This window comes from Denticeps clupeoides, chromosome 17, assembly GCF_900700375.1.
Source record: "Denticeps clupeoides chromosome 17, fDenClu1.1, whole genome shotgun sequence".
NCBI lineage: Eukaryota > Metazoa > Chordata > Actinopteri > Clupeiformes > Denticipitidae > Denticeps > Denticeps clupeoides.
This window is the reverse complement of record NC_041723.1, coordinates 15265168-15326196: the sequence shown is the minus strand read 5'-3', so window position 1 is coordinate 15326196 and position 61029 is coordinate 15265168. Positions and strand designations below refer to the sequence as shown.

The following is a 61029-nucleotide window of genomic DNA, read 5'->3' as shown; positions in this document are numbered from 1 at the left end:
CTCACTCACTCACTCACTCACTTACTTACTTACTCAGGGTCTGAGTGAACATTAAAAGCCTATTTTTTAAATCCTCTGTTACTCTGTGACAGTAAGTACCGGTGTTCCTGACGGTGAGTCTAGGCTTTCCAGTCATACCGACCACATGCACATGGCCACAATGACAACTGAATTTTAACACGTAACAAAATAATGGTAAGACTGGTTCTCTTTGCAGGACATATCTAGTTTCGGCCTTGTGCACAAGGACTGCTCTTTAGAAGAGGATGGGTGGGTGGCTGGTTTTTATACAACTTTCATTTGTCTTCATGAGCATTATTGAAATGACACGGAACAACGTATATTGTCACAAAAATCAATTCCACTGTAATGGCTTTTGGCAGCGCTGTTCCCTCAATGAAATCACTGTCTCATTTAAGGTTCATGGCTGATTTGAAAAATACATGATATTTGGAATTCTGCACATAATTGATTTCTTTGACTGCAGAACGTGCTGAAGATTACCTTGTTAAAAAAAAACATGACATTGGTAATGTAAATGGAATGAAGCGGCAGAGCAAAGCTCTGTGGAAGAAATACAAAATGATGCATGAGACTTACAATTCTGCAATATTAAAAGAGGGAGATGAACAAGTAAGACAGAAAAACAGAGGGAACAGCAGTGGTTTGGGAAAAAAGAGAATTTGATTCAGGAGATAGTAGTCGATACAGAGAATTTAGGAGTAGAACTGATGTCATTTTTTTAAAAGTTTGTCTTCTCATTCACCTTTTTCAACATTTCAAATAAAGTGTTTGGAATTACAAATGCCTGCCTCATTATGTGCATCTACCTCCAAGTACGCCTCTGAGGGAGGACTGTTAGCCTCATCCACTTTTACCTGACAGTGAAAAGCTTTTTACTTCCAATACAAAGAACTCACTCTGGTGTCAATGCTCATTATTGAAGCTGTGAAGAACGAAATTGCAATTAACATTCTTTCCTTTTCCTGCAAATGTATGTCACAGCCATATAAAGTATGACCTATATGAAGCATTATAGGTTTATTGAAACACGCCTGAATGCATGTAATTTCAGTCGAAGTTCAGTCCAATTGTGAATTCATCTCATACAAAAAGCATGCGCTAAATGATGCATAAGGCGACGTACCAGCAACTCAGAAACTGCCTGCAAATTTATATATGGCCTTAATTTTATATAACATAATATTATATAAAGAGTGGAATATGACAAGCCACTGGGGAGTTCACACGAAAAATCAACAGAAGATGTTGCACCAAAGGTGTAGCTGGATGTAGCAGCAGCCAAGGGGTGTCTCCGGTGAAGCTGGAGAATTTCATCTTTCCAGCACGAGAAGCCCAAATAATCTTAAATGAAATCAGTGCTGTTTGTAATGTAGGCTGCATTATGATCTGGGGTTGCTTCCGTTCATAAGGTCTGGGTACAGTAACATTATTTGGCAAAAAAAGAAAGTCACCTGACTATCTGAATATAGTCAAGATAAGACGACCCTTTGTTAGTCCCACAAGTGGGAAATTTACCACAATTTTGACCACAAAATGACCGCAATTTTCCATCATTGGATTTTTATATCCTGGTGGTACAAGCATATTTCAACATGACAGTGCTACATTGGTGAAAGAATGATTCGGGGAGCATGAGACCTCATTTCAACACAATTGGACACAATAGTGTCCCGACCCTTAACCCTTACCCCTTTTGACAATCTTCGGGATGCAGGTAGCGCTGTATGAATAAAATGTATTATTTTTATTATCATGTGCTGAAGAAGAATTTACACAGTGGTTCGATACTCCCATCCTCAACACACAATGAATATATTCCTTGCCCGAATAAAAAAACAGGCTACTGGGGGTGGTATATACCGTTCTGGAGAGAGGACGGGTAATGTGTCCTCGCCGCTCTTTATCTGCCGCAGAACATAGTACAGTGCTGGTGGGGTGGTAGGTTGTTAATCAGCATACTGCGTATTCAGTTCCTACTCAAAACTCCCCGCCGTCCCAAAAGCAACCCCTGCTGGCACACGCTTCTTTTTTAACAAATCTAAGCGAACATTTTCCCTCTTCAGTACATTGTTCCCTTGGCAACACCGGAGCCATGGGTGAAAAGGAACATTTGGCTGAAAAAATCCATTAGAAAAGACAAGCCCTTACTCTGCCAGACAGATGCACGGTGGATCACAGCATGGCAAGGACCCAACAATAATTCTGGTAATCGGCTCAATGTTAAAACTCGACCAATATAAACTGTTTAAATGAATAACGAATGAATAATCATTTTATGAAAACACAGCATGAAACATCTGTAATCCACGTCCAGGGGGAGTTTCCTCCCGATGATGAAAGTGAATGGTCACTGGCCTCAAAAAAGGTGTTTGTTCTTCCCGGACACATTTCACGCATCAAAAAACAAAAAAAAACAGCTCAGAAAAAACACAGCCATTGTGCAATTGCAGCCATTCTTCCTCTGTATATTTCTCCCACTCTGTTTCAGTCTTTTTGATTGATTTTGTTTCTAGTGGTTTGAAGGCTTTGGGTACATTCCCCACTCTCACAATACACAGCGCAGCCTCGAAGTAGCACTGGCAATGTAGCGCGTGATAAAATCTCCTGGTTATTTTTGTTCTTTTAGCCAGAAACTCGCTGCGTTATGGTGTGTGTCCCTGCGTGGGTTAAATTGCAGCTGTTTCCTCTGTATCATGGAAGCACGTGTCCCAGTACTGCAGATCGCAGTGCTTATTTACTGCAACAGGGTTGCAGTTATGCACATCTGGACTGAACACAACCCAATGTCGTTCAAATGTCAGTAAATCAGTGATAAATCGCTGTTCTGTTAAATAAAAAAGCTGATGTAGCATCACTGATGCATAGACATATGACCTCTATTACCCTGTTTGTGTTGTTTATGTTGGAGTTTGATGACCTTTAGTGAAACAAATTGTACATTGATATGCAAAATGTTGTTTAAATGTAATAATACGGTATAATAAGCTTGGTCTTGGTCTAGTACGGGTCCTCTCATTATACCTTACGCTCCTTTTTAGTGCAATAACACCTGGAATCCTATCCAAGTCCAAATCTCTGCATCCACACCTATCTCTCCCTGTCAAACCCAAATGTTTCTTGCATAGCACATAACTATTGCCCTACATGGAACGATTATTTATAATAAAAGTGGTAATTTGTAATTAAGACATAAATTATTCTTCGTTCATTAAGTTCTCACAGCAACTGATGTACTAACTGCAGTTATTGAAACACATACAGCAACGGCGATCTTCACCTTTCAGAAGTTCCTCAAACTGCTTTTCTTCTGCATCTGAAACAGTTTCACAGGGATCCTCAAAAGCATTACCATTCCTTCATCTCTTGTGTCGAGCAGATAAGCGAGAAACGAACGCTCTGGCCGAAAACATGATTTTATTTGATGAGAGCCAAACCTTTAATAGTAATTAATAGAACTTTGTGCTCCACTTAACCCATCCCTGTATGTGGTGTTCATAAATTCTAACAAAACCATCAAAAAATCCCCTCTCCACGGGGCGCGGAAACGCTGTAAATATAGCTGTTTGTACATCTGTGTGTGAAAACTTCGCGCCCTCATCGCTGTGTGCGTTTGCACTTCATTTGTGTCGTGCGGTGAGCAGGCTCCCTGCGGGGCTTTTGTTTCATTGTGCACATAATTAATTTAGGGATTCACGGTGGAGAACTGGCTCCGTGAAACGCACGTGGAGGGCCTTCAGCCTTCGGACTCCACCATCGACACTGAGAGCTGTTGAAATGTAAATCTGCATCCATCATAATCAACGATCACACTATTTTAAAATGCGTGGAATTTGTGAGACAGGGACAGTTTAGGGACGGTCCACAGTCAGCAAGACGGATTACCAGCTTGGCTTTTTTCTTCATGTAGCCTATCCACATTTCCAGAAATATTCTGCTTACGCGTGTGATTCATCCGCAGCTTTGAATTGTGTCCTCTGCTCTTCTTGGCGTCGGCACCACCATTACGCTAAAACGGTACGTCTCACTGGGAGCTCGCGGATGAAAGACACCATCGCGCCTGACAATACCACTGGATGCTGCGTCGGGGACACTTCAACTGAAGGGGCACTAGACACGCGACGGATACGCGCGTGGGGTGCTAATCACGGAGACGCCATTACCATGCTCGCGCCGGAAAAGCGGCACGTCCACACCGCGAGCCGGCGATTTGGACCGACCGACGATGGATCTGCAGTCCTGGTGCAGGGAAGAGGGCGGTTTTTCTGTGTCGCAGGAGTCTGCGCGGGGTTGGCTGGCTAGGCCCGAAATGAAGCTGAACTCGGAGTCACAGGAGAGGGAGGGACAGCATGTTATGTCGTGTAGAGGACAAGCGAGGATAATTAAGCATCTTTCGTGAAGCTGAAACTCTGTGTGTGTGTGTGTGTGTGTGTGTGTGTACGTGCACAACACAATGGTATTAGACTTTGTAAGAAAATGAGGAACATTTAGATGATCCTAAGTAATCCAAGCCCTCCTTCTGTTGAGTCTGGTATAGAGAACGTGTGCTCAGGCCGCTTCGCAAATCACTGCTTGCTGAAAATTAATATTTAAACAGTGTTCTCCGCGTAGTGTCTTTTGAAGGACGTAGAATAAGTTTGTCTGGAATGTGCAGGTCGCCCGTCTGAAGGCCTCGGTTGTGGCTCACCGCGACGGAAGGAAAGTCGAGGCAGCTTCAGATTCATTGGTACCCAGGCGCAGCGCCTCCAGCTCGGAACGTTTAATAGTTAATAGTGTAGTTTAATAGTATTCATTGTAATGTTGAGGGGGAAGCCACGCCGACTCCTGTAAAGCTCGGCTCGGTTCGCCGGGAGACGAACCGTGTAAAATATAAATGAACGGATCAGGCAAGTTGGAGGCATCGCTTCAGAGCTTGTTTCGTGGATCTGGCGTGATCGTCTTTACTTCGCTTTGTGAGACTGCTGCTGTGTTCCACAGCACAGTGTGGACTGGATGCTGGATTATTTATGAGAGTTTAAAAATTGGAGAGTTGGCTGCAGTTGTATGTATTTTAGAATGAGCAGTATTTTGCAATGAATTTTAACATATGAATTATTTATTATACCAAAAGCTGTCTGAGGAAGAACTGCAAAGCGCCATCTTTTTGTTTTGCTCCAACTACATACGGCCAGTTGTTCAGTGTGGTAAAGAACCCTACAAGAGGCCGAGAAGTGGGGCAGTAGTGTCCTAGCGGTTAAGGAAGCGACCCCGCAATCAGACGGTGGCCGGTTCGAATCCCGTCCCCACACACTGTCATGGCTGCCCCCTGCTCATCAAGGGTGATGGTTAAATGCAGAGGACACATTTCACTGTGTCACCTGTGCTGTGCTGCAGTGTTTCACAATGACAATCACGTCACTTTCTTTTCTAAAGACAGACAGTTTCATTGGATGTGTCTCTCCCCTTAGTTCCTCCATCAAGGCATCCCTTTTAATAGCAGGGGTCTTTCATAAGGATTGCCCATAAAAGCAACCCGATTATAAATAGATTCTCCCAGCCGAGGATGGATGAGACTAGCCAAGTCGTTTTTTTCATTCACCCCTTATTCGTCATGAGCCAAAGCATCTTTTTCTGCCCATACACCCAAAAACGTCTCTTTATGCAAATTAAGAGATTCTGCAGTTCCTTTTTTAATAAAGCACACTGATCCACGACCCACAGAAACCCACAGTCCTGGCCTGATGTCAGCCTGACCGAAAAAAGGATCTTAACATCCAAAGGCGCTCAGATCATTATAAGGACATTGTAAAATTGAATCTAGCAGCAACATTTCCCCGTTCCTTCAGCGTATCCTCTTCGGGACAGGGCGGTATCTAGGCCATTGCCTTCATTAAAATACATCTTGCCTTTTCACCTCATGTACCTAGAATTACTCACACAAAATTCACTCTTATCTCCATATCCATTAAAATGCTGGAACTCTTTGTTTTCTTTGGGGAACATATTTGCACGCATGTCTGATGAGCAAAATCAATTATAGAATTGATTTTTGGACTCATTTAAAAGTGAAATTTGAAAAGGCAGCCTCCCCTAAAAACTGTGCAATACTGCGGTGCAGCCCACTGTGGGAACTTGATCTTTACTGCAGTGATGTGGCGCCAGCTATGATGAGCCATTACTTCTGTGTCAGCACAGTCCCCAGATTGGGATCTATATTCTTTATCTTTTTAAACAGGCTTTCTACAGTAATGTAGCCAGGATTTCTCACAGCTGGATAATAAACTCCTGGTTGATCGGTCATTGTCAATAAAAATTCTTTATTTTATGAAAAATCGGCATAATATACAGTCACTGCAACTTTGTCTGACCTCCTCTCTAAGTACCTATTGTCACGTTCCTAAGTCTAGGGGTCTCAGAAACGCAACAAGGGTGTGGAGAGGAGGAGGTCCACTGTTACACATGCAACCAAACAAACGATACAAACAGTGCTTTTATTTACAGTGTGCTAACAGGTTCAATAAGACAGAGGACTCAGGACAGCTAACCAACATCAAAACAGCTTAAAGGAAGGGATGGGGTAATTTGTAAAACACGTACAAATTACCAAAAACGGCACATGACAGGCTAACAGCTAACTGGCTAACAACAAAGGGTCTATCACACAAAGCAACAAGAAACACGAATGAGATCCCCAACGGAGCTCTATGCAGATCTCCGTGGACCCTGGGGACCCCCCAAAAGCATAAGGGCCTAGCAGACCCTGGGGACCTCCCGAACACCATCTGAAGTCTCTTTAAATAGGTGGAGGTGACCAATGGCAGATGGAGCTGGTAGGCCTCAACTCCTCCCTCGAAGTCAACCTAAAAAAGACAGGATGCAAAAACACAGCCAGACACACAGAACACGTGGGAGCATACGTCCAGGGACGTAACACTATGTCCAACCTGACATAATCAGACATAATAAGGGGCAGTGGTGGCCTAGCGGATAAGGAAGCAGACCAGAAGGATGCCGGTTCGAAACCCGAGCCGCCAAGGTGCCACCGAGCAAAGCGCCGTCCCCACACACTGCTCCCCGGGCGCCTGTCATGGCTGCCCACTGCTCACCAAGGGTGACGGGTTAAATGCAGAGGACACATTTTACTGTGTGCACCGTGTGCTGTGCTGCTGTGTATCACAAGTGACAATCACTTCACTTCATTATTATTATTATTACTGAGGTGCCACTGAGCAAAGCGCAGTCCCCACACACTGCTCCCCGGGCGCCTGTCATGGCTGCCCACTGCTCACCAAGGGTGACGGGTTAAATGCAGAGGACACATTTTACTGTGTGCACCGTGTGCTGTGCGGCAGTGTTTCACAATGACAATCACGTCACTTTCACTTTCAAATATAATGCTCATATATCATAGAATTCATATATATCACGATATCACCCCCGAAGGTCCTCGGCGACATACGGACGCTGGAACGTGCACGAGCACGCACACCTGACGCGCGCGCGGCGCGTCAAAGTTTGAGCGGGGAAGTGGGGGTACGCCCCCCCCCCGGAGGCGCGACGAGCCCGGGGAGATCGCCGCCAGAGTCGGATCCCTCGCTCGGCCGCGGCGGACGTGGTGCGGGGCTCCGGGCGGGCGGGCATGCGGTGGTCGGCGGGGCGAAGCCGGACAGCGGTGCGCGCCGCCGGCGCCTCGGACGCCCGGAGCTTTTTTGGATTGACGGACATAGATCTATTGTCACCAGATGCGTTGTAGTTCTGTTCCTCGGACTAACCGCGCGCATCCCGGTTAAGTCATGCCTTTTGAATTCCGGGCGCTGATGTTCGGGATTGTGACTGTGCTGGTGGCGTTCCTAATCCTGGCAGATATTTCCGAAGTGGAGGAAGAAATAGCGTGAGTACAGTTTTTGCTCTTGTATTTCTACTTCTGCAGCGCGTGTAGTTGGGCTTGCCCGGTCACGTGCTCAAAACGTCCAATTTAAGGTCCAGTTCATATAATCTGTTCATTTGCCAAAACACGCATCTCGTTTCAGTCAGCATGCGTGTTATTTTACCTTGTACCGAACCTTGTACCGAACACCTTGTGGGGATTTTTTTTTACATTAGGTTAACAGGAGTCAGGTTTGACATTTTATATGGTTAGTAAATAAATGTAAAAATATATCTAATGTATGTGTAACACATGTGTAACAAAGACTGTTTTATTATATTACAGAATTATAGCCAAGGTTTACCATTCCATACCATAACCATTCATACAATACCATACCATACCAAAATCATACATACCATACCAAAAACATACATACCATACCATACCATACCAAAAACATACATACCATACCACACCATACCAAAACATTCATACCTTACCATACCAAAAACATACATACCATACCATACCATACCAAAAACATACATACCATACCACACCATACCAAAACATTCATACCTTACCACACCAAAAACATACATACCATACCATACCATACCATACCAAAACATTCATACCTTACCATACCAAAAACATACACACCATACCAAAAACATATATACCATATCATACATAACATACCATACCAGAAACAAACCATACCATACCATACCAAAACATTCATACCATACCATACCATACCATACCAAAAACATACATACCATACCAAAAACATTTATACCATACCACACCATACCAAAAACATTCAAATCATACCATACCAAAAACATACATACCATACCAAAAACATTCAAACCATACCATACCATACCAAAAACATACATACCATACCATACCATACATGTAAAGACAGGTTCAGATATTATGAAGTCTTTATAATTCCTGTAGGTTAGACACTTGTTAGACACTTGCCAAAATGTGTATTTGTTACTCAAAGAAAGAGGTCAGAATCAACGTGGAGCCAGGGTAGTTTTGTTTTAAGACTTGACTTATACAGTTTGACATAGTTGTCTAGGTCTCATAATAGTGATTCATAACAGGAGAGTTTGTGTACCTACAAGTTCAAGTGCAGCTGCATAGCAACATGATGTTCATAATGTATTCATCAGTATGAAGTGTTTATTGAAAGACTGTTGGCCACAGCAGGTTAGACACAGGTAGGGCAACCTTAGGAGGAGGCATGAGCCAAAATAGCTGGCTCGTTTTGTCTCCACAGCATACTAGGATCAATAGCACCGCCGGACTCAGCAGAACAGCCCTCAGGCTTAGTGACAGACTGTAGAAACCTTGCGGTTTTGTTCCGCACTCCTGTGTGCTGCTCAGGTCCCATTCATGTCATGGCAGAGCAGCATTTGGTGAGAAGCTCAGAGCTGAACAGGGATTACCGTTTGATTCGTTACTGTGACAACAGTGCCACGGCAGAGAAAGGAGCAGTTTGCCTTTCACCAGACATAATTGAGCCTTTGGGTGGGAAGACGTGTTGCAAACACTTGAGAGTCAAACATTTTGTGAAAATTGAGCGCCTTTGGCTGCATACAGAAAGCAGATTTAATCCTGAAACATGCAAGTGAAATAAATGCTGAAACTGTTCAGTCCTCATATTTTGAACTTTGCACAGAGAATGAAGTAATATGTCGTCACATACTAATGGAATAAAATGTTCAGGGTGCCAGAATTGGACACGACTAAACCTTTTTTCTTTCTTTTTTTCTTTTTATCAGAAATGTCACATCGTTTGAACATTTTAGACACGACTTTTGTTTCTTTTCTAGTGATATGTCTGAGCAACAGCATACTGGAGCGAATACAAGACCATATATATTCTGAATTGGATGTCCAATTGCTACAGTCTGCATTTCTTTAAAATTCCTTTTTGTTGAAAGCACTGTTCCTCTGAATACAATCAAGCTTGGCATCAGAGCACCAAATGTATTTTTTTAATGCTGTGCTTTTATGGATTAATTACTGATTGATCAATTACCTGTCTAACTAGCACTTCTTCTTCCATCAAATTATTTAGATGATTTGCACAATTTAGGCAACCATTTTTGTTACACTGGGCATAAGTGCTTTCAATAATGTCTGGTGAGCATTATGTTATTTAATTTACCTGTAATTAAAAATTGTAATTGTAGTTATACGGTACAACAATAACACTCTTGCACAGTCTAGTAGTGTGTTCTTACACCCCTACTGCAGTGAGTCTGGTTAATACTGTATATATCTATAATTGGTTGTAACAGGATTAACATTTTATTTTAATTCCATGAATTTAGCAGGGCTGCAGCTTTACAAGGCCTGGTGGTTCAGAACAAGGAAACTCCCACCACCCGCTGTATATCTTCTGTCACTGACTAACACTAGCCATCAGTCTAAAACTAACCAAAGAAAATGTGGACATTACAGGTGCTGTGTGTTAGTGATTTTTGATGATATTTAATGGAGTTTACACTGTTTTAGAACAAATCCAGTTTTCATGCGCATACGCTGACACCATTTCACATACATTTGTGTCACAGCTTGGGGTCGTAGGGCACAGAAGCTTGCCATTATGGGAAAAAAGGATTTTTATCAAACACGTAACAATTTGTCTTCAGTTTTATAGACATTTGTGATGCATATGCATGATTTCAATGGAGTATAATTTACTTTTTTTTTTTTTATTGTTTAGGAATACTGGAATATATCAGAAGTTTCACTCTCAAAACTTCATCCCCAAATCCAACAGGTTTGTTGAAAACAATTCACACAATTTCACCCTGAGACTAACTGGCTCAGCCGTCTGTTTTCTGCTGTGCTACAAGGATCATTAATATATTGGGCTTACTACTCCCCAGCACAGAGCATTACATTAGATTTAGAGCCTGAGGCAGTAAGAAAGGATCCCCAATGAAAACTCATTAAGCTGCTTGTTTCTATAGAAACGTAAGAAACCTGCAAGGATTTGGGTTGTAGCACAGATTTCGAAATAGTAGTTATGTAATTAAATAATTGATCACCTTCTATTTAAATGCGTTTCATCATGTGATAATCTGACTGTTCTAGTATACTGAGCATGCCCGGGACCGAAACTTCATTTCTCAGTGAGGAAAAAGTAAAAACTTTACAAAGAATCCAGACTATCCAGTCCGGCATCAGACCTGTTCCAAAAAACAACAGGTCATGATATTTCAATGTCTCATAATGATTACTTATTTCTATGACTGTAAAAAAAAGTAAACATGATTTAATCCTATAAAAGTGCAAGAGATTTTTCCCAAAATTAGAGAACAACAGAGTGATAATGTATTCTAACATGTTCTCTTGCATACTATAAATTCAGGAACATGCCCCTGAAGACCAGTCCCAGTCTGGATCTGAGCTCTAAGGACCTGGGATCTAAGGCTATAAAGAACTGTTCTTCCTCTCATGCCTCCAAAAATAAATCAGTTGTGTCTGACTGGTCATTCAACAGAACCCTGTCCAGTCTTATCAGGTAGGAGCAAAAAACAGAAAGCTAAATTTGTTCAGCTATTCAGCTCTGACCTGTGTCACTGCTACATTTTCCTTTTTCAGGAAGAACATCCTGAGGTTTTTGGATGCTGAGAGGGACATTTCCATTCTCAAGGGCACTCTGAAACCCGGAGACGTTGTTCACTACATTTTTGACCGACAGAGCACCATGAATATTTCCGAAAATCTGTACAGGCTGCTGCCTACTGCATCCCCGATGAAGAACCAGCACCACAGGCTATGTGCCATTGTGGGTAATTCAGGAATACTGCTGAACAGCAGCTGTGGACCTGAAATTGACTCCCACGACTTTGTCATCAGGTAGTGATTTGCCAAAAAAATCAATTTTCTTCTCTCTCTCTCTCTCTCTCTCGGAAAGCACGCCATGAGAGACTGAAAGGTTGCAACTATATTTTTCTAGTGATTTGCTGTGTTCCATTGACATTGACCTATTCCCGTGACCTATATTTATTTGCCTATTTAGTTTAGAAATCATTTTTATTTATTAATTTTCTTATTTGGTTCCTGACTGAATTTCTTCATCAATGGAAGCAACAAGGTTAACCTACATTCATACATTTGTGGAAGTTGTGGCATTAATTTCTTTTATGACAACTGACAAAGTAGAACTAATGAGAATGAGCGAATGAGTGGTGAATGGGTGACAGACTCTGATGAGTTAGAACCATTAATGATGATAACTTATCTTTGCTCCAGGTCTTTGTACCACACCCTTAGTGAGCAGTGGGCAGGTTTGTTTTTCATTTATAATAAATCCCCTTTTGCCTCAATGTCCTGCTTCTGCGCCTTCTTCCCCCTCGGACCCCGAGATGTGACTCGATTCTTTTTTTAAGTAACTGTACTCTTGACACTGCTTTGTAAAATGTAACATGGACTAAATACAAATACCTAATTTTCTTCTGAATATGTATTACTGTGACATATTCTGTCATATTCAAACCTTGGAGCAGTGGTGGCCTAGTGGGAAAGGAAGCAGACTCGTAACTGAAAGGATATTGACAAAAAATAATCACGGTGGGGCAAAAATAATTACGGTGGCAGATAGTACAAGTTGTCCCACTTCAGGGGCAGTGGTGGCCTAGCGGTGAAGGATGCGGCCCCGTAATCAGAAGGTTGCTAGTTCGAATCCCGATCCGCCAAGGTGCCACTCAGGTGACACTGAGCAAAGCACCTTCCCCGCCCTCTGCTCATTCAGGGTGATGGGTTAAATGCAGAGGACAACTTTCACTGTGTGCACTGTGTGCACTGTGCTGCTGTGTATCACAATGACAATCACTTCTTAATCACTTAAAAATATGAGAGAGGTCTGTTATTTTCATCATAGGTACACTGTGTACACCGAATGTAAAATGGCCTGCCGTGTAGGTACACTGAATGTAAAAAAAATCCAGGAAATCGGACTGTAGGGTTTTTTAAGAATTTCTTTGTATAATGGTGCAGACAATAAGTAATAGCAATAGCAGTAATGGCCTGACCACATGCCATTCTCACAATCCCCACCGGATCATCCAGATGGTCTCTGGCAAGCTTTAGATGGGCCTGGACATGTGAAAGTGAAGTGATTATCATTGTGATACACAGCACAGCACACGGTGCGCACAAAGAATAGTGTGGTTCCTCTATGTTTCCTCTGTGGTTTCCACACCGTTCTCAAGATCGTCATTAACTGTATATATTTTACCTCAAATTTGTTTTTAAGTCATTTGACCATTAATATATATTTTGAAAAGTCAAGATCCTGTTAAATGTTTTGTCTGATCTGACATACTGGCTACGATGTGAATATATACTGCAGTAATATTATGGTGTATTGCAGCCTGTGTATGGATTCAATCACAGATTGCTAGGAAGGTGGGCACTAATCTATTTATCATAATTATTACAGTATGTCTGAATATTGGCCTACTTTAGTCAAAAGTTACATTTTTGACATTTGGGATTTTTAAAATGTCTTCTTCCACCTCATTTGTGTGTGAAGAATTATGGGACTGACCGTGGCGTAGTAAAGGCTGGGAATATCTGACTTTTGTGGATAGCCTTTTTCCAGCATGCCAATTGTAACAGTATTTTTAATTCAGACTATGCGTTTTCTGGACCATATTCTGGACTTAATGAATCATGAATTCAGCTTCTATAAATGCACCCCTGCACCAGGGGATGAACAAGTTGCTGTACACAGTGCATACCCCTGCTGATGCCCTGAACACCCAGCGGGTGTTGCCGAGCCTAGTTGGCATGCAGCTTAGCCTGAGTGGGGCATGGATGGGGAGTAGGCACTGGCGTGATAGAGCTGAGGGATGGAGCAAATGCCTGCAGTTGCAGATGCATGATGCATGGCGCACAGTCTTGGGAGACAAATGTATTCCCATTATTGGTTTTTGCATATTCTGGGCTGGATGGTTGAATGGCAATAAGCCATCTACATTTTTTGGTATGTACCCTGTGGCAGAGACACAGGATATGAATGTGTGATATTATTAGCCGAGTGAGTCAGACGTGCGCAGATGTGTAGCTGCCGTGTCACCCTACATCCTCATTAGCCTCAGATGAAGGCCGACACATTTTAAAGAGAGGGAATACTTCTGTACTTCGTCTTGGTGAAGTAAGTAGGTGTTCTTCAAATGTAGACCACGCTGGCACGAGGGGTTGTTGCATTGCCGCCCATTTCTCTGTTCTGTGCATGACCTGTAAACACAAGCAGCCAGTGTGCAGGGTGAATGTGTTTTTGTCAGGTCTGCGTGTTAAGTGGATGAATGAGGTGCCGGATGGTATAAAAGGGGGAATTTATGCTTTTCCCCAACATAGACTTCATTGTAGACCTCATTTCTTTCACTGGCCCATCAATATTCTGCTGATTGAACTGGGACAGAATCTCTAGGGAGTCGGGGGGGAAGGTTAGAGCGCACAAACAAATGCTCTCCTTGGTTTGAAGGGGTTCATTATGTGGTAAATGTCGCCTCTGTTCTGTTCTGTGCCGCGTCTAGGTGTAACCTGGCCCCTGTGGAGGAGTACGCGGCAGACGTGGGCCATCGCACCGACCTGGTGACCATGAACCCCTCGGTCGTGCAGCGAGCCTTCCAGGACCTGGCCAACGAGGAGTGGCGAGAGCGCTTTGTGCAGAGGCTCCGGGCTCTAAGTGGCAGCGTCCTCTGGATCCCCGCCTTCATGGCTAAAGGTGGGGAGGAGCGCGTGGAGTGGGCCATCCGCCTCATCCTGCTGCACACGGTCAACGTGCGCACCGCCTTCCCTTCGCTGCGGCTGCTGCATGCGGTCAGAGGGTAAGGCGTCGGTGCATTGGACACAAGTGTGTGTGCGCTTGTGTTCTGGTGCGAGCTAAAGCTTGCATTACCACACGTGACCTGAAGTACATTTACCTAATAGGTTTAAAAAGTTATTTTTATCTGAGCCATTAATGCCTCTAGTGATTGGTCACGATGACAAGCTGCTGCGATGTCTTAGTGGATGTAGCGTACAGGTCATGAGGATGTGGATTATCTGCTGAATGTATTTTTTTAAGGTTTTGGAGATCACAACCCTTAATTAATGTCAGGGTTACACCATATAGATTTTTCTATTTTCCCCTCTCTCTCATGAATATACACACACACACACACACACACACACACACAGTGAGGGTGAGCATGAGTGCAACTGTCCTTTTGTCGGTTTCCAGAAAATCGCAAGTTCATAAAGATTACTGAGGACCTGTGGTTGTACACTGTGACTGCTCACAAGAAAAAAAATTACTTTGCATAATGAAAAGAAACGTACATGGAATTCCAAATTCCACTAGCACTATGGTAGAATGCACATACACTCCAGAGGCTGGCCACCATCAACATCAAGCAACGAGGACTGTGCTTCCTCCTGCTTTCATTTCACTTGGATAAAGCAGAAGGCTCCTGGACATCAAATATATCTTCGGGTGAGACGAAAATGGATTTATTTTGACCCAGTGCATTTTGTGGTGGAAGAAGTGAGGAAAATTCTGCCCCAAGAATATCATACCCAGTGGCCAGGGCAACTTGTGTACTTAATAATGCAACAAGATTCTGGAGGTCAACACCAGGGGTGCACTTGGCCAAACATTTCGAAAAGACAGGCTCTTCCCAAAATACAGGCTTTGCCTCTGATTGTTGAGAAAGGGCATGAATAATTCTGAACGTGGCATTGTCATACCCGCATTTTCATAACCTCTGAGTCCTACTCAGGGTCACCACTGGGTGGGGTGTTGGCCACATACTCGCACCCACGGGCACTTAAGAGTTCACCTAGAGTGCATGCCTTTGGGGCGGCAGGAGGAAATCCACAGCAAAACTCTGCACGTGCACGGCCTCACGCCGGGATTCGAACTCACAACCGTGGTTAACTGTTGTGTACGACCATGCGGCTCCGTTTTCATACTATTTTTCATAAACAGCTCTATTTCTATAAAGATGAAAAAAACACTGTCATTTAAGCACCTTCGGCATGTGTTTGGGTTTCTTAATTCTGTGCGGCTTTGTTAATTCGCATACTAACCTGTTTATCTCTGTTTGCACGGAATACGCGGTCTTGAAGGCAAACCTCACGGAAGGCTGCTGTTGTAGCGCTGTAAGCTGTGATTACACGCCCAGCAATGAGCACATAAGCGTATTGATGATGGGCTGTCACAGTCTTGTTTTATGCATGAGTCACAACAGTGTGGCAATCCCACATTTATGCAGCCCCGGGGCTGCGCAAAACTCATACATTTAACTATATTTGCATGTTTATATGTTTTCTCACCTCAACTGACAGCAGAATTAGCTTACACTAATGTTTTGTCGTGTCATACAATACAGGCCAAAAGTTTGGACACACCTTCTCATTCAATGTCTTTTCTTTATTTTCATGACCACTTAAATTGGAAGATTTTCACTGAAGGCATCAAAACTATGAATGAACACATGTGGAGTTATGTACTTAACAAAAAGTGGAGACCTGACGTCCACAGTCACCGGACCTGAACCCAATCCAGATGGTTTGGGGTGAGCTGGACCGCAGAGTGAAGGTAAAGGGGCCAACAAGTGCTAAACACCTCTGGGAACTCCTTCAAGACTGTTGGAAAAGTATTTCAGGTGACGACCTCTTGAAGATCATCGAGAGAATGCCAAGAGTGTAAAGCAGTAATCAGAGCAAAGAAACTAGAATATAAAACATGTTTTCAGTTAGTTCACCTTTTTTGTGTTCATTCATAGTTTTGATGCCTTCAGTGAGAATCTACCAATGTAAATGGTCATGAAAATAAAGAAAACACATTGAATGAGAAGGTGTGTCTATACTATTGGCCTGTACTGTATGTACGTCACAATGTATTATAACATTTCTGAAGCAGAGGAAATCTCCTCCAATCAATTGCAAATGGTACCGTAGCTGCATTTTTGAACCAAATTATTCGGCTGCACACATGCTCAGTTCCTGTTTTTACTTTTCCATGCATTCACAAGAGATGCATTTTCCTAAATAGTTTTGGAAACTGCAGACCGCATCTATCTTCTTAAATGCTGCCAGGAAAGGTCAGACATGGTACCCTCAGCCAATGATTCCCCGCAGGGTTTGTGTTTTTCAGACCTTTATCTGAGGTGCCCTTTTAATAGCGTAACCTTTGTCTCGGTCGTTGACCCCTTCATCGTATACCAGCTGGAATGGCAGATCGCTAACCAGCCGCCTCCATTCACCGCAGGCAACAGACGAGTTTTCGGAAACCACTGCACCCGCCCTACAACTTATGTGAAAGGCTTTGAATGGGAATTGAACTGGAGTCTTATAACGGTTTTATTCCAGGTTGAGTGGTTGGCAATTGTGGTCCTTGGAGTCGAGGAGGTTTCAGGGTTTTTTTAAAGGTCGCCTAAAACTACAAAAATACATTTGTGCTCATTTTTACATCCAATCACCAACCAACTGCAATGCTTTGCACGTTTTCAAGCCATGACGGTCAGTGGAGATCATGTTTTAGGGGAGGGGCAGGAAATTCACTGGGTGGACAAAGCATGAAAGGGAAAATGAAATGATTGTCATTGTGAAACACTGCAGCACAGCACACATTGGTACAAAGAAGTGTGTGCTCTGTATTTAGCCATCACCCTTGGTAAACAGTGGGCAGCCATGACAGGCGCCCGGGGAGCAGTGTGTCGGGACAGTGCTTTGCTCAGTGGCACCTCAGTGGCACCACCTTGGCAGATCTGGATTCGGGGGGTTGTCGACAGGAAGTTCTACACTGGTTCTGAGGTTCACTTGATCCATGATGCAGTGCATCGCGTTTTCACAGTGATCAGTGGTTTGTAATTTCAAGACCATATCTTTTTTTGGATTTCACAGTTTTACACCTGTTGTGTTAATCTGCATCTTCATGTCAAATCTCAACCATAAAATACAGAAGGTGATCAATTAAATGTAAGTCTGAACATTGTTCCTTCTGAGATCTGTGCAACTGTGAGCCCATAAAATTAACATCATTTTCATACTCATCCAATCTTTCAGTTGGCAGGCCATTTTTATTGGTACATCGACATGCTGGATTACATACAGTTTCTCAGTATTACAGAATCACTGAGTCCCCTCACTGCAGGGGTTAAGCATTCAGACTATTTTGGATTTTTCACGTTTCGGTAGACCAGTGCCTGAATTGATCTCTACGATCCACTCTTGTCTCTGATGGGTCAACAGACTGCTCTTACTGATGGTCTGATCACGTCCCGCTCTGTTCTTCTGTGTTTCCTCACATATTTCACTAATGTGCAGGCTTCACAGTTACTGGACCGTTGTCATCATTCCTGTTGACCACAACTTACTGATCTTTCCCAATCTAAATGCAGATGCATTATTATTAATTCTGCCTGGATCTCCTGTCATTCATGCCTCAGTAATGAGATCTTTTCTTGAAGCCTTCAGAGCATGGGAGGATGTGAATTGCTCAATTGTAGCATACAGTGAACCTAAACCTACACATCACTCCCTTTTCTGTTAGGTACTGGCTGACCAACCAGGTCCTAATCAAGCGGCCCACCACAGGACTGCTGATGTACACCATGGCCACCCGCTTCTGCGAGGAGATCCACCTGTACGGCTTCTGGCCTTTCCATCGGGACGCGCAGGGGAAGCCAGTCAAGTACCACTATTACGACGCCCTGACCTACGAATACACTTCCCACAGCAGCCCGCACACCATGCCGCTGGAGTTCCGGACTCTGAGAGCGCTGCACCGGCAGGGAGCGCTGCGGCTCCACACGGGCACCTGCAGCCCTGCTGCGTGACCTTGCACTGTTTACAAGGACAGTAACCAACAGGACTTTTCAAATTTGTGTATCCTTTAAAGACAACTTTTTAGGGGATTACATGTTTGAGAAGAAATTGTAGACTAATTTGGTTTCATCCAAACGAGACCAGTATTAAAAAAAATGTAGGACATGTACATTTTCATTCTTATTACACCAATGTATGTGTAATACTACTGTAATATTATAAATGGTGGCCATCATGTTGTCTCACTCCATTTGTTCCTCGGTGACCGGCAACGTTCATTTTGGACCACAAGATGGAGGCATTTCAGTGACAACATTCTCCTCTTGTGATTTTCACATATGGAGACTATTCACGTGCCATATTTTCCGATATATTATAAACAGGTCTGTTTTCTTTTTAATATGCTAGGATAAAATACAAATAAAATAGGCTTATCAGAGTTGCATAATGTGTTCAGAAAGGGCCATTGTTTGTATGTTTTAAATTGTAGAATTTAGGAAGCTGTGTCTATAACTAGTATCATAGCTGAATATACACACACACACACACACAGTACAGGCCAAAGGTTTGGACACACCTTCTCATTTTCTTTATTTTCATGACCCTTTACGTTGGTAGATTCTCACTGAAGGCTCATTCATAGTTTTGATGCCTTCAGTGAGAATCTACCAATGTAAAGGGTCATGAAAATAAAGAAAACACATTGAATGAGAAGGTGTGTCCATACTTTTGGCCCGTACTGTATACAGACAGTGACCTCAATACTCATCCATCTTATTCACTTTTTAAAAGCCTTGGTGCTGTAGAATTATACACCACATTTGGCCAAACATGTCTGCTGCCCCCACACACGAGCTATTGGTGTTTGTAAGGCAAGGCGGTAATGAAAACCTCTGCTGTAAGGGATTCATTTAAACAGTGGGATCTCACTTTACACAACCCACTGAGCTGGCATGCCTAGAAGTGGACATTATTGGTTTAGGATGAGTGCCGACTGTGTGAGACGGATTACAGAGCCACTATCTGGCATGCACGGCCTTCGGAGACACTGCAGTCCAACTGGAAACACACCCAGCTGTTCACACACAGATATTTGCACAAGTGTGTAGGCAACATTTACTCTTCATCTTGTCTATGCTTTTTTCTTTGGAGCGCAGGCTGGTTTTTTTTAATACATTTTAAAAGTTTTGGAACTGAATGAAGTTAAGCGTGTAATTTTTCAAGCTTTATTTTGTGCGGCATGTTTGCAGCGGATGTAAAATATGCTGTTGTAGGCTTGGTGGGGGTACCTGTTTTTCGAGGAAGATCGTATATCAGCAGATACTTATTTCCAGGAACGTTCACACTCTACCTTTTTCTTAAGAAATTCTGCATGTTTGCTTCCAAAAGACAAGAGGGGGGGGGGGGGGGGGGGGGGGGGGGGGGAATCGTTTTAAATATTTCACATATTTTGCAGGCACTTCAGTCAAAAGTCAGGGGTCTCATGGTCTCCTGCACATGTGATCCACTTTCCAAGAGAGAGAAAAAAGCTCTCGTTTTGACAGGAAGCCTCTAAAGCTTTGCATATTGCGCTAATCCAGCCTCAAGTGAAGTTAAAAATAGATAATAGTCTCTCTAAAGACGTCAGCAGGCCATCCGAAGTAATGAAAGCATGTCTCCTTACAAAAAAATAAAATTAGAAACAGGCTGCCACCAATACTGCTAAACTAAATTAGTGGAAAGACAGCCACAGGGGTCACAGCGTGGAACACATTGCTTTATTTGATGTTAATGAAAATACAATTTTTTTTTTCCTGCCCAGTTGGAAAATTCATTTTTCAGCAGAAAGAAAGAAAAAAAACAACATTAAAACCCATCCGTCAGGTTCTTTTTGTTGTCTGACTAAATCCTTGTTGACGCCTCCAGTAAACTTGATCCGTTTCTGCAGAGTCTGCAGCTCAAGAGAAGTTGGAAATTCTGACACGATTTGAGACTTCCGTGAAGGAATGTTTTAAGCCCAGACACCGTTTCAATAAATCAGCGGAGCTGAGAGAGCGAAAACGAACAAGGCACCATCGCCGTAAAATATTTTCAGCCAGACGTGTTTGTGTAAAATAATTAATTCGATCCACATGTAGAGACTCAAAAATATTCCAGCAACAAGACTCTGAAACGCTTACAGACGTCACTAGTTACTTCCAAGCAGACTGGAATTTGGAGCTGAAATATAATGGCACGTCAAGACAAAATGTCGTGAGGCTTCAAACCGCACCTCTCAAAATGAACTCTGTAACTATTTCATTTCCAACTTAATTCTCCAATTACTAAACAGACATGGTGCCTTATCTAAAACTGGAAAAGCAAGATAGTAGTAAGTTATATATGGGCTGTTTTAACACCCACAGTCCTGAGAAACAAATCAAATAAAAGGTCACAAAATCAACAGTGAATATTATTGTGGCATATATGTTAGAATATTAACATACGCATGTAAAAAAAGCAATAATTCCAGTTAGGTTTATTTAATAATACATTTCACATCAAGCATTTCACTTATTTGGACCTATATAAACCAGACAACAGATTCAATACAAAATTGAAACCAAAAAATGTTGGTACATACATTATATGAATGAAGGGCACTCTAGTCACATAATAAAATATAACCATGTGTACATATAGATATCATAGTTGTGATAGCACAGTGTTCATCATGACCAAAATAATACATTTAAAATGAAACATCTACTGGCTGTTGAGCCAAATGTGAACCTTTCAGAAACTGCTAAGTTACCATGCAGCACAATGTCATAATTAAAGGGACAAGTAGACTTCTATAAAGAAGTACAACATTCAGTCAAAAACCATAAACTCAGGTCAAGGGATTTACAATGAAAGTGGCATTTAATAAATAACTGTGAACCTCACCCAAACCCAGTGACATGTCCAAAATAGATTTATTGTCAATGATTAACAAGCGATTGGCATTATGATAAGGTAGTGAAATGGCCAACAGGGTGTACGGAGGTGAAACTTTCACACCTGGCTGCATGAGTGTTTAATTAGACTCTATACACACACACACACACACACGCACACACACACAGGGTGGAATCCTAAAAGGTTACTGCCGATCTGTTATTACCAGATTTATACTGAAAATCTAATGTTGTGTAAAGGTCCCACTCTTTTAGGAAGGATATGCCGATTACCTTGAAGATTGACATATATAATCATTTAAAGGATTCTAGTATATTTTCCAGCCTAAGGTATATTAGCAGCAAGAGGGGAGACTGCCCCGCCCTCTTAAAAACGCATCCACACCCCAGGAAATGAGAGACTGATGGCTCATCACAGTATACATGCACAGTTAGTGGTTATGGACTCTGTATATATGTATATTATTAAGGATATGGTTTTTCCAAAAATTCTCTCAGTATATTTGCAAAAATAAATCTATTTTAATAACTTTCTTTTTAAATATGCATTTCTCTCAAACTGCGCAGATTCTCAAAAGGAACCTTAGTCAAGGAGCAAATGATGGTCTTTCATTTTTCCTCTCACTGGAATTAATAAAATATTTGTCCTTATTAATAAAATAAAAAAATTAAGCCATTGTTTGGGCAAACGTTCATATAACTACCCAGACAAAGAAGACAAAAGTGGTCCCATATGTTCCCAGAAGACCTAAAACTATAACTATAGCACAACAGGCCATATTAACAACTGGGGGTAAAAGACATAAGAAAACACTACATTTTTACCCACAAGGCAAAATCCATTTACAGAAATGTTTAGGTCCACGATAAACACAGCTACGGTAATGACGAAGGACATGGTTGAGGTCAGCCTTCATATTCGGTCATGGGAGTCTCTTCAATATTTGGAGTCAACAAACTTAAATTGCTAAATTGTTTACCACATTTTCATAAATCCGTTTATTTATCATAATTCAAGATGTGCCGACCTTCTGACTGCAAACTTTAAAATGTTTGCAAAAGGTAAGAAAAAAAAAAAAAAAACTTCCTCCATCCAACACTTCTAAACTGACCAGCTTCTCAAGTCCGAACCAGGAAAATGCTCATCGGACAGAAATGAAGAAGTCGTGACAGTCATCGTTTGGCATGTCCAGCGGAGTTCGTGGTGCAGTGACGCAAATTCACCTGACAAAAAAAAAAAAAAAAAAGAAACATTAAATCCCAACGCTCACGTTTAGCAATCATATCAATGTCCGTCCCTAAAAAAAAAAAAAGACATTTCAGGAAAACTGGAGGCCGTATTTTCTCCACAGGAAACGTGGCCAGGGTCAAACAATTGAATGGGCGGAAGGGAGAAGTCTGGTGACTACATTCCTTCACGCATAGGAAGCAGATTGTTTTTTTTACTGAGCTTTACTACACTATACTACAGTTTTCGTTCAGGAATAATAAACCTGCCAGCAACATTTTATTTCGGGGGTGTCCATCTGGACACGAGGCAGAACCTCAACATCCCTGCTTCAAGCCAGCTCCTCCAGAAGGAACCCGGGATTCTCAGGACCCAACATCGTTCTTTCCGAGCACATTATAAATCAGGGTGGGATGCCCATCAACTTTTTTTTTTTTTTTGGACAGTTTTGGGCAAAAAAAAAAGATCCCAGTATGAGGGACGGATCTGTGAGGGCGATGAAGGAGGCTCGGCCTCTGAAGTGGCCTCCTCAGAGCCTGAGTAAAGAACAAAATGAGATTCTTCTGCCATCTGGAATCTCGAACAGCTCCAACCGGCACTGCGCACGAACGCGTGCATTTTCATTTGCGGTCATGCCCGATGGCCGTACCTGTATTTGACATCAAAAATACTCGAGTCCTCTTCATCCTCGTTGTCTTCGTTTAACGGCGCCATCTCCACCCTTTCTGCCGGAGTGGTGATTATATCGTATTTCCTTGTCTTTCTGATCTTCTTTCCAGACCTACAACATGCATCAGACAACACACCAGACTTTTTTTTTTAATAAAAATGAAATCAGTAATCTTATAAACTACAACAGGCGGGAAGGATTAAGAGAGGTGCTCTGCACATCCACCTTCTGGAGGAGGTGACACCGACACATGCATGTTCCATATGGAGCAACAGGATCTCCAGGCCCATTCGGCAGCTTTAAAAAGCATCAGAAGGAAGTGAAAAGATTTTACCTGTACACTCTGATGACCAGACACGTGATGAGCAGGGTGGTCAACACGCAGATGAAGATGACGATGTTCTTCAGAGTCGGCAGGTCCTTCAGGATGGAAGAAATGCGCGGCCCCGCCGCCTGCTCCTGCGTGGCGTTCTGCAGCGTGCGGTTCTCCGGGGGAGAGGACGTGGGGTACGGCTGGGTGGCGGGCGACGGCAAGGTGCGCATCTCGCCGTGCGCCTCCCAGGCGGCCGCGACCAGCAGGGAGATCACCAAGCCGCGGGCCATCATCCTTCCAACGAGCGACACTCGCCTTCTTCCCGCTTCCGCGATCTGCTATGTCCTATATGTCCGAACGCGCGGGTCCCGTCCCCATCTGCTCCGGGCCGTCCGGAATGTCGGCAGCCTGTCCGCCGCAGACGCGAGGCTCCCGTCCCTGCGCTTTATTCGGAGTGCGTGTCGGGCGGAGGAAGCGCGGATTATCCGCACCCGGAAGAGGTCGGGCGCGATTCCCGATCCCGTCACGTTATTACACGGCGCCTTCCTAGCGACAGTCTCTAGAATTCGGACGCTTTGTGGCCCAGAAGCTACTATTTTGCAATCGTGTGGTTTTATAATTTTTTTTAAGGAAAACAATTTGATAGAAACAAGGCAAAAAACAGGGATGAAATGAAATGTTTCATTCGAAAATGTACATTTGCAGTGTAGCTTTAGAGAGCATGATGGTGTACAGCAGCCAGCCAGCCAGCAGGGGCGCTAGACCCCAGTTTGGGGTCCACGGCGTCCATGTGCTTTCTTTTACATGCAATGGATCATGTTTGAACTGCGACTGCTATTCCGCTAAAGTGAGGTGTGATTAGGGGTGTGTATTGGCAAGGATCTCACGACATATTGTGATATTCTACAGTTCACTGAAATTGGAAAAAAAAAAACAGAAGCTGAAATACAAGATGGCCCAAACATGAGATGTGGTTGTTTACATTTACAGCATTTATCAGACGCCCTTATCCAGAGCGACTTACAATCAGTAGTTACAGGGACAGTCCCCCCCTGGAGCAACTTAGGGTTAAGTGTCTTGCTCAGGGACACAACGGCAGTTAGCGGGATTTGAACCTGGGTCTTCTGGTTCACAGGCGAGTGTGCTACCCACTAGGCTACCTGTTGTCTAGGTGGCAGTGGTGGCCTAGTGGGTAAGGCCACCACGGTGCCACTGGGGTGCGCTTGATCAAGGTACCCACACACTGCTCACCAAGGGCGATGGTTAAAAGCAGAGGACACATTGCATCGTGTCACTGCGTGCTGTGCTGCAGTCAGTGTTGGGAAAGTTACTTTTAAAATGTATTCTGTAACAGATTTCAGAATACATGCTTCAAAATGTACTTTGTAACGTATTCCGTTAAGTTTCTCAGTGTGAGTAACGTATTCTGAATACTTTGGATTACTTAATATATTGTTGTGCTTTTTACAATTACATGAATGTAACAATCACAGTTTTTCCTTAACCATTTCTTTATTTATAAAGCTGAAAAGTGGAAGAGAAACATAAAATATGCCACTGAAAAGTATATACTGTTATGGTCACCAACATATTCCATCACTTAGTTAAAATAAAAAGTAGCTTTGCACAAGAAAAACAACCCTCTTTTTGATTAAGACCGCACCTTCCTCGCGGCGGAAAGCGTCTCCGCTCCGCGCGGCCCTCCTCAAACTGGGTGATGGCGTGTCACCTTACACACACTCAGTCAATGTGCACTGTAAGAGTATAAAGATCATGGTGTAATAGCGATCATATTTATTTACAATTTCAGGGGTAGCATGGAGTTATGGGCGCTGACACAGAGCGCAAACTTGAGGGACTGCGCATGCGCAGATCCGCTAGGTAGCACAACTCGATCGGCAGCATGTTTCGACAGAACACCTGTCTTATGCGTGGTCCACGCAGCGTGGAATTACCAAAATTAGAGAGGGGATAGCCTAACATATGAAACAGGAAAAGACCGCCGTGTAATCCATTTATTTTTAAAAAATAACTGTATTCTGATTATCACTCATTTAAACGGTAACTGTAACGAAATGCAGTTGCTCATATTTTGTATTCTAAATACGTAATGCCGGTACATGTATTCCGTTACTCCCCAACACTGGCTGCAATGTTTCACAATGACAATCACTTCACTTTCACTTAAGATGCTGCGATCGGTCTGTCGTGTTTTGCAATTTCAGTAATTATGCAGCGGTACAGCGCCACCTACAGGAGTGGAGGTTGTGTGTCATCTCTGCTGACCTCACTAAAGAAAACGCTCGACAGCACCACCCAGTCCACTAAGGTTGTATACAAAAGTGTCGCTATTTGAAGTCCTTGTATCGATACAACATCAGCACGTAAAACATCGTGATATATTGCTGTATCAATAGTTATGATAGGAAAGTTCTACAATTCTCCAATTGCAGAACAATGGCAGCAAATTTGGTTTTTAATTCAGATTAGGGCAGACACTTTCCATCTTTGCAGTTGATTGTTTCCTAAAACTAAAAGACTTAAATAAAAAAAAATCAAAACAAACAAGACGTGAGGTACCACATCCGGAAAGACAAGGGAACTGTATGTCCGAAAATGATAACATAAGCACCATCCCAATTAAAAAGCTGTAGCCTAAATCACACAGAGTCACAGCAGTACAACAAAGCGCTGCCAGAAATGCCTGGCATTTCTCCGCCGTGGATGAGACACTAAATGCTTGGATGTGTCCACAGATATGTATCCTTGGCCCCAGTGTGTTGTTTAATAGGACAGCCTAGTCTACAGATACTTTACTGTTGGTGTCTGAGAGTGCAACATTACGCAAGCAGGACATGCACAAGAACAGAACTATCGTCTAAAGAAAACATGTTTTATATTCTAGTTTCTTTGCTCTGATTACTGCTTTGCACACTCTTGGCATTCTCTCGATGAGCTTCAAGAGGTCGTCACCTGAAATGCTTTTCCAACAGTCTTGAAGGAGTTCCCAGAGGTGTTTAGCACTTGTTGGCCCCTTTACCTTCACTCTGTGGTCCAGCTCACCCCAAACCATCTGGATTGGGTTCAGGTCCGGTGACTGTGGAGGTCAGGTCTCCACTTTCTGTTAAGTGCATAACTCCACATGTGTTCATTCATAGTTCTGATGCCTTCAGTGAGAATCTACCAACGTAAATGGTCATGAAAATAAAGAAAACACATTGAATGAGAAGGTGTGTCCAAACTTTTGGCCTGTACCGTATAGACATTTACAGCTTTTATCAGACGCCCTTATTCAGAGCGACTTACAATCAGTAGTTACAGGGACAGTCCCCCTGGAGCAACTTAACTGTCTTGTTCAGGGACACAATGGTAGTAAGTGGGGTTTGAACCTGGGTCTTCAGGCACCTTTTCTGTTTTATTCTGGAGTAATAGTGGACTGGTTAGGAGGGAATGTCTGCCACTGTCTCAGAGCTCTTTCCAGACTAAGCTTGTGATTCTGAAGTTCTTTGATGCAATGTTTTTTTTTCCTTTTTGACATCCTTACCTCTACAACTGCCTGATCAGTCACTTCTATATGCTAAAGCTGCTTACCCTTTGATCTTGCCGAGCCACCTCAATCCCGTCCATTTCTGGCTTTTCTTACTTTCCGGTTTGTGATGTCAGACAAAACCTAATTTTGCAGGGATGCTAGAACGTTCTGTGTACTTAACATTGTTCACTGCACTGCTATCTTAGTGATAACAGAAAGGCATATTTGACCTTGATTTTTTCCTGCTCAACATAAGCAAGCACAGCAGAAGGTTTTATTGTAAAGAAGGTTTTTACTTTACAGTGGCTGTAAAGTAATGTAGAAAACAGTAAGGCAGTGAATTGACGCAATAAGGACTATGTTAATATCCTGGCACAGAATATATACCAATCCACTGAACGGTAGGTGGTGATGATGAGCAGTAGAGTGTGGAGTATTTTTCTCCTAGAGAATAAGAAATCAAATGTCAGTTTTTATTCACATTTGCAGCATTACTTATCACACACACACACACACTTGTTCTGATTTGATACCAAAGCCATAGCATTGCATAGATACATATATATTAGGCTATGCTATGGCTCTGGTTTCAAATCAGAATAAATAAAATAGTAATTCCTTTCACACACTTCTTTTATTCACTACCAGACTGACATGCAGATGATGGCTGCCACATGATGGCGTAGTTCATTCAAATCGGAATGACAGGGGTTTTGTGCTCTATCTGAACTCTTTTCAAACTGCTAAACACACAGTACAGGCCAAAGGTTTGGACACACCTTCTCATTCAATATGTTTTCTTTATTTTCATGACCATTTACACTGAAGGCATCAAAACTATGAATGAACACATGTGGAGTTACAGTGGGTTGCAAAGGTATTCGGCCCCCTTGAACTTTTCCACATTTTGTCACATTACAGCCTCAAACATGAATCTATTTTATTGGAATTCCACGTGAAAGACCAATACAAAGTGGTATACACTTGAGAAGTGGAACGAAAACCATACATGATTCCAAACAATTTTTACAAATAAATAACTGAAAAGTGGGGTGTGCGTAATTATTCAGCCCTCAGAGTCAATACTTTGTAGAACCACCTTTTGTTGCAATTACAGCTGCCAGTCTTTTAGGGTATGTCTCTACCAGCTTTGCACATCTAGAGACAGAAATTCTTGCCTATTCTTCTTTGCAAAACAGCTCCAGTTCTGTCAGATTAGATGGACAGCATTTGTGAACAGCAGTTTTCAGATCCTGCCACAGATTCTCGATTGGATTTAGATCTGGACTTTGACTGGGACATTCTTTTTTTTTGGTTTTAAACCATTACATTGTTGCCCTGGCTTTATGTTTAGGGTCATTGTCCTGCTGGAAGGTGAACCTCTGCCCCAGTCTCAAGTCTTTTGCAGAATCCAAGAGGTTTTCTTCCAAGATTGCCCTGTATTTGGCTCCATCCATCGTCCCATCAATTCTGACCAGCTTCCCTGTCCCTGCTGAAGAAAAGCACCCCCAGAGCATGATGCTGCCACCACCATATTTGACATTGGGGATGGTGTGTTCAGAGTGATGTTTTCCGCCCCACATAGTGCTTTGCATTTTGGCCAAAAAGTTCAATTTTGGTCTCATCTGACCAGAGCACCTTCTTCCACATGTTTGCTGTCCCCCCACATGGCTTGTGGCAAACTGCAAATGGGACTTCCTATGGTTTTCTTTTAACAATGGCTTTCTTCTTGCCACTCTTCCATAAAGGCCAAATTTGTGCAGTGCTGTAGATCTCTGCAGGTCGTTCAGAATCACCATGTGAGTTTAGGTGGACGGCCTTTTTCTTGGTAGGTTTAATATTCCTTCCATTTCTGAATGATCGCTTGAACAGTGCTCCGTGGGATGTTCAAGACTTGGGAAATCTTTTTGTAGCCTAAGCCTGCTTTAAATTCCTCAATCACTTTATCCCTGACCTGTCTGGTGTGTTCTTTAGACTTCATGGTGTTGTTGCTCCCAATATTCTCTTAAACAACCTCTGAGGCCGTCACAGAGCAGCTGTATTTCTACTGACATTAGATTACACAGGTGGACTCTATTTAGTCATTAGCACTCCTCAGGCATGTCTATGGGCAACTGACTGCACTCAGACTAAAGGGGGCTGTATAATTACACCCCCCCCCACTTTTCAGTTATTTATTTGTAAAAATGTTTGGAATCATGTATGGTTTTTGTTCCACTTCTCAAGTGTACACCACTTTGTGGTGGAATTCCAATAAAATAGATTCATGTTTGTGGCTGTAATGTGACAAAATGTGGAAAAGTTCAAGGGGGTCGAATACTTTTGAAACCCACTGTATTTACTTAATAAAAAGTGGAGACCTGACCTCCACAGTCACCAGACCTGAATGGTTTGGGGTGAGCTGGACCGGAGAGTGAAGGTAAAGGGGCCAACAAGTGCTAAACACCTCTGGGAACTCCTTCAAGACTGTTGGAAAAGCATTTCAGGTGACGACCTCTTGAAGCTCATTGAGAGAATGCCAAGAGTGTACAAAGCAGTAATCAGAGCAAAGGGCGGCTATTTTGAAGAAACTAGAATATAAAACATGTTATTTCACCTTTTTTTTTGTTAAGTACATAACTCCACATGTGTTCATTCATGTTTTTGATGCCTTCAGTGAGAATCTAATGTAAATGGTCATGAAAATAAAACAACACACTGAATGAGAATGAGTGTCAAACTTTTGGCCTGTACTGTATGTTGTCCATTACTGATTTACACCGCAATACATCCATTTGCATCAATTTCCGGCAACTGAAATAGTTCGAAATCCAATTGGAAAATTTCTAGATTTCTTTCTTTCTTTTTTTGTCGCGTATTTTTGTTCTATTTAAACCAGCAGGTTTCTCAGCACCGCGAGTGGTGGTAAAGGGAGAGTGTGAGCAGCTCGTCCCCGGTAAATTTCCACGGCCGCGTCTGCCAGCGTGCCAGACGGCAGCCGTGCGGGAGGGGCGGGGCCGGACCGGTCCGGTTACGGTTGCCAGGCGACCGGCGAGTTCCGCAGGCCGCCGCCGTGAACCGGTAAACACTTTTTTCTTTTTTACATTCCCCCACGTATCCGTTGCCTCCGCGTTTAAAGCCGTCTGCGTGGAGGACATTTACGGCTCATGCGGCGGCGCCGGGCGGTGCAGCTCCATTTACGGAGCAGGAGAGTTGTTACTGGGCGGTGATGGCGGCGGCGCGTCTCTCGAAAAGGAGACGTGCTGTGCGCAGAAAACGATATTCACTATGTTGAGAAATTCACCTGTCAACAGCAGACAGGCATGGCGGTGCATTTGACCTTTTTAGTATAGCGTTGGTTTGATGGATATTATTACATTAATTATTGAGAGTTGTTAAGTGACATATATTGATAATCGCAGATACAGGACAGAACGTATAAAACGCAAATAATGAAATGTCATTTCCAATTCGAATATTTTAGCCAGACTTTACAACCGTTGTATGTGTGCGCTGCTCCACTGTGCCTTTTAAATGGTTCTTTTAAAAGTTCTCTGGACTGAATTACAGGTATATGGACCAAATATGTCGTCAGATGTCACATGTGACAGATTTCGTGTGTCATTTCCACATTGGAAAGTGAGTGAGACTCATTTCAACGACCAGAATCCACGCTGCTGTTTACACCGGCCCGACGTGGCTCCCTTTAAAATGGTCACCGGGCGAGAAGATTCAAACACGCTTTTTTGTTGTCGAAAGAAAGCGACAATGACATTTCGAGATGGCCGCTCGTTCGCGAAACGACAACTTCCCCCACCCCACCGAAAGCGCGCCTGTTTTCTACCCACAATGCCCGTGCGCGAGAGGGAGGAAGTCGCGCTCGCTCGCGCGCGCGCGCGCGCCCACCGGAGCCCCGATAACAGCGCGAGCGCGCGCGGAGAGCGCGGCAGACGGAAGAGAAGCGCCCGACAACAACATGGACGGAGAGCGGCGCTGCCCGGGGCGCCAAAAGGCGCCAGAAAGCGGCCACGGCGACGCGGGGAGACTCGCAAAGCGACGAGGGTAAGAGCTAGAGGAGAAGCGGGGACGCTCGGACGAGGTGCCGTTGTCCCAACATGGTGGAAGGAGGGAAGGTGCTGTCGTCGCATGCAAAATGGCCATGGTGGGTTCTGTGGCGGTATGGCTGCGACGAAAACGTCGCGTAATACCTCGACGACGAACGAATTTGGGGGGTTCGACGACGCCACAGACGCCTATTTATTCGACCAAACCGAATATGTGGTTCCCAAGCAAATAGGAAGGAGAGAAATGCTTGAAAGACTTAACGTTAGGTTACTACGCATTTTAAATGTGCTTTGTCCTTGAGAGGGCAAGTGTCCTTGCTGTCGTTTTCGATGAAAAACACGAGAAATTCAAAGATTCTTCTTCAGAATGATGTTTGTATACTGATATTGAACAAGTATGAGAAATTCTACCAACATTACGGTGTTTTCTGTGAGTTTTAAGTGGATTTGGTATTATATAAATATTTTAAGGCGGTATGAGACATTAAGTAATCAAGAAAATCAAAAATAAATGTGGATTAATAGTCATGTACCTAATCCGAGATGCAATGTTAGAAAACATTACAACCGGATTTAGTCAGGAGTTTCTAAATGTTTTATTTGCTATTATGTAACTTGTTAATAAAATAAAAAAAAAAAACACAAAAAATATATTTCTGGTCATACATTCTCTTTATATCATCAAAATGTCTATTTAGCACTGTTTGACATACAGTTTTAAAGAAAATATATCCAGTATTTCGTCGAAGTATAAAACAGGGTGTTGGCTTTTAACTCTTTGTAGTCTGGACTACGACATTCTAAACAGAAAAAGGTATAAAATTGTCCATTATGTGCTTTGTTTTTTGGGTGTAAAGGTGTAACTTGATATACCTTTTCAACATGATTATTAAACCCTCAACAGTTTGTCAGTTTCCCAAAAAATAACATTTATTAAGGATATTTTTAGTTTTTCATTACACAAAAAAGCCAACTTGACATTCTTCATAAATTGAACTGTCTTAAATAATATTAATAGCCCGAATCCTGTACAACAGTACAAATTATATTTACCTATATTTCTAACTTTTGGTTTGAAATCCTGACTTTAAACTGCCTTTGAAGACTACATTTAATTTTATTTCCAGTGTCCTCTATTTTATGGTCCTTTTTGTCTACTTGATCCAATGTTCCCAATAAAGATTTTCTTAACAAATTGTCCTATTTATTGGTTCCTTTTCAGTGAGATTGTGTATTTTGTCAATATTTGATGTATTTGTAAAAGGTAATTTAATTTCTATCAGTACGCAGATAAAGTCAATGACAATATCAATAAGGATTTATGCACCATGGAATAGTACTTTACTGTTATTATAATGCCATTGATTCTTTTGATATTACAACCTGAAGATCGTAACAATTTTTATATTTTTCCCTTTAGGGTCCATTACAGGGGAACGAAAGATGAGGGCCGAAAATGTAATACACTGTAAGAAAAGGTAAAATTGAGCTTGCATAAGGTGGCTTAATTATGCACAGTACAGCATGTTGTTGGCCACTAGGTTGTGCTAGAAATATTTTGGAAGTTTTGTTTTCATTGTATTGTTAATATTAGGTATGTATTTTTCTTAAAGGTGTGAAATATTGTGGAGATACCAGCAAATGATGGCATGAGGACATTACCCCATGTAAGTACCAAATCTGAATGGTCTAAAGGTCTTTACTAAATAAAGTGAAAAATTGTCACATTTGGTGTTGAGCAGTAATTGTTTAAAGTCTACAATGTTAGAAATATGTAATTAATCAAAATACATTAATAAATAGAAATTATTGTTTCAATTTTTCTTTAGGTAAGTAATTTATCATTGTCTCTTTGCCTAATAGCTAAAGTCAGTCATTTAATTTGACACTAGTGCAAATTAACAAATTTAGCTATACATTGGTTTTTGTTTTATGTATAGCAAATGTCTATGACTTGTGTTTTCGCAAAGGAAAGTACACAATTTTTTTACGTAAAACGTGACTGAAGACTGCTGTAGTACCCTGTGAACTTATAGCTAGCAGTAAAGCTAGCTACCCATGAGCAATCTGGTCTCATTGTAGGACTATACAAAGCCCAGACACAAAATATATCAGGAATTAATCTTTAAATCCAACTTAGCTTTGATGATATTAACAATTATATTGTTCCATAAGTTAGTGATACAAAGAAAATCACAAGAAGAACATTTAAGGAAAGCTTTTCGATAATTTACAACAATGAGAACGGAACGTATTATCTCCAATTCTTGGTGTGTCAGCATATGAAGAGTTCATCATAAACATCAACCAGCTTTATACTAAATCTTTTGTGGCATCTTTTGTTCCAACCTTTCTTGTTGCTTGTAATAGCCTTTGTCCATGGGTGACTGAAGGCATCAAAAAAGCAGCCTTCGTTTGAAGACTGTTCAAGTGTTTTCATTAAAGGCATCTTGGAACCAAAGCTTCAATTAAGCCAGACATTAATGTTTTTGATAGCATTCTGATGTGAGACATTTGAGAAACAGCATCTTCAGAATCCGAGAACTTTTATTAATCCCCAAGGAACTTTTCTTAAGGAATTTGGAATTATCTGAAAGTTTTAAGAAGCCATGAACTGACAAAAAGCAAGGAGGCTACCCTATACATAACCAGGTTTCTTAAACAAAACATTGACCCATGCTAATAGCTATTTAAATATTATTTTATATTGTTTGATCATGGGTATAGAATGTTTTCTTTCTTTATGAAGCATTGCCAGCTTGGTTATTCCAATTTTTACATTTTAAGTAGAAATTAAAAGGCAGCGCTACAATGGTTGTTACTGTTGCTGTTGCTATCCCACTTGTGGGACTAATAAAGGTTTATCTTATTTTCAACTGTTGAATGAAAGACAAAACACATGGAAAAGTGCTTTTTAGGATCAACTATGTTGCAGCACTTTGATTATTAACAGGAAAAAACAAAAAATCATACTTTGTGACTAACCTTAAAATCATTATTGTGTGTGAAATTTAACAAAACAAAGGTTTTTTTTTAATTCTTTCTGTATTGAGAAAATATCATTGGGCAGAATTTGAGTATTAATTGAGTGAGCTTCACACACCTTTTTAATATTCTATTCCTTTCCATACCACAGTCCAAAAATGTAACCTACAATCATATTACAGCAAATGTTTTTAAATATTGCTGTAGCATTTTCACAAGATTACCACACTCCTGTGGTGTCCTGTGATCAAGGTGTATTGATGCCTGATGCTCAACACAGACTCCTGAAGTTGGGCGGCCAATGTTTGGCTTTTATTTTGAAAAATCTTGTTAAAGACTTCAGTCCATCTGCATGGTATTATCAAACTTGAATGTCTTATTTCCAAAAATTCTTCAGTAACAATGCAGTTTTCCTTAGTAGTATATCTTTTATCTTGTGAAGTCTTTCTGTTTTTATTTTTTTTTTAAGGTTTAATTTTCTGCTATACTTGTAAGGAACCATCCTCTGTATACAGGGTAATTAGAATCACTTCAGTTGAATTCGCACACAACCACAGATCTTACAACTTTATTGTTTTAATTTACCTTTCAACCATAAAAATAAAACTGACCACTTGGATATTCAGTGAATACTTGCCTAATATTGTGAGCACAAATCTAGGAAGAAATTTTAATATGCAAGCTCCTTCTCAGCTCTGAAAGCTTAGCCCTTTGATTGACGTTCTTTCCATTTACCCCAGACTCAGGTGATGTGCTAAAGACCCACTGCAACAGTAGTTTTAATGTCTTATTATAAACAAAAAAGCTTTCATTTCTATATGAATGTGCCAGTTAAAGAATCTGACAAATGATTGAGTACACATTTGTTTGTGTTTGGCAATGTAACTCATACTCAAAGCAAATTAATAACCGTTGTGGAAATTTTTTCTTACTGTTTGCGTCTTTTGTGTTATTGACCCTTTTGTTTTCTTGTTTGTTAAACAGGCTTCTGGAGGGGACCTAAGATCTATTCAAGGAGTACGAGAAACAGAAGACTACCCTGTAAGTCTGCTTTTTTGATTTTAAAAAGTATTGGCATGCTACTTCAGATGTCTGTCATCACGTTCCATAAATAATAGTCTACTGTCATTTGAATACCTTGGTGACATTGTATTTACTATACTTTTATTCTTCTTCTTTGGATCCAGTATTAGACGGCAGATATTATTATTCGCTTGTTTCGCTTTATTCAATGCATAGGAAAGTCTCAGAACCATTGATCCCATAGTTTTTACTTCCCTGTATTATTACATACACAATAACACATATAAGCCAAAGTAGATGCCTGCAAAGCCTCTATACACTCAACAAGTACTTTTTATTTTTTATTAGCTACTTCTACTGTATGATTGCTCACAAGCAGCTATATAATTAATTATATACTAGTGCACAGTTTGAATTACATTGATATGAGGTAATTGTTAGGGTGATTGTTTGAAATCCATCCTATATTTCAGGCCTGTAGTGTTTTTTAATGAAGAATTATATGTAACTAGTGATCATTTTTTAAATTGAAGGTTCTTAAAGCGTGATTTTCCAGAATCTGATCGCTGCTCCACCTAGTGGAGAGGATTGTTAATCGTAGGCTAATATTTAGTTTTGTTTTACTATGTATAACCATGTGACACATTGCTATTACAATTTTTTTATGACAATGCTTATAGCATAGGAGCCTTTTTCTTCCCTGCCTTATGCGGTTTCTGAAAATGACAGACATGTGTTGTAACATTCCTAAATGTCTTGAATGTTATGTTTTCGGAGATGAATTCAAGATGTCTCATTATTGTACAGTAAGGACAATACAGTAATGAAAGGAATTGAGAGCAGCATTGAATACTAGTTCCAGCTTGATGAAAGAAATTTACAAAAGCTAATGCCTGTTATCTTGAATGACATTTGAGTATCGTAAAAATTAGCTATGTTTTGCTTTTAGCCATCAATGAACTAGCAACTTTTAGGATTTTTTTGATTGCATTTAAGCTACTTGTTAAATTGAGCCTACACACTTTCTTGCATAGTTCTGTTACTGGGCTTTTTTGTTCCAAGAAGGTTTTGGTTGAATTTGGGGAAAAAAACGATTTCCGAGTTAAGGAATATTTGCAATGATTGTTAAAGATCCCATGATGCTAGCTTGTAGGGTATCTTGATTTTGTATTACAAAAAGTACTTTTCATTTGGTTTCACATGCAATTTGGGGTTTACATTCTGTTTCCTTTTCCTTTTAATTCCTTAAGACCCCAAACAACTGGAGATTCGCATGGAGACCTCTGCTTTATCAAGATGGCGACATTTTTCTTTTTTAAAATTGGATTTTTGTTTAATTTTCCCAAATAGGTCAATTGCTTCACAATTTCGAATGGCTGAGTGAATTTTCAGTGAATGTTTGAATCTAATGTTTGACTTGAAAGTTCTTTCGAAACACTTTGTACTGTCATGTTTATTGTGATGGGTGCTTTTTTTTATTGACTGAAATTATTTGTATTGCCTTTAGTTGAATTGTTTTTATGTTAAATAAAAGATTTAATTATATTCAACAATTTCGACTTGCTGTCGTTAGTTACTGCAAATTGACCAAAAATGCAAACATCGTAAACGAAGTCTGGAAATCAAAGCAAAACTTCAAATTGTTTCCCTCTTTAATGCATTAGCCTGGTGTCTGGATAGTAGCTATGTGTCTGGATTTTAATATTGCATTTTTTTTGCGAGTTAATTGAAACTATTTTTCATTATTTGCTTTAAAATATTTTGGAGTAAGCTAGCTTCTAGCTAGCTCATATGTCGGGGTTTTTTGTCGGGTAATCGTAATACGTAATGAAATAGTCCCCCACCCAATAATTTTCCAATAACATTCACTTTATCTGGTAGTTCATAAGTAAGCAGTATAAGTGTATTTCTTTATTATGGCATGTAAAATTTTGGTATATTAACTAGGAAATGGATTCATTAAGTCCTATTGCGTGGACAAAATAAATGAAAGCTTTGCTTTTTTAAAAATATTCCTTCTGGTAATATGAAGTCAGATGCAATGGCAGTTTTTAAAATGGTGTCCAGAGCACACTTGCCATAAAATGGCTTCTGTTATCTCATTTCCTGTCTGAACAGGAAGTGGTGGCTTCCAGAATAAAATATTTCATATACTTTTACTAAAACCAAAGGATTAGATGATTAGATGTGCTGTGCACTGGATGCATAGGTCAGCTGTGGAATAAAGGCCGTGATATTTCGGCAGTTTTATGTTGAAAATAAGAAAAGGGGTGGGTCTTTAGCACATCACCTGAGTCTGGGGTAAATGGAAAGAACGTCAATCAAAGGGCTAAGCTTTCAGAGCCGGGAAGGAGCTCTAGATGGCGGACGAGTCTTGGGAAGCCGAACGCGTCGAGGGCACTTTTCACTAACTTTCGCCAAGTCCGCGCGTCGCGACGGGGCCGGGGCGTAAGCGCAGACTCGCGGCGGGCGTTTTTGCCGTGGAAAAATGAGGATTTCGGGGGCAGACCGCGCGTGGAGCCGTCGAGGGGAGCCGTGCTGTTGAGCGTATGCGCGACTCGTTGTTTTCCCTGCCTTTCACTGGCAGCCATGGCGCGCCTCCATTTTTAGTGCGCTTCGGTCCTCACCTCAGAGCCTCCGCTCGGCACAATAGCCTTTATTAACCGCGTTCTTATTTACATGTTCAGATGAAAAAAAAAAACGCGATTCATATTTTAAACGTCGTATTGAGTTGTTGTTTTTTTTTCTTTTATCGCCAAAAGAATAAAGCGTCATTTTGCAGCCCTTAATGTACACTGGTACATTACATCCTCTAACATTTCATGGAATAGGTATGTTTACTTTTTTTTTTTTATTTCAAATTGGATTTTTCATAATCTCTTGTTGGTCTATTGTGTGGTGACGCAGTTAAAATTTGTGCTGCACGGATCGCATTGTAATGATTTCAACACATGGTTTTCCTATCGATTAGTGTTGAAGCTGGGATATTTATCTATCGATACATGAGTGTGTGCTATTTATTCTGATATTTCGTTTTATAACCTCCGAAAAGGTGCCGTCCCGTTCCTTTGTCGCAACGGCAAGGCTTTTGCTGTCCTTTTAGCAAAAGCAGGCAGATGGGACTTTGTATGACAGCTCACCCTCCTTTCAACTTTTGACAGCAAATACCTGGACATAAAATCATCGAGAGAAAAAAAAAAACTAAAGTATTCCAGAAAAACGATGATGAAGAATAAGAGTAAAAAGCACGAGGATGAAGGCTCGACTCAAAGCAATGCATCAAGGTATGGTCTTTTATATTTTTTATATATCCCCCAATATTTCCCCCGATTGTTTACATTGACAAGCCTGGCTGGTCACCTGCATGGACGTTTCAAACACGATTTATACATTTCTCACAAGATTACATTCGATGACCTTGGGCTTGTTAAATAGCCACACCCTAAATTTGCTAGCATTTGTAAAAACTTGAGACCTGACTACTGCGGCCCTTCTCAGCCATCATCACACAAATGCACAGCAATCCCGGGTCTTCGGTTTTGTTTGGGGTAAACTAGTTTTTCTTTTTTTTTTTGTTCCTTCGTGAGTGGAAAATGACCTTGCCTGATTAGTCTGTGCTGCAATGCAGCATTTTACATGCAACCTTAATGCCTCTTATCGAACATTTTCTTGATTATCTCTCCACGTGTTTTAGTCATGTAAAGGATATCTGTCCCTGATTGGTTTATATAGGTAGTGCTGCCACGTTGTACTAAATGCTCTGATGACGGACTGCTTATGTATGTTTTATGTGGTCTAAAGTAATCTACATCTACATTTATTTACATTCACATTCAGACAGACTCATACTTATAAGGTATAATATTTGTTAGGAAATGATTTTTGGATGTAATTTGCCTAAAATAAAACATAATTTGAACTAATTCATCTTGTTGAGCGCAGGCCTAAACTTTAGGTTGTTATTGAGTATAGCTTTTGCAATCATTGTATTAATGCAATTATTTATTTATTTTTTTAGCAAGGGGGCAATTTTAACCTGGTTGCTTGAAATTCTAATATTTGAAAAGGGTTTAGTGGGTGCAAACTATATTTAGGAACACATTCTAAGGACACCAGCATGTGCTATTTTGTGTCCTTTGGGGGCACCCTGAGGGGTCATAGGTGGGAAGTCATTTACATCTTTGACATTTGAATGAATTCCTATGACGTTGTATTAATAAGACACTTGCATTATTTATGTGGCTACTTTTCAGGTTAATCATATGTTCTTCCATTTTTTTTACCAGATTTTGCATTCTACAGGTTTTTATTCCAAATTTTATATACAATTTTTATCAGTGGTCTTACCATTACTACATGATACACTGATTATTGAATGTTATTGAATATAATTCATTTCTCTCACAAGAACAATCAATGACTTCGCTAATGCTACGAATCCGAGAGTCTTTGCACAATAGTAAAAAAAAAAAAAAGTTTTGTTTGCATCAAGAAATATGAAGTGTTCCTGTGTTTTGTTTTTTTCTCCCCGAGATGCATTTTAATGATTTGGTTTAATTCTGTCTTTGATTTTGCACCTTTTATTATGTAAGTGTTTTGCATGAATAATTTGTTTAATAAACTGTTGGAACCATAGCTCACAGGTTGCTGTCTTAATCTGCAATTTAAACATAACTTTTAACAGAATGTAACTTGATGATCTGTAATCAACTACTTATTATGAGTTATCATTCTAACTTTTTAAAACTGTGTATATAGCCCCCTCAACTTGTTTGATTAACAAAAAGTACATGTTTTTCTAACCCAATTAATTCTCAAGACAAATGCTCTCAGACCATGGTAGTGAAAGTCTGTTGTGCCTTTTAGAGCTTAGTTACTTTTCATTTGTGTAGCTCTCTTGAATAATAGTTGCAAATTGTCATTTAGGACCATTCTATTTAAAAATGCATCTTTAATTTCACAGTTCACAAATCACTTATCTGTTAAGATTAATTTCATTTTTATATTTTTGCTTTGAGTTGGACAAGATCACTTGTTACACCACTGTGGTTTGGTAACAGACCTGTTTATTTATTTATTTATTTATTTATTAAAACTTCAGCCATTCATCTGGTACTTTCAGACAATGTAAAAAGGTGACCACACTGACAACCAAGGATGAAGTCCTGTAATGGACACATTACAATTATAGCATTTATCAGACGTCCTTGTCCAGAGCAATTTACAATCAGTATTTACAGGTACAGTTTCCCTGGAGACACTTGTCTTGCTTAGGGACACAATGGCAATAAGTGGGTCTTTTTCGTTTCATAGGCGAGTGTGTTGCTCACTAGGCTACTACCAACCATATAAAAGTCAGTGGTGCCACTGGACATCCTCTTACAGGGCCTAAATATATCACAAAGTTACGAACCAGTTTGCTTTATTTAATAGTGTCGGAGGAATGTTGTCTGAGTTGGTAGTGGTGTTTAAGACTGAAAACTGTGCTTCTGGCTATCATTTTGTGGTGCCTTTTGGAATTCTATTTCCAATGCTCAACCTACCTTTAACCATCGCTGTCAGGGATTATTAAATGGCACTTTATGCAGTGTAACATGATCAGCCATTCATAATGAGATGGTGGTATATCATTTGGATGGTGGCATGTAGTGCAAATAAGGTGCCACGTAAGACACATACTAAGCCTGTGGCTGTAGCAGCCATTTTGTAAACTGCAGTTTGAAATAATATGTAATGAGTGGTGATTCTGGAGAGATTGATGTGATCTCACTGGCTAGAAGATCACATATTGTTATTTGTGTATATTTTAGAATGAACTTGTATACCCTGAAAGTTAGAGGTGTGATCTGGTTCATTAAACGGCTGAAAAGTCCACTTCAAAGTCACAAAATGGCTCTTGCTTTGTGCTGCATAGTTGGTATGACTTGCATTACATGAAAGGGACTTGGAACTACAGGAAGGGGAAACAGGAAGTGCTTAAGAGGTCATCGCTGGTATGCTCAATTTGGATTGGCTCTTTTCCTGCCTAGTAATACATTAGCCAATAGGAGCTCAGTGGACATGAGTCACGCCCCCAAATGACGTAAGCTTGAAGCAGCCATGTCTGCCTGCTTCGTCAGCAGTCTGCAGCTATAAAGGCACAGAGGAATTTTTCCCAGGAGGTTTTAGAAGAATATTGATTTCATACTTAAAATTTGATTTCATTGAGTGATACATGTAATAGCCTCTGCCTATATCAATTATATTTCAAAACCATTTGTATATTTAATGAGCTCACAACTCCTCAAGGAGTCAGTTTGTACCAAAAAAAAAGTAAAATATCAAACTTGATTGTTAATTTAGATGAATATTCAGTATACATTTAATATTGTACATATTATGGTTCTTTCTCACATATCATAGCATTTTAAATGGATTACTGTATGGTTTAATCCCTGGTGGTATGAGGTCCCTGAAGGTCACTGGTCCACAGTTATTTATAATCATTCTATCCATATTCTGAAACGTTATGTTTTTTTTTTGTTTTGTTTTTTTGGCTCCAAGGTGCACTTTTACAGTGTAAGAGCATTCCAGAAATTCAGGGTAATTTACAGTTCTCTGTTTGTTAATTATGGGTTCACTAGAAAATATAGACAGAAGAACTAAATCAAACTTTTCCAGGTTGGTCCTGATGGGGGTAAATTGTGTCATGAAGCCTCTAGAGATATATAATGAGGGGGTTCTCTTGTTATTTGCACCTTAGTTTTTTTTTTCCATGCCCCCTGTACCATGATGGGTCATGTGTAACTGAGTTATTGATTTCTGATAGTATCCTTTAGTCTGATCAGTAATTTTCAACATTTGTAGCAATTCGGCGTCTGAGGAGTCAAACCACTCCGCATCAGAGTCGGGGAGCCAGTCGGAGAGTGAACAGGGCACTGACAGGGAGCGCTCCCACCACTCCGAGTCCAACAGCTTCACCGAGTCTGATAGCAACTCCGCTTCGGAGAGTGAATCCACTGGGTCCAAGACCCAGCGGGCTCAAGTGGAGGTCAAAGACAAACCAGTTCGGAAGAAAGACAAGCTGGCAGATGTAAAGAAGGTAGTTTCAAGCGTTCTAGAATACTGTCTTGTGTTTTTTATCTGGTATGCACACTTTTGAGGAAAGTCCTTTTTTTTTTGCCATTTTTGGAATTTAAGAGGATCAGGTCAGAACAGCATCTCATTAATCAAGCTAATCTCATTTCCAACTTCAAGCTGAAGAGGACTCTTGTCCTCTACTGACATTAGATTCACATAAGAGGTGGAGGGAAAAAAAGATAGTTATTTCTTGGAATTGGAATCAGTTGGAGCCACCTTCGTTTAAAGTCCTCGTTTTCAAACTTATAGATGTGGGAGGAACACCCGGATGTGTACGGTGTCCGGAGGTCTAATCGCAGTAGGCAGGAGCCCTCTCGTCTCAACATAGGAGCAGAGGTGAGGGATCATTTTGAGTTCTGTCCAGTTTTAAAGAATTCTGTGTTTTTAATGATCAGTCAAAATTAAATGTGTTCATTTCAATTAAAATGTTAAGCTAATTGTTGTGAAGCTAAACGGGACACAAAAGTATCCCTTTATACAAGAAGATTTTATTTTATAAAACGTGTATGAAGGTGCAATTCTTTTACTGCAGCGCCATCTAGCGGCGACTCTGTAGAAATGTTGTCCTGAAATCTTGAGCAGATGATTGCACCCAAATAAAAAGGAAAAAAAATAAAGAGGTTTCTTCTTAATCAGCAGGGCAGCAGTGATTCCGAAAGTGAAAGTCCAAAACGTAAAGGACCCCAACAGAAAAAGAAACAGTAAGTGGTCTTTTGTGTGTGTGAACAGGTGATCAACATTTAATTAATTTCATGCTGAAACTTGGGAAAATTAAATGATGCCATGCATTCTGTCCAGTCTTATCATATTTCATCTGAAAGGAAATGTTTTGTTTTCATAGAACCACGTATACTTTACTCATTGACAGTTAATTTACCCTTCAGAATGTAGGGTCATTTAGAAAGCACATGATTGTGTTTGAAATAGAAATATATACACAGTAATAGTGTGAATTCTGCCAGTTTTATTGCTTCTTTAATTAGTTCAACTGTTTTTGCCAATAATAAGTAATTTAAATAAGTTGCCATTTCACTGGAACTTAAGATTCATTGTTGCTGATAAAGTTCCTCTCTACGTGTATGCATATATATGCATATACTACAGTCATTTAAACAACGTCTGGCTCAGAGTTTTATGTCTGGACCAAACAGTTGTTTCCCATCCTAAAAAGACGTTTCTAAATGAGCCCAAACCTTTGAATGGTAGTGTACTTCATCCAATATGATGTTTTTCATGCAAGCACACTTTTACTTTTTGCTGATTTCAACATCATTTGAATGATGTGTCCGAGCAAGGACAGTTCTTATGTGTGTAGAGCACTCTCATTCTTTAGACATCAGGTTTGTTGGTTACTGAACTCTGACTGGTTTAGACAAAGCTAGTGGACAACCTGTATGGACACTTTAAAGCTGATTTTCTGAACTGAGTTATCGGGCCAGGCCAGGGGCCTTTCAGCTGTGTAGCGTAGTGAGCCCAAAGGGTGAAACTGTGGTATTTCTGTGTTGAAAGAAATACCTGGAAAGATGATGATGATGATGACGAAGAGGAGGAGGATGAGGAGGAGGAATCCAGCAGTTCAGAAAGTGAGCAGGAAGAGAAAAAAATTAGATCCAGACGACTTCCTGCGAGAAGGTAAGCGTGTGGCCTGGCCTTGAGACAGCTCTCTAATATCAGTTTATGAGCACTGCCTTTATTTCTGCTCTCATCAAAGGTTAAATTGGGCAGGGCTGGAGTGATTTTGTGGAAGTGAGAAAACAAGAAAAAAAAAAAAAAAAAGATATCTGAAGACGTTCTTCCACCTCCAGAATCCCACTTTAACCACTGCTTCTTACTAATTTGCTATATTAAAAGTGGGGGTTTTTCCTGAACGTTCTCTAACATCCAGTATAAAATAAAGTCAGTTATCTGATTGGTTTGATGATTTTTAAATAATATTCTGTGGTTTAATTTAAATGACCGCAAGCTGTCTTAAGGTCACTGGCGCACAAGTACCCCCACGTAGTGTATGGGTACAATCGGTGTGCAGCTAGAGAAGGGGGCAGGGAACATGCCGAGTGGAAGCCTTGTTTGTCCAAAGGGTGACAATCTTTCTGTATGTGTGTTTCTGTGTTCTTTTCTTATCTTCGTCCTCGATAGACCACAGACCAAAACTGCAGCCAAGCAACAGCAGTCTCAAAAGGGCCGAAAACGACGGAAGCATGATTCGTCAGAAGAGGAGGAAGATGATGACGATGATGACGATGAGGATACTCCCAAGAGACAAACGCGGAGGAGGGGAGTTACTAAAGTCAGGTAAACTATACCTTTCTATGAGAAATGTTGAGCAGAACATCTAATCTAATTTCACTTATGTATTTGTTTGTCACTCAAAACTTGAGCATTTATATAAGCATATTTTTAAGGAATCCATGGCAACAAATTCTGCATGTTATTTCCCCATTCTGGACTATTTTAACCCCTAATGTCAGTATGTCAGAAAGCAGCATGCAGTGTTGCCAGATTCAGCCCCAAATAGTCAGAAATATGCCACAACACACGCAAAAAACACCCTGCAGAATACTGATTTACGTGTAATTACATGTAACTGTAATTCTTAATATACTTAAATGAGAATAGTTGCTCAGTACCTGTTCTCGACAAGCAATTTCTTCTAAAACAGCAAATGTGTGCGTGGTTTGTTTTTCTTCCAGTTTCTGTTCTCGATGTCAAACTTGCTCATGGCACCATCAGCTGGCCTCTTGCCATGGTGTCACTGAGCTGAGGTACTGGTCCCACACGCTGCTCGCTAAGGGTTATGGGTTAAATGCAGAGGACACGTTTTGTTGTGTGGGCTGTGCATCATTATGACATTCATTTGACTTTCTCTTCACTTTCAAATAGATACATTTTCATGTGTTCAAGAATTGTGGTTGGCAAATTAATGAACTCTATTCCACTGTTTTTTTTTTGAGACCAGTCCTTCAAATTGACACTTTTCCTATGATGTGACTTATTATTCTATCCTTCTGTTTGTTGTCTCCAGCTATAAAGAAGACCAAAACGACTTTGAGACAGACTCTGATGATCTTATAGAAATGGCTGGGGACGCTGCAGAGGAGCAGCAAGATGATGACAGTGAGACCATCGAGAAGGTCATGGACACCAGGACAGGGAAGAAAGGTGGTAAGTAATTCTGACGGTCTGACTTGTCTGCGCTCCTTTGTTGGTTTGTGTTTGTAGTCTTCATGGTATTCTGTGACGTTTGCAGCCTCTGGGCCATGCACAACCCTATACGCCATGGAGGAGAACAGAGACCCGGGGGTGGGTTTTGACCCGGAGAAGGATGAGGGCGAGACACAGTACCTCATTAAGTGGAAAGGCTGGTCCTATATCCATAATACCTGGGAGAGCATGGAAACCCTCACCCAGCAGAAGGTGAAAGGACTGAAGAAGTTGGAGAACTTCAAGAAGAAAAATGACGAGCTCAATTTTTGGTATGCAGGCATTCTGCCGTCGAGCCCTGATTCGTTTGCCCTCTCCGAATGTCCCCACTGAGCGCTGTCTCTCATTCCTAGGTTGACCCGAGCATCTCCTGAGGATCTGGAGTACTACAACTGCCAGCAAGAGCTCACCACAGACCTGAACAAGCAGTTTCAAATAGTGGAAAGAGTGATTGGTGAGACATCTTGAGGTTTACTGACACATTGAACAGAATGCGAGTTTGTTTTGCCACATTGAAAGGACCTAAATAGGATCTAAATATTCGACATAAAACGTTGTGGGATTGATGGCAGAAACAAATGTCAAAGCCTTCATAACGCCAAAATCTCCCTTCTCCCCAAACAGCAACGAAAACAGGGAAGTCGCAGGGTCCATCTGATTTTCCCTGTGAGTACAGAATACCGCGTTCTGTATACAAAAATTCAGAAATATGCTGGTGATTTCTCCTAAATATAATACTATATAATCCTATAACAGCTCATAAGACCACATCCAACGAGCCTGAGTACCTGTGTAAATGGATGGGGCTGCCATATGCCGAGTGCAGCTGGGAAGACGGGGCCCTGGTGAAGAAGAAGTTCCAGCATTGCATAGACAGCTTCAACCACAGAAACACCAGCAAAACGGTGCCCTCCAAAGACTGCAAAGTGGGTTTCAGACCAAGTACCAATGTCTCATACTCTCAATAATGGTGGAGGGACATGTGTAGCTGTTTATTTTATGCATTTTTACTTTCCCGATCGCTTAATAATGAGACGTCTTTCAGGTCCTGAAACAGCGGCCACGCTTTGCCGCACTGAAGCAGCAACCGTCGTATATTGGTAATGAGAACCTAGAGCTCCGAGATTACCAGCTGGATGGGGTGAACTGGCTGGCTCACTCCTGGTGCAGGTATCATCACTGCATCATTCTCACTTTGGCTGATGAAGACATGATAGGATAAATCCTTCTTTGCATTTATGACCAAAATTGGGACAGATTAATGTCCATATGGTTCTACCTCACTTTTATTTAAATGATTTGAATGCTAATTTAATGTGTGTGGATTTTTTTTATTGACTTTGCAATTAGCCAAACATATTTTATAGACAGTGACCATCCGAGCATGACATCCTGTGTGTTTCTGTTCCCTGCCTGTGTCTTCAAGGTGTAACAGTGTTATCTTAGCCGATGAGATGGGGTTGGGGAAGACCATTCAGACCATCTCCTTCCTCTCCTACCTCTTCCACCAGCACCAGCTCTACGGACCCTTCCTGCTCGTGGTGCCCTTGTCCACACTTACCTCCTGGCAGCGGGAATTTGCCACATGGGCCCCAGACATGAATGTGGTGGTCTACCTGGGGGACGTCTTGAGCAGGAAGACGGTACAATGTTGGATACTTCTGTGAAATATGAGGCTAGAATGGTTTTGTGTGTGAGTACAAAATAACATGAGTGTGTCCTGTTTTTCCTCCTCATTTACTTAGATCCGAGATTATGAGTGGATAAACCAGCAGACCAAAAGAATTAAGTTTAATGCACTTTTGACCACGTATGAAATTCTCCTGAAGGATAAGGTAAATTTAAAGACAAGTGTATTTTGTCACCATTGTATCTATTTATTAGCTTTTAGTGGTAATTCATGGCTTTTTCCTTCTCCACAGGGCGTCCTGGGAAACATCAATTGGGCCTTTCTTGGAGTGGATGAAGCCCATCGGCTGAAGAATGACGACTCGCTGCTCTACAAAACTCTGATTGATTTCAGGTCCAACCACAGGCTACTGATTACTGGCACCCCGCTGCAGAACTCACTGAAAGAGCTCTGGTCGCTGCTGCACTTCCTCATGCCTGACAAGTACGTATCACACGTATCACACTGTGACTTGTACAGGGTGTAGCACTGTTCTGAGGTGTTCAACACGCTCACAGTTTGATTTGCATTTCGGTTTATGGGCTTGTAATCTAGAAGCATGCAATTTTTCACTGAAAGCCCAACAAAAGAGCAATGGCACATTGTTTTTTGCATGGATACATGCATTGTTTTTTTTTCCCCATTTCTGGAATGTGTCTGTAGAACATTCAAAATAGTGGCCACCTATGTAAATTTCTAAATATAGATGACAATAGTGGCTATAATTATGTGAAATATAGTGTCATTTCTCCCCACAGGTTTGAGTCCTGGGAGGACTTTGAGGAGGAACATGGCAAAGGGAGGGACAATGGCTACCAGAGCCTGCACAAGGTCCTCGAGCCCTTTCTGCTCAGACGTGTTAAGAAGGATGTGGAAAAGTCATTGCCTGCCAAAGTGGAACAGATACTGCGTGTGGACATGTCTGCTCAGCAGAAGCAGTTCTACAAGTGAGTTTTGGTCACACTGTTTGCCCTACAGCCAGTACTGCCGGTCGATTCGTCAATATTTTATAATATATTGATAATGATTCATTAAAATTCTATAATATTTCAACGTTTTCATCTGTGATAGATGGATCCTAACCAGAAATTATAAGGCCCTCTCAAAAGGTACTAGAGGCAGCTCTTCCGGCTTCCTGAACATCGTCATGGAGCTGAAGAAGTGCTGCAACCACGGGTTCCTCATCAGACATCCAGAGGAGGGCGAACATGAGGAGGCACAGGAGCATCTGCAGGTACAGTGGAATTGATGTAAAAAACAGTATGGCTGAAATTATTACCGCATTAGTTGGATCTCTGTAACTGAGCAAGACACATAACCCTGTCTGTCCCTACAGTCAGGTCCATAAATATTGGAAAACTACTGTCCCTGTAACTACTGATTGTAAGTTGCTCTGGATAATGATAAATGCTGTAAATGTAAATGTGTCCTGTCGGTGTGTCTTTTTTTTTTCTTCTTTCCTTTAAAGAATGTTCCAAAAAAATTATCTGACCACACCTAATGTTTGCTACTGCTCTGTTGGGGTTGTTTTTCACTTTTCAGCCTAATGATGGCTTGCTTTAATAATCGTGACCGCTCTTTCGATCTCATATTGAGAGTTGACAGATTCCAAATGCAAATAGCTCACTTGAAACGAACTCTAGACCTTGTAAATGGGATGATGTGGGAATAAATCATACCAGGCCATGGAACAGCTGAGCGGCCAATTGTCCCAGTCCTTCTGGTCCCTTAAAAAGTGAGAAGCACATATGCAAACTGTTTTTTCACTGGTCACCTGATTGAAAGCTGAAAGTCTGCCATTAAAGCACATCTTGTTTGTTTCATTTCAAATCCGTTGTGGTGGTGTATAGATCCAAAAAGATTAGAATTATGTTGATGTTCCAATATTTATGGACCTGACTGTATATCTAGATAAGAGCATCTGCTAAGTGTCATGTAACATAATATTTTTTTTTTGGCATTCCAAATAATCTTAATAATCCAATTGTTTATTGCATTTTCCAAGGTTAGGCTAACATTTTAATGATAACTTTGATGCTACAATCAGTCAAATACTTAAATATGATTTTTCGAGCATATATTATATGCAACCTTGCAAAAAAGATTGATACATGTCTTGTAATGCAAAAAAAAAAAAAATACTATGCATGGCTGAAGTTGATGTGTCTACTGAGAAATGCATGAGAAGTTCACTTATGAACCACATTACCTATGAAGCAGAGTGTCCAGAGTATTGAAATGTGTGTTGATTTGTGCGATGTAGGCCCTGGTGCGAGGGAGCGGGAAGCTGGTGCTTTTGGACAAGTTGCTGACCCGACTAAGAGAAAGAGGCAACCGCGTCCTCATCTTCTCGCAGATGGTCCGCATGCTGGACATCCTGGCCGACTACCTGGCTATGAAGCGCTACCCATTCCAGGTACAGAGCAGGCCTACGGTATTCTGGCTGCTCGCCCGCAGGGAGGCGTAGTTTCGGGCCGCAGCCGACTCCGGTGTCGACAGGGTCACGTGTCCGAGCTGCAGTTTACAAACTCACACGGACCCTGCGGTTATATTTATCCCACAGTTATTTTCCGATTTGATCTTGGTGGTCTTCAGAGGGCTCGGGCGTGAGCTCCACTGACATGCCCAAATAAATTCCTGCCACAAAAATCCGAGTGGAAAACCGACTGGAGCCGTCTGAGAAAACGGGCTTCGTGCTGTGGAACGTATAGGACGAGGTTTGCGAGCGTTGGCAGCGGACGCCCGGAGGTTCAGGCGACGTGCCAGCCCTGACCACTCTGTTTTTCTCCTCAGCGCTTGGACGGCTCCATAAAGGGAGAACTCCGAAAGCAGGCGCTCGACCACTTTAACGCCGAAGGCTCCGAGGTACGTGGGAGAAGTCCGTAAACAAGGCGGGTTTCTATAACCTCTGCACGCTTCTCTATGCACCGTTTGGTGTCAGTGTGAATTTGGAGGGCTGTGCCCACACAACGGACGTTGCTGTTTACGTGCACCGTGACAGAAGTGGCCACATTTTAAAAAGAACAACAGCACTCAATGCTGTCAATGGTTCGAAAAAAAAAAAAAAAAACTTTATTTAATGAAATTGAAATATTTCAGTAGTTACTCGATGGTGCCAGGTACTGATCCTGATCCAATTCCTCCCTCAGGACTTCTGTTTCCTGCTTTCCACACGAGCAGGAGGTCTGGGTATAAACCTGGCCTCTGCCGACACCGTGGTCATCTTCGACTCTGACTGGAATCCCCAGAACGACCTCCAGGCTCAGGCCAGGGCGCACAGGATTGGCCAGAAGAAGCAGGTTAAGACGTAAAACATTACCCACAATGCACTGCTGTATCTAGGCAAATATGAAGATTTAAATAAAGATTGAGATGAGGCCTGGGAATTACTGCTGGTTTTTGTTTTTTTTTTATATTTCATTTTCTGTTTTATCTTCTTCAGGTGAACATTTATCGTCTGGTCACAAAGGGCACGGTGGAGGAGGACATTATCGAGAGGGCTAAGAAGAAAATGGTTCTGGACCATCTGGTCATTCAGAGGATGGACACCACTGGACGTACTGTATTGGACAACAGCTCAGGAAATTCTAAGTGAGTAGATTTGCCGTTTATTTGCTGTGTTTTTTAGTTTTTGATTTTAATCTGAATGTGACGTTTATGTCACAGTTCCAACCCGTTTAATAAAGAGGAACTGACTGCCATTTTGAAGTTTGGTGCTGAAGACCTGTTCAAAGAGGCTGAGGGTGAGGAGTCAGAGCCACAGGTATGTTTTATTATATGAATGTAGTGTGTTGGGAAAATGAGAGGAAGAGAGTTCATTTTGACTTGTTTGACAGGAAATGGACATTGATGAGATCCTGCGGTTGGCGGAGACCAGGGAGAGTGATCAGGGGTCCAGCGCTACAGATGAGCTCCTGTCACAGTTTAAGGTGGTTCCATTCTGAAAAAGTACCACGAAAAACTACAGTAAAATAATATACCAATAGAGAGTATATGAAATGTATATGAAATGAAATTACCACTGGTTGTTATCTCTGATTACCAGACCATGGTCCAGAGCAGTTTCTGTACACATTCCCAGCCCAGGCAGCCACTCACTGTCCTCCGGGGTCATCTTGCCATCGACTCCTCCCCTAACCACGTATTAAACTAGGTGTTATCTTTTGAATCCCGGCAGGTGGCTAACTTCACCATGGACGAGAGCGCGCCAGAGCTGGACGAGCGACCCGCACGCGACTGGGACGATATCATCCCGGAGGAGCAGCGCCGCAAAGTGGAGGAGGAGGAGAAGCAGAAGGAGATGGAGGACATCTACATGCTGCCTCGTAGTAGGAGCTCCAACAAGAGGGTGAGCCGTCCACATGCATGCACGCACACACACACATGTTCAAAAACACACAGTATACACCAGGTGGCTGTCTGAAGCGTGTGCGCTTTCATCGCTGCTTATATTGCAGACTTCTAACGTGTGTTGCCGTGTGTGTGTGTGTGATTGTTGTCTTGGCTGAATGTGAGTATGGAATCATGCGTTTCTGTAATGAGTCCTTAGGTTTTAAAACGGTCTGAATCCACAGGCTCATTACGCGTTCTGCTGCGGGAAATGACTCGGATCAAACAAACAGAATGAAAAACAAACACAGGGGCTTTCATCCCTTTTTCTTTTTGAAAGTGTATTAATGATCACAGAGACCGCCACACGACAGGTGATGGTTTGTGTAACCGTTCTGCAGGCCCAGGCTAATGATAGTGACAGTGACGTGGGCTCCAAGCTGAAACACCGGTCCTCCGGGTCCGAGAGCGAGACGGATGACAGCGAGGACGATAAGAAACCAAAGAGGCGTGGCCGGCCCAGAGCGCGCAAGAACAACGTGGAGGGATTCACCGACGCCGAAATCCGCAGGTAATGCGCCACCCGCCCTGCTGTGCCTACGTCTGAGCACCCGTCACTCAATGTTTCGGCACTTAAATTGATCCGTGATCATTCAACAGGTTTATAAAGGCATACAAGAAATTTGGAGCGCCACTGGAACGGTAAAGGTCATTATTTCAGAAGTTTGCATTCGTAACCATGTGTGAAATGAACCAATAACGGTGCTTCTTTTGTCCGGATTGGACTCTTCAGGCTGGAGGCTATAGCACGGGACTCCGAGCTGGTGGACAAGTCCATCGCAGACCTGAAGAGACTGGGAGAGCTGGTGCACAGCAGCTGTGTGAACGCAGTACAGGAACATGAGGAGCACCTTAAAGAAAACCCTACTGAAGGTGAGTGGTCATTCATCCAATTACCATCCAATTACCATTCATCCAATTACCAACAAAGAAAAGTTACGTTTGTGGCCTAGACGCAAACCCAGGCGCCAATAGATGGCGCTAAAGTTGTAACAAAGGATTTATTTAGTCTTAGAAAAAGGGAAGTTGTCTTGAATTGGGGTGAATTTTGTAATCCAGTTTACCTTTTACCAATGATATTTCATCAAGTATTTCCTCTAGATTTATAAAATCATGAAAGGCTTGCTTGAGAGTTCCTACGGGTCAGAGAATTTCTGGAATATCTGGGGATTTCAGTAAAGCCATTTCCAGGCAGGGAATGTCTGGGACTTTGATCATTTGGGTGACAAGTCAGGGAATTCTGTTAATAACATTTAGTGCTAAAATCTGATGTGAATTTACACGTCTTTGTTCCCAGTGAGTGTTTTTGATTTTCTCAAAACCTCGCCCAAAAAAACGTGCAACATTTGAGAACGCAAAATCTGTGTCGACATATGTCCCTACACTTGATAACTTACCAAACATGTCAGGTAAGTGTACATTTCAACATATGGAAGAATTTATGAATTTAAGGACTGGCTCATCCAAAGTGATAAAATATAAGATTCACGTAGAGGATGTGAGGGATGGAGTTGAGGTTTCGGTGTGTTCCTTTCAACATGCCAGGCTGCGTATATTCAACTATAATGTCTTTGGGTGTTGGGTGTTTGTATTGGACATGTCTTTATATGGGAGGTCATGGATTTTCTGCCTTTTGATCAGGGAAAGCCATGGAAAAGTCAGGGAATTTTAAGTCTGACTTAGAGTGGGAACCCTGCATTTTATAAGCATCCTTTCTTAGTTGCATTTTATCTTCCTTGTAGCAAAGGGCCCAGGGAAGAGGCGAGGCATCAACATAAAGATCTCCGGAGTGCAGGTCAATGCCAAGTCCATCATTCAGCACGAAGAGGAGTTTGAGCCTCTGCATAAAGCCGTGCCCTCCAATCCTGCAGAAAGGAGCAAGTAGGCATCAGTGCATCTTTTTTTTATGTATAAGACTTGAGAATGCGTTCTTTTAACTCATAGACTGATCCTGTCAGATTTCAGCTGACCTGTCGTGTGAAGATCCCTCACTTTGATGTGGACTGGGACATCCAGGATGACACTCAGCTCTTGCTGGGTATTTATGAACACGGTTATGGAAACTGGGATCTTATAAAGACCGACCCGGATGTGAAGCTGGCCGACAAGGTACAGAGAGCACAGCCAATAGTCCGCAAAGCACAGGGCTTCATGCCTACGACTGAATTCCTGCAAATATTTTTACATCCCCAGTAAACCTGCTGTTTTTTTATTAATAGATCCTTCCAGATGACTTGGTGAAGAAGCCCCAGGCTAAGCAACTGCAGCTCCGAGCCGACTACCTTCTAAAACTTCTGAAGAAGGAACAGGAGAGTAAAGAACCATCTAAACCGGGGGAGGAGGTGAACTCCTGTTTATTTCTTAATAATTATTAATTATGCTTTGTCTATGGAACGGGGTCTTGTTCTAACCTCCTTCTATCCCTCCACTGTAGGTTAAAGCGAGGAAAAGGAAATCCAGGATTACGACAAAGGAAAACAAGGCTCCCAAAGAGGAGCTGGCCAACGAGATGGCCTCTCCTCGCCTGTCTGATATCCCTTCAGAGGAGGGCGAGGTGAAGGTACGTCACCGAAACGCTCTTTCTCTAGACCAGCATGGTCCGTGTACTTCAGTGGGTCTCCATCTGTTCTCTGAAGGATGAAGGTGCAGATAAATCGCCGTCGAAAAAGAAACCGAAGAAGAAGGACAACAAAGAGAACAAAGAAAAACAGACAACTCCTAAGAAAGACAAGGACGGTGACAAAGACAAGAAGCGTTCCAAGCCCAAAAAAGAAAAGGTATTTTTGGGTCTTTAGCCGTTGTCCTTTGAAAGTATATAAACATTTTGTAACTCTTACATGTGTTTTTTCTGGGTTTGGTTTGCTGTGACTTTACTAAAAATACATTTCAGGCCAAACCAGGAACAAAAGGGAAGAAGGCCCAGGGTCCTGTGCACATCAAAGCAGGAACCGAGCCTGTACCTATTGGTAAAGAAGATGATGAGTTGGACCAGGAGACCTTCAGCATCGTAAGTGACTTGGCTATTGTGTTCTATATATTTTACATATTTCCAGCATTTATCAGACACCCTCATCCAGAGCGACTTACAATCAGTAGTGACAGTCCTCCTGGAGACACTCAATGTTAAGTGTCTTGCTCATGGACACCATGGTAGTAAGTGGGGTTCGGACTTCTGGTTCATAGGCGAGTAGTATTTTACTGAAAGTTGTGAACTTGCTGCAATTTTAAAGTTATGAGGATCCTCACAAAAGTTCAGTTGAGGGTCTGTTTGCATAGTTGCTGACTGTATGTTGATGTGCGTGCAGTGTAAGGAGAAGATGAGGCCGGTGAAGAAGGCCCTGAAGCAGTTAGATAAGCCGGACGAGGGCCTGTCCGTGCCGGAGCAGCTGCAGCACTTGCGAACCTGCCTGCTGAAGATCGGAGACCGCATCACCGAGTGCCTTAAAACCCACAGCGACCCTGAGCATGTCAAAACCTGGCGCAGGTACGACTGCAGTCTTCCATTTGGCCAAGTCACACCAGCAGTGATGCTTTCAATAGCTGTGATATTTAGAGTTAGTGTTTGAAGCTCTTCATGTTTTTCTTTATCAGAAACTTATGGATCTTTGTGTCCAAGTTCACTGAATTTGGTGCCAAAAAACTGCACAAACTGTACAAGATGGCACTGAAGAAGCGCTCTCAAGAGGAAGAGGTACACTCTGAGCTCTGAATAGTAATGAGGTGATGAAATTCATTGTAATCCGTTCAAATGGCAGAGTGATGTAAATTCTGTTGACGTTTAGAAAGAGAAGAAGGACGATTCCTCGTCTAAGAAAAAGGCCTTCAGACCTGAGCCGTCTGGCTCCAGTCGGGACTCCACAGGCACCCAGCCTCCTCCGAAAGGCCACCAACCTCCAGGTCACCCCCCTCAGCCTTCTTCCCATAGCCACCACAGGGAGTCCTATAACCAGCCCAATAAGAGGCACTTCCCCAATGATGGTGAGACATAGAACCAAGTTTGAATCAAGAGGAAGAGTATTGTTTTTTTTTTGCTCTATTGTAGCTGTTCAAAAGCTCTGTAATGTAGCATGTGGTGAGAGTTTGCTAATTTAATTTTACAGAAATTAAGAAAAGGAATACAGTGCATCCAGAAAGTATTCACAGCTTGTTTTTTGCAGCATGATGCTGCCACCAACATGCTTCACTGTAGGGATGGTATTGGCCTGGTGATGAGCGGTGCCTGGTTTCCTTCAAATGTGACATCTGGCATTCACACCAAAGAGTTCAATCTTTGTCTCATCAGACCAGAGAATTCCTTTGCCTTTTATTAAGGAGTGGCTTCCGTCTGGCCACTCTACCATACAGGCCTGATTGGTGAATTGCTCCTCTCCTCTGTCCATAGAGGACCTCTGGAGATCTGACAAGAGTGACCCCTGGGTTTTTGGTCACCTTTTCCACTGATTGCTCAGTTTAGGTGTTTGGCCAGGCCTGGTGGTTTTGGACTCATTGGGACTGAAAGCAGCTGTAACATAACAGAATGTGGAAAAAATGATGCGCTGTGAATACTTTTCAGGTGCTCTGTACGTGCTATTTATCTGCTTCTTGGAACTAACTTTTTGTCACTCAGAAGTTGACCCTTAATAATTTTTTTATAAACAAAGTTTAAAATGTGAGGAGCCCATAGTTATTATTTAAGAGTTTTTACATACCATACTTTACCATTTAAACCCATTTCTGTCAGTACGTCGCACATGCAAAGTCATGCGATGGGGATCCTCAATACCTATAATCTGGTTTTTAAATAATTACCAAATTTTATATTATTAAAGAAAAATGACTAAACCAAACATATAGGTGTGTTCAGGAATTCTGATTGGTCTTTTAGCTGATTTGCGAATGTCCGCAATGTCTCATATACTGCTACGAAAATATCCCACATATTTTCGAATAAATGATAAATAATGTAATAATGATGATGCGTGAAGCTGCAGTTTGATGTTTTGTAAAACAGATCGGGGAGACTGGAAGAGGGAGAGAAACTACGGTTACGGAGGGAACAGTAACCAGGCGTGGCAGGGTGATCGGCATCACCAGCATGACCGCTATAAAGACCATCACTATGGCGACCGCCGGCCTCACGGGGACTCGTACCGGAGCTCTGGAGGGTACCGCAGTAGTGGCTCTCCCCGCAAACGGCCATATGACACGTACGGCAACGACCGAGATCACAGAGGACACAGGGATTATTATGACCGGTAAGATGAACCGGTTGTCGAGTGAATAGTCAACGGGTAACGAGATTTTTCTCTAACTGTCGCTGACTTTTACAGCCACATGGACCCCAAGAGGAGGCGGATGGACGACTTCCGCCCTCAGAACTACCATCAAGGATCCGGTAGTGGGGGCGGAGGAGGGGTGGGCCACCCTCAGGAGTTTAGACGGATGCCCGACCATCGCGGACCCCCGGGGAGTCACGGTCCCATGGGGTCCGAGCATTTCCGACCCTTCCATCCCGACAAGCCCCCTCCGCTATTGGACCCCCGCTCCCCACAGGCCCAGAAGTCTCCCCACGACTCACGCTCGCCCCCCGAGAGGACTGCGGAAGCCAAACCCATAGTCGATTTAAACTGGAACAACAGGTAGACTTGAGGGACGCTTAGGGGACAGCAAGATGTTGCTAGAGGACCAGTGGGGGCAGGTTTATACGTACCACACGCGGTGGTGAAAACTGAACCTCCCCACACTGCCGCGCTGCACGTTACCATCACCAGTGCAGACGTGACCAGCCATTGCCTGCTGGGGACAAAAACCACGAGAAGACACGTATTGTTAGTCCTGTGGACTGGTATAGGAACGAACTTTGATGCCTTTTGAAGTTTGAATGAGAAATAACGAAGTGCCTGATTGTATTTGGCCTTTTGAAAGTCATTAGAAAGGGATTTCACCCCCAAAACAACTTCTTCCTCTCTTCTGTTATAGATATCATACTCAAAAGCAGGTTATACAGATATTAAAAAAAAGAAAAAAAACTGTGTCCATCGCACTTTTAATCGCAACCCAAGCTTCATTCACAATTTCTTGCACCTTCATTTTTAAATCCACCTATGGGCTGGTATGGTTATTCATAACACTATATCTCTTTCACTAAGCTATTTTCATTTGTAACGGAGCCAGGTCAGAACAGGATATTACTGGTCAGTATATAGAAGTACGAATGGTACTCCTTCCTGCACCGTGTTGCACCAAACGTTCATTACACTACTAGTCTTTTACTGTTCAAGTATTACGGAATATTGTCAATGTGCTTCTTTCTACTTTTTTTTTTTTTTTTCCTCCATTTTTTGATTGTGTGTGCTGTAATTTACCTGGGATAATTTGGGGATGTCTATGAATTAATGTCTGAATTTATTTTTGTGGCCTGAATAAGGAACTGCCTGTATGGTCTGCGGTTTCTGACTCGCGGTAGTAATGTTTCTCTCCATTTTGTGCCTTATTCCTGTGCGTTTTGACACTGTATGAGTACATGGACTTTGGAAGGACCTTTAAAACTACAGAGCAGGTTTCAGTATTAGGGTGTTCTATTTAATTCTAATCATTAGCCTGGTATGAAAGTGTGTGTGATTTACCGAAGAACGAGTGGAAACTGCACCGAGGTGCACCAGTGTATTATTGTCCATTTTGGTAGATCACGGTCACATCTGCTCCGACTGCAAGCTGCCAACTGCACCGACTCCGCCACATGCGCTCGCTTCTGGGGTTACACAGACAAGCCAATCAGAGTAATTTATATTTGTGAAAAAAAGCCACTGTTCTCATGGATTATACTGTAAATATGTTTATAGACCTCTATGTATTAAAATTTCCTACTTCATGAAACTATGCCTTTTTGTGTGCTTTTATTTTGTATTGTGAACATTCAGGACTGATATACACTGCTCATAAAAAATGACCAGAACCATGAAAATGTTACTTAGGATGTTTCGAATAAGTACTTTCTGGTGACATTTAATGCTAGGTTTGTAATAAATGCAGTATCACGCAAATCCTACTAGGTGGCGCTGTAGACCAACACAGGGCTGAGGTGGCATTTCTGCGCCCATGTATCTGAATTCCACTGAAGTGTTCGAGAGAAATAAATCAGACACAAATCCCAAAACAAATCAACGAGACAATTTATTTCTTTCAATAAATAATTTACAATATGTACAGCTGGCGTGTGGCACGGCATTTTTTTCCAACACTGCTTTCTGCCTTTCAGTTGTTTTTTTTTTTTGTTTTTTTATTTCGTTATTTCTCTTTATTCTTTTCTTTTCTCTACTTTTTTTTTTTTTATAACTACATGAGTGACCTCTTCACTTCAAAACCACAAAAGCGCTAAACGAATATAAAAACATAAAGTGCTTCTCTGAGGAGGAAAAAAAAAACCCAGCAAGTTCCCTATTCTTATAACCGAGTTACATTTCAATCAAGTCTAAATTTGTTTCAGTCGCTTAGGAAACAGCGCTGTCTGTTGGTGGTGTACCTAATATACCTTTACCTACTTTTAAATAAAAAAAAATGTCACATTCACTGTATTCTCACAAATAAAACAACAGATAAAGAATCATTTCTGCCTATTGAACAACATATGTACAAACTCACATTACACATGAAGAACCACTGATCAGCACAAACTGACAATACAAGGTACTCCTACGAACCGGAGGTTACAATCATGTTACTTAACGCGGTTTTAAAGCCGAAGATGGCACCAAATAAAAACCGAACGGGCGTGGCGGCCGTTACCGGTGGCGTCTGCTGCCTGAATGAATCTGATGAAGGGGAACGTGTGGTTGGGCATTGACGCTATATAATGAAAACGTATCCTGGACCCTTTTCTGGCCCAAGGCACCGAATAAGACACCCAGTGCACTGACGAATGAACCCGGGTTCCAAGAATGCACGGTGGCCGGGTCTGTAACGTTAACCTTTTAAACCAGCAGGGCTTTTTAGTGCTATAAATATTCACCCCATCCCACCCGGAAACACACCAAGCTTTAAAAGCAAGAAATAAACACGACGCATTCGGGAAATGCAAGGAGAAGAAGGAGAAGAAAACGGTGTGAATTCTACCGCGAGGCGAAGCGTGAGCAGAAAAGAAAAAAAGACCTGCAGACGGTCGAGTCTCTTCAGAGAAAAATCCATCCACCGACTTGTTTGAGCAGCACCTTCCAGTATTATACACAATCAGGACGTCTGGGTTCAGTCCAAACACTTAAGTGAACCACAGAGGTCCCCAGAGATAGAAGGAGTGAGAGAGAAATAAAAAAAAAAAAAAAAAAAAAAAAAAAAAAGAAAATTCAGCTGTCGGGGGGAAAATTGTTGGCACCGGGGCTGGTTATTTGGCAAAGGCTTCGGCCATAAATTCACAGAGAGTTCTGAGTCAAAACCGAGCCCTACAGCGCAGCCACGTCAACACCCTTCTTTTTCCTTTTTTTTTTTTTAAACGGAGAGCGGCCTTTATTCTTTAAGGAGCAGTCGGATCCGATGATGAATCTGCCCACGGGGTCGTGAGTCGGGTTTCTCTGCCCGGAGTCGGCACCTCCTCCCCTCTCGGGTATTGTCGGCGGCTCAGTTACTGTAAACTGACCCAACAGCCCGGAGTTAAGAGGAGTCGCTCCTGGCAGACCCCCGCGCGGCCGCGTCCGTGTCTCCGGCCGACTGCGGCTCCGCTAAACGCCCGGGAACTTTTGCTTATCCCTCGGCCTCGGTTCTCGTTAGCGACCGAAACAGGGTCCTAATGGCCCCTAATATAAAGTAAGTGACCACAATAAATATTCTCTGGCTCTGACACGCCAATGTAACGGGTGGGTGCATTAAAATGTCTTTTCTGACACCGTGATTGACACTGAAATGGTAAAGTAAGAAGGTTTTTTCCCCCACACTGCCTGCCAACTCCATTCTGGCAGGCGAGGCCGGGGCCTAGACCACCCCCCCGGCGCTATATTACAACCCTGGGTACAATATAAAGTCATCAGGAAATATTTCTCCCAAGTCTTCAGCTCTGAAAAAAACCAACAAAATACCCCCCCCCCCCCCCCCCCTCCCCACACACACACACACACACACACACACACACTGTACAAGAGGCCTAGCGTTGCGGCCAATTAATCTCCACTGCAGACAACTCGGCTCGCTCGGCTGACGTGCCTTTGGCTGGGGGCTTCCTCCCAGAACGCTCGGGACTTTTTCCAAAT

General features: G+C 41.9%; 4 protein-coding genes across 12 annotated transcripts in view; 2 read left to right on the top strand and 2 right to left on the bottom strand.

Annotated features, from left to right (window-relative positions):
* The first annotated feature begins 7576 nt into the window (after positions 1 to 7576).
* On the top strand, positions 7577 to 19258 carry st8sia2 (ST8 alpha-N-acetyl-neuraminide alpha-2,8-sialyltransferase 2). Of its 2 annotated transcripts, XM_028958997.1 has the most exons (7): positions 7577 to 7891; positions 10623 to 10679; positions 10997 to 11110; positions 11274 to 11426; positions 11507 to 11764; positions 14449 to 14742; positions 18453 to 19258. In XM_028958997.1, exons 1-7 carry the CDS (start codon positions 7794 to 7796, stop codon positions 18736 to 18738), a joined length of 1260 nt encoding a protein of 419 aa, XP_028814830.1. In that variant the 5' UTR covers positions 7577 to 7793; the 3' UTR covers positions 18739 to 19258. The 2 variants fall into 2 exon arrangements, with proteins under 2 accessions (XP_028814830.1, XP_028814831.1); XM_028958998.1 differs by lacking the exon at positions 10997 to 11110.
* Positions 19259 to 21207: 1949 nt separating this feature from the next.
* On the bottom strand, positions 21208 to 24415 carry fam174b (family with sequence similarity 174 member B). The gene is made up of 3 exons (XM_028958515.1): positions 23878 to 24415; positions 23523 to 23654; positions 21208 to 22869 (listed from the first exon to the last, which is right to left on the bottom strand). The coding sequence occupies exons 1-3, from the start codon at positions 24147 to 24149 to the stop codon at positions 22866 to 22868; spliced, it is 408 nt and encodes a 135-aa protein (XP_028814348.1). The 5' UTR covers positions 24150 to 24415; the 3' UTR covers positions 21208 to 22865.
* Positions 24416 to 30331: 5916 nt separating this feature from the next.
* Positions 30332 to 58669, top strand: chd2 (chromodomain helicase DNA binding protein 2). 8 transcript variants are annotated; one of them, XM_028957304.1, is made up of 39 exons: positions 37405 to 38267; positions 38598 to 38720; positions 42283 to 42517; positions 42805 to 42891; positions 43195 to 43256; positions 44065 to 44187; positions 44692 to 44847; positions 45578 to 45717; positions 45803 to 46028; positions 46110 to 46210; positions 46381 to 46422; positions 46513 to 46682; positions 46802 to 46926; positions 47183 to 47399; positions 47502 to 47591; positions 47679 to 47869; positions 48184 to 48372; positions 48497 to 48659; positions 49689 to 49841; positions 50219 to 50290; positions 50575 to 50724; positions 50868 to 51016; positions 51092 to 51188; positions 51262 to 51354; positions 51603 to 51773; positions 52156 to 52325; positions 52415 to 52456; positions 52548 to 52687; positions 53557 to 53695; positions 53773 to 53923; positions 54034 to 54156; positions 54249 to 54374; positions 54451 to 54591; positions 54705 to 54821; positions 55120 to 55298; positions 55406 to 55505; positions 55597 to 55792; positions 56805 to 57048; positions 57124 to 58669. In XM_028957304.1, exons 2-39 carry the CDS (start codon positions 38659 to 38661, stop codon positions 57434 to 57436), a joined length of 5445 nt encoding a protein of 1814 aa, XP_028813137.1. In that variant the 5' UTR covers positions 37405 to 38267; positions 38598 to 38658; the 3' UTR covers positions 57437 to 58669. The 8 variants fall into 8 exon arrangements, 6 of the variants coding, with proteins under 6 accessions (XP_028813140.1, XP_028813137.1, XP_028813134.1 ...); XM_028957301.1 differs by having other exon boundaries at positions 43192 to 43256; XM_028957302.1 differs by having other exon boundaries at positions 38489 to 38720; positions 43192 to 43256.
* A 2219-nt stretch (positions 58670 to 60888) lies between these two features.
* The window catches only part of rgma (repulsive guidance molecule BMP co-receptor a), an 8382-nt gene continuing 8241 nt past the window's right edge, over positions 60889 to 61029 (bottom strand). Inside the window, exon 4 of the mRNA XM_028958291.1 lies at positions 60889 to 61029. This exon is cut by the window's right edge and continues 1228 nt beyond it. The gene's annotated coding sequence lies outside the window, so the exon portion shown is untranslated.

What these genes read in the sequence shown, in the direction of transcription:
- st8sia2 (XM_028958997.1), top strand. Translation starts at nt 7,794, where the DNA reads ATGCCTTTTGAATTCCGGGCGCTGATGTTCGGGATTGTGACTGTGCTG. An exon ending in TTCATCCCCAAATCCAACAG is followed by an intron (nt 10,680 to 10,996) that starts GTTTGTTGAAAA and finishes TGACTGTTCTAG; the next exon opens with TATACTGAGCATGCCCGGGA. An exon ending in TCCCACGACTTTGTCATCAG is followed by an intron (nt 11,765 to 14,448) that starts GTAGTGATTTGC and finishes TGCCGCGTCTAG; the next exon opens with GTGTAACCTGGCCCCTGTGG.
- fam174b (XM_028958515.1), bottom strand. Translation starts at nt 24,149, where the DNA reads ATGATGGCCCGCGGCTTGGTGATCTCCCTGCTGGTCGCGGCCGCCTGG. An exon ending in CTGGTCATCAGAGTGTACAG is followed by an intron (nt 23,655 to 23,877) that starts GTAAAATCTTTT and finishes TGCATGTTGTAG; the next exon opens with GTCTGGAAAGAAGATCAGAA.
- chd2 (XM_028957301.1), top strand. Translation starts at nt 38,659, where the DNA reads ATGATGAAGAATAAGAGTAAAAAGCACGAGGATGAAGGCTCGACTCAA. An exon ending in GTCTCAACATAGGAGCAGAG is followed by an intron (nt 42,892 to 43,191) that starts GTGAGGGATCAT and finishes CTTCTTAATCAG; the next exon opens with CAGGGCAGCAGTGATTCCGA. An exon ending in TTAACGCCGAAGGCTCCGAG is followed by an intron (nt 50,291 to 50,574) that starts GTACGTGGGAGA and finishes TTCCTCCCTCAG; the next exon opens with GACTTCTGTTTCCTGCTTTC.